This window comes from Hyperoodon ampullatus, assembly GCF_949752795.1.
Source record: "Hyperoodon ampullatus genome assembly, chromosome: 5".
NCBI lineage: Eukaryota > Metazoa > Chordata > Mammalia > Artiodactyla > Ziphiidae > Hyperoodon > Hyperoodon ampullatus.
Window position 1 is genome coordinate 40,762,159 of NC_136918.1, and position 72,089 is coordinate 40,834,247.

At 38.9% G+C, this 72,089-nt stretch overlaps 2 protein-coding genes across 2 annotated transcripts; one reads left to right on the top strand and one right to left on the bottom strand.

Annotated features, from left to right (window-relative positions):
- Positions 1-7,923: 7,923 nt before the first annotated feature.
- LOC307053335 (craniofacial development protein 1-like) lies at positions 7,924-8,836 on the bottom strand (the record flags this gene model as incomplete). Its single annotated transcript, XM_079704711.1, is given in 4 exon segments — positions 7,924-7,953; positions 7,957-8,219; positions 8,222-8,644; positions 8,647-8,836. Coding segments are annotated over 4 exon segments (906 nt in total).
- Positions 8,837-30,938: 22,102 nt separating this feature from the next.
- On the top strand, positions 30,939-43,267 carry CLDN1 (claudin 1; the record flags this gene model as incomplete). The annotated part of the gene is made up of 4 exons (XM_079704588.1): positions 30,939-31,286; positions 38,935-39,099; positions 41,306-41,390; positions 43,105-43,267. Exons 1-4 carry the CDS (start codon positions 31,064-31,066, stop codon positions 43,265-43,267), a joined length of 636 nt encoding a protein of 211 aa, XP_079560714.1. The 5' UTR covers positions 30,939-31,063.
- Between the last annotated feature and the right edge of the window lie 28,822 nt (positions 43,268-72,089).

A 72,089-nucleotide genomic window follows, 5' to 3' on the forward strand; every position in this document is an offset into this window, starting at 1 on the left:
ATGACCCAGTTTATGTCTTGTGCCATCCCAGTCTTCGGCTCAGACTGGGATCATCAAGGTATGATGATTGGTCCACCTGTCTTGCCAACATGGGGCAAGAAAACCATTATGGTCAACACAAAACACATGGAGAAAGAAGTGCTTCCCAAGGAAAAGGATGTGCTATTATCAGAAGGGAGGATGCCCACTACCCTAGGGAAATGAGACATTGACAAAATGCAGTTCTTGGCCTCAAGGCATTCACAATTTAGCAATAAATGCAATAAAAATGAGCTATAATACTGTAATATGAGTGCTATACCCAAGATATGTGCAAAGACCTAATGGACAATAACAAATTTTAGCTATACCAAATATGGCATTTGATGGAAAAGGATGCCTAAAGAGGTTGTATTTGAGCTGGAACTTGAATAATGAAAGGGAGTTTAGCAAGTGAAGAGAAACAGGACACTCATAGTGAAGCTGTTGAAATACAGTTTTTAAAAACGTGGAAAACAGAACTGTGCATTTGGAGAGCAGTGATTGTTCCAGCATCATTTAACAAGTGGACCAAGAGGATGAGAGGTGGACTGAGGGAGAAGAATCAAAACATAGTTGACATCACACTGTAGAGGTCCTTAAATGTCATGGTGATAATTTCAGATAGTTAGACCATCCAGATACTCAACTTGTCAACCAGTTATATGCCAAATACATGTTAAACAAAGTATCCAAAGATGAATAAATTGGGAGGCCCACATGGCTGAGAGATTGACAATGGCACTTCCTCTCCTTTATTCTTATTGAGAGTACAGCCACATGTGGCAGTTTACATGGGTTCCTATCCGTGGACAATTTTGTCTAAGTTTAGCTAATCTCATTCTCAGAAAAGGCTAAGTGGCCTTGTACTGTTATTCTATTACTATTTTCTATTTCTGACTAACAATGTACCACAAATTAAGTGGCTTAAAATAACACCCATTTATTATCTCAGTTTTCATTGGTCAGGAGGCTGGCAGGGGTCAGCTGGATTCTTTGCTCAGGTCTCATATGTTTGCAATCAAAGTGATGACTGGAGCTTCCATCCTACATGAAACTTTCCATCCTCTTCCAAACTCATTCAAGTTGTTGGCAGAATTTACTTCCTTTCGGCTGTAGAACTCACAATGGCTTCCACCTTTTCCAAGACCAGAAAGAGAAAAATCTCTCTCATGTTTCAAATTTCTTCCTTTTTAAGGGCTTCTGCCTGATTAAGTTGGAGCCACCCAGATAGTCTTCCTTTTGATTAACTCAAAATAAACTGATTTGGGACCTGAATCCCATCTTCAAAATCCATTTTGCCATATAACATAACATAATGATAGGAATGAAATCCATCCTATCACAACACCACCCACACTAAAGGGGAGGGACTCATACAAGACATACACACCAGGGAGTGGGAATTTTGAGAGCCATTGCAGAATTCTGCCTACCCAGGTTTATTAAACATTTCTGCAGAGAAACTGTGGTAGATTGAATAATGCTCCCTTACCCAAGATATCTATGTCCCAATCCCTGAAACTTGTGAATGTTACCTTATATTACAAAAAGGAACTTTGCAGCTGTGATTAAATTAAGGATCTTGAGTTGGGTAGATTATCCAGGCCCTAAATGCAATTACACGCATCCTAATAAAAGAGAGATAGAGGGAAATTTGATAGATACAGAAGAGAAGGCAATGTAATTATGAAGGCAGAAATTGGAGTGATGTGGTCGCAGACCAAGTGATCCCTGCAGCCACCAGAAGCTAGAAGAGGCAATGGAAGGATAGTCCTCTGGAGGATGCCTACAGAGGGAATGCAGCCCTGCCAACACCTTGTTTTCAGCCCAGTGAAACTAATTTCAAACATCTGGCCTCCATAGTTGTAAGAGAATACATTCTTGTTCTTTTAAGCCACCAAGAGTATGGTAATATTTACAGCAACCATAGGAAATGAACACAGAAACCATGAATTAAAGGTGAGACTAATCATGTACAAAGAGGCCAACTCCATGAGAAGGGCAGGTTTGTCGCTTTTAATACTAGAACCAGCACTCTGTCAACAACTTTATGAACAAAACTGTAATTTCAAGCAGGTCTAACAAGGTCAGAAAAAAAACAAATATATATATATATATATGTGTGTGTGTGTGTGTGTGTGTGTGTGTGTGTATCAAGAGGACAATCTGATATCTCGATTATTAATGTGGACTTTATCCTAAGTGTGTATGGTGGCTTGAATATTAAAATAGAGCCACCATGATCAGCAAAACCTTTTAATCATGATCACAACTTTTTTAAGGTTTATTTTTAGGTTTTATAATGTAAGTAGTATGACAACTTAGTGGTCCATGGATATAATAAATAAATAATTAAATATACATATTTCGGGGGTATGAGCTTTAGTTTTCTGTTGTTTTTGTTTTTTCTTACTGTTAGGAGTTTGAAGGCTATTTCCATTAAAAAAAAAAAAAATGGGAGCTATTAGAGGCTCCAGGTCATGGACTTGTCATAATACAATTTATATTTAAAAAAATAACTTTTGGTATTATTGTGGAAAGTAAGGGTTAAAGAGAAGAGACAGAAAACAGGGAGAGGTTAAGAGGTTATTGGAGTAGATTATTCACACTAGGTCATTCAAACTGAATTGTGAATGAAGGTAGCACAGTCCTATCATTAATATAGTTAATAATATAATAATTAACAACATACAAGATTGACAAGTGTGTGGCAGTCTCAGTGACTTTGTATTACTACTCGTAATAATTATTGGGGGTAAATACGCTGTTGATTCCATTTCACAAAATCATTTATTCAACAAATATTTTTGAGTATTTACTATGGGCTTAGTAGTTTATTAGGAATGGGGGAGGAAATTAAGATTAAGTTGGGATCAAGGTCCTTTCCCAAGGACACACAACTTCTACTTATGGAGATGCTATCACATTCAGGTCTGTGTGACACTTATTTCTGAAGGGCAGAATGAAGGACAGAAAAAAGAGGAGAGTAAAATATGAAATAATTTAACACTATTGTAACTGCTTAAAACCAATGATCTACTCATTGCCTGGAGGAGTTAATATGAGGAAAGCAACAGAATGCTGATAAACTCTAAGAGATGCTCACTGGGGGTCCCAAACTCTTCTGAGGCAACAACAACATTTCAAGGTGTCTTTGATGTCCCAGAACTGTAGTTTTGACTTATACTAATAAGCTCCCAAAAAAGAAAAAAAACAAATTCAGAAAATTTTTTGTTATTTTCCCAACCATAGCTAATTTGATTTCTAATTACATGATTAGAAGTTAACCTGATTAGCTCTGTCTGAAATAAGTAATTCAAACAGCACTTTACTAGAGAAAGTGGAATTTACAGTTGGATTAAACATTCCTAAATAGTGTGATAAATATTCCTAAAGCTGGAAATGATCTTGAATGATCATCTTTTTCATCTTTCTACTTTCATCCTTCTATTTAGTTGTATAGGGCAGACCTACATAAAGATGATTCCAATGCTGTATACTGTTTCTGAAATATTCCAGTACAATTAAATATAACATACTTATTGAAAATTTATGTGCTAGGCACAGTGTTTTGAAAAAGAAAACTAATTCCCTCAGTAATCCTTCCTTATTCTTTGAAAATTTTTAATTATGTTTGACATTAGAAAGAAGCAATCCTGACCTCCCTTCCCCTTTTAAGTTTTATTAAGTTATTTTCCTTAAAAATAAACAAACAAACAAAAAAAAACATCTTCAGTTGCCCTCCAGTTTCAGTCAAATAATGTTGAGTAAAGCATGATCTAAATTGTAATCACTATCAAATTAAGACCATTAATTACCTGTATGCCCTCAACCTAAGCAAAATGTAGAATGTGTATAATTACTGGGATAATTCAAGCCAGGAAAAAACATTTTGCTGCACTTGCCTTGAAAAAACATTTTGCTGCACTTGCTAGACCTCTCTCTGACATTCTGATTTATCCGTGGGAAATGATGGCCTGGTTTAACCTGAATGCTCTTGAATTTTTCCATCATCAAAAGAAAAATCAGTCCCCAGTGTCTCTATAACACCAAGGCCAGGTTACTTCACCCTGGGATCAAATATCACCTTTCACTTTAGATGGCTAACAGGTGAAATAATCTTACACCTTTGTGATTTATTTGACTACTTATATTTGCATTAATTGTGTATACAGTGTGTTTCTTGATTATTATTTCATTTCCACTTATTTTATACCTATTTCTCCCTAACAACAGATAGTCCTCGGCCCAGACCTGCTAATGCATGTTTTTCACTTTAAAAAAAAAAACAACTAAGAAGTAATATTAATAACAGCAACAATAATAAAAGGTTCCATTAATTAATCTAACCTCTATAAATGCCAGTCATTTGCACCTATGTTTCCTCACATCTCAACCTGGGTTAACCTCTTAATGTTATTGTGATAGGTTTATGTCCCCCCTAAATCATGTTAACACATAACCTCAGAATGTAATCATTTGGAAATAGAGTCTTTTCAGATGTAGTCAAGTTAAAATGGAGTCATACTGCACTAGGATGGGCCCTGATCCAATGACTGGTATCCTTATAAGAAGAGGGAAATTTGGACACAGAGACAGAGACAGAGACAGAGGGAAGAAAATGTGAGACATAGGGAAGAATGCCATGTAAGGATGAAGGCAGAGATTGGAATGATAAATCTATAAGTCAAAGAATGCCAACGATTACTGGCAACTACTAGGAGATAGGAAGAAACAAGGAAGGATTCTCCCCCAGAGCCTTCAGAGAGAGCATGACCTAGGAGACATCTTGATTTCAGACTTCTGGCCTCCAGAGCTGTGAAAAAATTGTCTTACTCTAAGTCACTCAGTTTACTGCAATTTGTTACAGCAGCCCTAGGAAACTAATACAGTTACTGTGAGAATTAAGTAGGACAATTTCTGTAAAGAATTTACAGCCGTACCCACAGTAAGCATGCAATAAAAATTAGTTATTATTTTATTTTCATTATCATTATGAATCCAGATTGAAACTCAAAATGTAAATATGATTAGGGCACATTCCTACTTTAAACTTTTCAGAGGCTTTCCATTGCCCACAGGATAGAATCTAAAACCTTAAGACAGCTCAAAATGCCCTGAACAAAATCTGACCACACGACCACTTCTGTATACTTCTTTCTCCTTCATTCGTTCTTCTCCAACTATACTGACCTTCTTTGAAACCCTTGTGCTCTCCCATCTCCAAGCATTCTAACATGCTATTCCCTCTGTCTGGAGCATTCTTCCCTTTCCTTTCTCCTCCTTTAGGACTCTGCATAAAGTCCTTTAAGGGAGGCTTTCCGGATTAGGAGAGATCTCTCTTGAATCCCTTAATACTCTGTATTATTATCTTCTGCTACTTTCATCAAGTCATATATCATCATATTACATTCCTAGCTACCCTGTAAACCCTAAGAGGACTGACCACAACTGTTCTCTTCTTTGTGCTTGCCAGTACCTGGCATATAGTCAGCAGTAATTCAATAAATATATATTACATAAATAAATGAATATGATTATTTAATTACAATGCCATAAATACAATAATAAAGATACAATCATAGCCCATAAAGGGAGAACAGATGCGTAGACTCTCAGGCCACCTAGGACAAACTGCGAGTCATAGAATTTTGTGGATAGAAAGTCTCCGAAGCACATTTATTTTAGCGCCTTCCTGTATTTTATGATCCAGAAGCTGAATGAGATAAAGCATTTGCCTAAAGCTGAATAGCCATCAATGGCAAAACTAGAACCAGTATTCCTTTTCCTCTCCAAAGAGTTCTTCCATAGCATTATGCTGCTTATACTAAGAGAAATGGATCTGGGACCTTTAAAAAATAAATGAATAAGAGATAATGCGGGCTTCCCTGGTGGCGCAGTGGTTGAGAGTCCCCCTGCCGATGCAGGGGATGCGGGTTCGTGCCCCGGTCCAGGAGGATCCCACATGCCACGAAGCGGCTAGGCCCGTGAGCCATGGCCGCTGAGCCTGCTCATCCAGAGCCTGTGCTCCGCAACGGGAGAGGCCACAACAGTGAGAGGCCCGCGTACAGCAAAAAAAAAAAAAAAAGAGAGATAATGCAACTGAAAGAACGAAACTGGGGAAAACACCAAACTTGTTTACAGAGGATGCAAATAAGAGTGATGAGATGAGCGTATGTTCAAATGACTCCAAGATTGCCAAATAGGGTGATTCAAAACTGATAGGAAGTAACTCAAATTCCTTAAGTGCAGTCAGAGGATGTGTAACTAAGGGAGGATAAATTAAATTCCTGAAGTGCAACAAGTGTGTGATCTGGGGAGGAAGAGAAGAGAAATTCCCTAAATTGAGATATACTGCAGAAGGAACAGAGAATTTATGAAACACCTGTTATCTAATAGTATCCATCCAAGCCCAAATCCTGCCTGCCTACCTGCCCCTAATAGCTCTCGCCAACTGTCTATCTCCCTGGATGTCATCAGATTGATAAGACAACAAGAACTAGGTGCAGTTTAACACAGATAACAGAGCAGCACTGTGTGTATCAGGGTGGGGAGGAAGTGTCTTTAGTCAGATTCCTTTACACCCTAAATCCACAAATTCCAGTGTTATCTCTTCCTCTATCCTGGAATTCTGTCTATTTTTCCTATACTTTTCTCTGAGTAAAAGTCCAGTCTTCTTATTCACTCTACTTATACTTCTGGGTAGATAGACTTATATCTACTCAATCAACCAATCTGGAAAACTCGTAGTTACTTGACCCTCCTCTGCCAATATCTAATCAGTTATTAAATCCCAACCAAATTCCTAACACGGACAAGAAGACTTTTTATAGCTTGGTCTCAGCCTACTTTTACAACCTTTTCTCCAAATATTTATCCTCATATACCCTATACTCTGGCCACACTGTCCTCCGAAATCTTTACATACAGTAAGTCCCCTACATACAAACCTTCAAGTCACAAAATTTCAAAGATGTGAACATGCGTTCTCATGTCCAATCACATAAGTTAGTTCACGTGTCTGGCATATACTGTCACATGCATGCATCCTCTACAAGTGGTTGTGCTTTTGTGTACTTTACTGTACAATACTGTATAGAGTACAGTATCTTTATTTCAAGCCCAGTGTGTCCGGAAGCAAGCATAAAATCAGCGGTGATGTAGGTGGTACTGCTAAGAAGTGTCAAGTGATAACGATGGAAACAAAAGTGAAAATAATTGAGATAGTGGAGTGAGGTGAAAAAACAGTAAACGTCACTCAGTCTTATAACATGAATCGTTCAACCATCAGTACAATTCTAAAGAACAAGGACAAAATCATGGAATATGTGAAGTCTGCTGTGCTGACGTTGTTGACAAAATATCAAAGAAGCATGGAAAAGTGATGGAGGAGATGGAGAACCTTCTCAGTGTGCGGATGCAGGATCAACATCAGTGCTGAGTCCTGCTCAGCTTAATGCTGATTCAAGAGAAAGCTAAAAGCCTTTATGAAGACTTGAAGAAGAAATGCGGCAAAGAATCAGAGGGCACATCTTTTAATGCCAGCCATGGCTGGTTTCATCAGTTCAAGGCTAGAGCCAACCATCACAGTGTAAAAGTAAGCAGTGAGGCAGCAAGTGCAGATACAGTAGCTGCCCGGGAATTTCCTGAAATGCTCTGAGAATTTTTTTTTTTTTTCTCCACAGGACCAACCTGTACTTTTTTATTTTTATTTTTTAAAAGACAAACTATTAAAAGTAAAATGACTGAAATCACATGATATCAAGATACAAAGACAGAAATTCAATGTAGAAAAAAAGACCTTGCTGGGAAACAGTCAATGGGAAACACAGGAAACATTTCATAGATGCACAAAATCTCACGTTGTAAACAGGATTAAGCTGCTGTAGGTTCCTCATCACATCAGGGTTTCATTTTGCTCAGCCTGAGATCTCACTCGATTTCAAACTGCCTGTGATCCACTCGGTCTAGAAAAGCTTTCTGTTCAACGTACCCCTCCTTCCCTTGATTGTGGATGGCTAGTTCTTCGCCAATGCCCTCTTCCTCCTTGAAGCTCTCCCAGTCCAGCTCGGCCTTCTCTAGGGTGCTCATCTTCTGCTTCTTGGCTCCTATTTTCCCCAAAATGCTGCTCATGCCCCTTGACCTTTTTAACCCTGGCCCAGCAGGAAGTGACGGTAGAGCTGAAGGGACATTAGCCTGGGTTTTTTTTTTTTTTTTTTTTTTTTTTTCTCATTTTGCTTGAAGAAGGATTTGGCTTCTTTAGATGTAGCATCCACTTCCTTAGTCACCCTGACTTCTTCACCAGCAAAATCAAACACCTTGGTGATTTTAACTTTTTCTGTTTCTTTAGGTTTCCCTAGCTCTACTGTTTTGACCAACAATTTACTTGAACTTGTCTCTTCAGCCTCCTCTCCTCTTTTAACTTGTGTACACGGAAGCACTTTTGAGTTTAGTCCTATGTCATTGAGGAAGCTGGCCCATAGTACATCTTCCTTGTTTTTCCTTGCATCCTCTGACTCAATGTCTTTTTCTTGCTCTGCAGCTGCATCTTCCTCCTCACTACTACTTCCTCCAGATTCCTCATTGGCATCCTCCTCGTCCTTTTCTAATGAGAGGCCACCTGTTTTCTCTTCCTGGCCAGAATGCTCTGAGCCTTTCTTTTTCTCCCTTTGGTTTTCTGTGTCTGCTGTTCACCATCCATTTCCTCTTCCTTCACTAATTCATTTACATCATCTTCACTATACTCTCCACCCGATGGCACGTAGTCTTCATCCTCCTCCGAGGTGGAGAAATCTTCAGAGTCGAATCCCTCCATGTTGCTGCGGCGCGGGGCAGACAGAGCCGCAGCAGCTACCTCTAAAGGCAAAGCTCTAGGGAGAAACCATAGACAGAGATGTGGCAGGGTCGGCGGGAGCTGGGGCGGCCCCCGCAGCGTGCTCTGAGAAATTATTGATGAAGGCGTGTATTCACCCAAGCAGATTTTTAATGTAGATGCGGCAGGGCTGTACTGGAAGAGGATACCAGACCAAAGTTACATGAGTAAGGAGGAAAAGTTGATGCCAGTCTATAAAGCCGCAAAGAATAGGCTAACTGTTGTTTGGTGGCAATGTTTCCGGTGATATGAAGCTGAAGGCCCTCTTAGAGTATCATTCAGAGAACCCAGGAACCCTTCAAAACATAGCTAAGGGCTCTCTCCCAGTTGTGTGGAAGAGTAACCCCAAAGTCTGGGTTACACAGGCCGTTTTCCAGGACTGGTTTTTCCACCACTTTATCCAGGAGGTGGAGAAATATTGCTTGGAGAAGGACATCCCATTCAACATTCTTTTGCTGCTCGACAGTGCTCCAGGCCACCCCCCATTCATGGACAACTTTCATCCCAACATCAAAGTAGCGCATCTGCCACCAAATATATGTTGCTTATCCAACTTATAGACCAGGGAGTTATAGCAGCTTTCAAGAAATATTATTTACATCACATTTCTTGTCAGGCAGCAAAGGTGAATGATGAATTGGGAACAACCTTGTGACAATTTTGGAAGGACTATAACATCTACAAAGCCATAAAAAACAATGACTTTGCTTGGCATGAGGTTACAGCCGTCACCATGAACAGGGTTTGGAAGAAGCTTTGCCTGCAGTTTATTCATGGTTTTCGTGTATTTGAGAAGGTGAATGAGGAGTCCAAAGAAGTCTTCAGCAACTTAGTGACCCTTAGCAAGAAGCTGGAGCTAGATCTACAAGAGGACGATTTCACTGAACTCCTTGCTGTGCAACATGAGGAGCTTACTAATGAAGGCCTGATGGAATTGGAGGCCCAGAGAAAGGACGAAGAGAGACAAGAGGAAGAAGAAGTAACTGAAAAACTGAAGAGATTCACGATGCAGGAAATGGGAAGGGGATTGTTTTTATCTGAGGAGGCACTGTTAGTTTTTGAGGCACAGGACCTGAACATAAAACGGTACATGAAGGTTGCAGCAGCCGTTCAGAATGCAATCCAGTGCTACTGTGTCATCTATGAGGAGAAAAAAAGAGCTACTACCCAGACATCGCTGGACCATTTTTTCAAGAGGGTAGATAGAATTGAATTCAGCAAGGAACCGGAACCTGTGCCATCAATGTCAGGCATGAGTGAACTTGAAGCTTGCCCTCTGTCTCCTATTGCTGACGATCCTTCAGCTCTACCATCTCCCACCTCCTCTCCCTCCTCCAGGCAGTAGCTCTTCTTGCTTGTTCACTCGATGCCAGCCCCTGTATGCCAGCTGTTGTACTGTACTACTGTACTTTTCAAGGTACTCTACTGTAAGATTAAAAGTGTTTTCATTATTTTGTGTGTTTTTTTATGTATTATTTGTGTGAAAAGCATTATAAATCTATTATAGTATAGTAATATATAGCCAATTATTTTAGTTGGGTACCTAGGCTAAATTTGTTGGACCCACTAACAAATTGGACTTATGAATGCCCTCTTGGAATGGAACTCATTCATATGTAAGGAACTTACTGTATTTTCTACATTTTCACATTTTTGTTTGTGTCTGGAGGAGAAAGGGGTAATTTAGTTATTCAATTCTGAATGTTTTGCCAGAATAAAAATTTGGGCTAAAATTATATAATCACATGCAATTTTAATATATTATATTATTTTAATATATTTTCACATATATATTATATATAATAAGCAATAAAGTATCCAGTATGTTTAATTATGAAGTCTATATACATATTATAGACATTAGTCATTACTCCACTATACTTATATGAAAATTTAGAGTTAGCAATTTATATGCACATTAAACTCATCAAATGCTAATAATAGTTTAAATAATATTTAATAGGCATTTCTTTGTAATTCTTTTAATAGTAGCAGTGAATATGATTAAGGTAATTAAATATTGCCCCTGGGAAATGAATGCCTAAAAATCCACGTATGGCTTTTTGAAGACTTTAAGAAATTAATCAGAGATATTTGGGTAATGCAGTGATTTCTTTGAAGACATATATTTAGTTAAAGAAATTAAGCAATTCTGTACTTTATAACTTTAGAGTGATGGCTATTCCTTATTATGTGCCTTCAAAGTCTTTTGCTTATAACTCTAGTATAACATTTACTTTGTTTTGCTTTTTATAATAATTACCAAAATAGGAATGAGTCTCCATTAAGACCACAAGTCTTACAGGGTGAGAGTAAATGTATTTGAAGTAGTAACACAATCATTGTTTAATGAATTCATAAGACATCACACGTAATTTTATTTATCTCAGGACGTTAGGATATTTTAATCCTTAAATTTTACTGCTTACTTATCTCTCAAATTTACCCCCAATATGCTATCTCCATGGATATTGACATTTAAACATTTTCAATTATTTTCTGGATTATTACAATAACCCACTAAATAATCTCTCTGCAGTTAGACTTGCCTTTCTTATACTCTCTTCTACACTGCTGCCAAATTGATCTTTCTAGATGTTAATCTGATCAGGTTACTCCCTGCTTGTCCCTACTTTATTAGTCAGGACTGTGATGGGAAATCAGTGTCACACACAAATGGGGCAATGGAGAAGATTTAAATGAAGGGACTGTTTTCAAAGATATGAGCAAGGTCAAAGGAATGGTAAAGACCTCAGGACTCTCAACAAGAGAAAGACACTACCACAAGGCATTCTAAAAGGGAAAAGGGAGAGGGCCTTTACCAAAACCAGGCAAGAGATCTGTAGCTGCAGGAAATGACCTCCAGATGAGATTGTGGCCCTAGGTTGAGGAAAGCAATTCTTGCCACACCCAGTTGATTTGGATCAGGTAACCTAGAAGCAGAGCATAAGACAGGTAGTCTTGTGCAAGTGATCTTTGAGGAAGTTCTGAGGTGAAATCTGTAAGGGAGTAAGGAGAGTGAGAAAAGGCAAAAGATGAAATTAAGCAAAAATGTGATTTCAGGAGAGGTTTAGGTTCAATCTAATCCCATAGGACACTTCAGAACATAGATTGTAGCTAGAGGTTTTCTTGCCCAGAGAAAGAAGGGCTTCACTTTCTTATCTGTGCATTAAACAGTCACTGGGGACTGTCTGACCCCTGGGAGAGGAGACAGTTTAACTTCTCAGAAATCTTTGGGTGTAACAGCTTCAATCAGCCTAGGGCGATCCTCCAGAGAAATAGCCAGTTTGAGCAGTTACCAGCCAAGACCTGCAGCCATTGGGGGATGGGTGCACCAGCCCAACCTAAGCTCTTCCCATCTGTTCTCGGCTTCTTCAGAACTTGGGTTGGTCTAAATTTCTGGAAAAACTTGTAAAAGAAGCATTAATAGGGTGAATTGCAGCCTTCTTTACTTCAATTGATTTTAAATTTGTAAATGATACTTATCATCTCCTTCTCCTTCTCCTTCTAAATTCCTCTTATTCTCACCTACAACTTCAGATGGCCTCAGTAGCTTGTTTGGTGAGATGATTCAGACTCTCATCGCTAAGAGGCTTGATACCATCATTACCATACCTTTACCGGGCAATGATTGCTGCACTTGTTCATTTATAATTAGGTTAAACATGGACGTACCAAGAAATATCCTGTAGTTAACCTAAGTACCAAACATATTCCTCCATGCTCCTATTAAGTAACAAAAACCATATCTCCTTAGGATCATCAGGTTAAAATACCCAAGTGTATACAATTGTGCCAGTATAGTAACTCCTTTCTTTGTTTGTTGGTCAATTTGAAAAACTCTAAGTTATCAGCTGTCAGCCATGGCTTAAGTTTAGTGAGACTTTTTCAGTGTCTTTGAGTGAAAGCATCCCTCTTCTGGGAAATAGGACCTCTAGGCCCACAGAGTCTTAAGTTGAGCAAACGGAAAACACAAATTCTCTCAGTCGGGCCCTGGAGTGACTGTGAAGTGAAGTCACACCTTCCTCTATCACTTGGCTCCTGAACTCATTGAATAATACGGGACGTAGCACCATATATGGCCATTGGTTTAGGATAAAGGTACTGCTTCTGAAGGATAGTGTCCCCATTAATGGGTATCATCTCCAAACTGATATTGCAGATGTGCCTTAAATGTGCATTTCCATGCTCTGTCAGGTCAGCAGCCTCCAAATGATTCAATATATGGTAACACCAGAGGATTTATTTGCCATGTTCCCATCATCATGCTTCTTTTGCCATTAAAAGGATCTCTTGGTCTGAGGAGACAATATGTGGGATCCTATTCTATAGATCACTCTGTGAGCTCTTGTATATTATGCTGACTGAGATACTGCTGCTAAAGAAAAAAGGTAAACACGTACTTGGAATATGTGTCACTCTGCCCAAGACAAATTACTGCCCTTGTCAGGATAAGAGGGGCACAGTGTTATCAAATTACCATCAAGTGTCTGTTTGGTTTCATCAAAGTATGGTATCATATCAGGGATTCAGCATTAGAATATGTTTCTGGATAGGATGGACATTTAGCTGGGACATTAGCTAGATCAACTTCAGTGAGAGGGGAACCCATGTTATTCTGTCCAGAGGTAGTCTCCATCTCTGTCATCATGGCCACTCCATTCATGAGTCTATTCAGCAAGCATAGAAGTTGGTTTATAATCTATTGGACCAGTCATCCTCCATACCTGGTTAACATGTGGTAAATTCCTCTTATTTCGTGTCCATTCCCATATGTCCACCCACATTCTACTTCCTTAGACATTCTTGTCCCTAAACTGCTAATTTTGTTCCTTGCATGCCTCCAGCCAATTAACCAAGTCATTCACCACTGCCTATGCATTCCTGTATATCTTTGTTTTGAGTCACATGTCTCTCAACAAAATTGGGTGATGAATAATACTGACCAAAGACCTCTCTACTGTTCGAATTTTCTCATCACTACTGTTTTTCAAGGCTTCCCCTGAGTGGGCTGTACTTTAACAGCAGCCCATTTGGGGCCCAAACTAAAACACCAGGCTGAACTATCCATGGACCAAGTCTGGGTTATTTTCTTCTTCTCCTAAGCTGGTCATAAAGAATCATCCCATGAGACCACAGTTGTGAGCTGTGTGAGTGGTATGTTTTGAGAATGTGCTGGGTGACATGGAAGTCTGAGACACTTATTTTTCCAGCTCATTTATGCCCTTTGGAACTGCTTAAGGCTGATCTAAGATGTAACCTTTCCATTTTTATAAATAATTGCTGCTTGGGCTGCTAAAGTTTATGACTTGGTGGGTCTGACAGCCACCAGCAGTGAGCAGTTTTGGTATCACAGCTTACTTGATGTTCCATGGCCAGATATTTATTCTGTCTGTGATCCTGACTATCAAGGAGAAGTTGGACAACTACTCCACAACGGAGGTAAGGAAAAGTATGTCTGAAATACAGGAGATCCATTAGGGCATCTCTTAATATTAACATGCCCTGTGATTAAGGTCAATGGAAAAGCATAACAACATAATCCAGGAAGAACTACCAGATACTTTGGAAATGAAGATTTGGGTCACACTGCCACATAAAGAACCATAATTAGCTGAGGTGATTGCTGAAGGCAAAGGAAATACAGAATGGGTAGTAGAAGAATTTATTTATAAATACCAGTTATGACCATGTGACTAGCATCAGAAATAATGACTATAACTATCATGAGTATTTCCTCCTAATTTGTTATGAATAAGTTTTGTGTGTATTTATACATATATTAAGCAAATAACCTTGTTTTCTTTCCTCTCATATTTCCTTACCACATAACATAAGATTTATTGACTTTCTATCAGCACTTAAGTATTGTTAATTTTAAATCATAGTATTTAAGTTATGGGATAGCAGGAGAAGAGTAAACATCACTCAAGGATTTTACTTCCTCCTTTGGAAAAAAGATTAGTGTATTTTCAGTTGTATGCAGGGTAGTTGTATCATGTAAGGTGGTGTTATGACTTTGTTATTATCTTTATTTGGAGATTAATTATGGTTTAAGAAGATATGTATAGGAGAGGAGACCAAGATAGCAGAGTAGGAGGATGCAGAGTTAACCTCTTCCAACGAACACATCAGAAATACATCCACATGTGGAGCAATTCTCACTGAAACAAACTGGAGACTATCAGAAAGACTTTTACACATCCAAGGATGTAAGAAAGATCCACATGGAGTCAGGTAGGAAGGGAAGAAAAGTGATCATGTCAGGACCTTTACCCCTAGTAGGGGACACAGAAGAGAAGGGGGATGACACAGGCTCAGAGATCCTGCCTTGGGAATGAGCAGTTTGAACCACATAGGTCAGAGACCCAGAGACTGAGTCCCCTTATCTGGTTTGAAAACCAGTGGACTGACATGTGGACTGTAACAAGCCTCGACTCCACTCATGAGGAGTGCACACACACTTGATTACTCCAGAAACAGGCTGGGGGGAGCAGATTAAAACTGCCCAGGACTCTAGCTGGTTTCCTGCAACCATCCCAGCGTGCACCCCAGCCCAGGACTAGAGCCCTCTCCAACCCCTCTTGCCCCTCAGTGCAGCTCCACACTAGGGTAAAGGCTGCCACAGCCGAGGAAAGAATGCAGTTGAGGGGGACAAAGCCGGTTTGGACTCAGCACAGCATCTGAGTGTGGCAAGTGCAACCATTACTGGTGCACATGAAGGCAGCAGATCAGGATTGGTCTGGAACTCTAACTGGTGTGCTGGGACCACTGCAATGCACACACTGGCCCACTCCAGGTGTCCACTCTGGCCCATCTTGCTCCAGTACTGCTCACCTCTGGGGTGAGGGTGCTGGTGCTGGGAGCTGAAAGAGAACACACTTAGTGGGAATAGAAACAGCTCAGACTGGATCCTCAGGGCTTCTACTCCAGCAATTTGGGACCGAATCCCACCACCAATAAGGTAGTGTTGACACTAAGCAGAAGAGAAGTCCTAGCTCCTACCTGGTTCTGGCTGTAGACTCTCCAGCCCCACCTCCCACCAACGTCATAGCTGGTAGCACAACTTGAGGGAAGAAAGAAGGAAATAATAAAGATTAGAGAGAAAATAAATGAAATACAGACCCCCCAAAAAAACAATAAAAAAGATCAGTGAAACCAAGATCTAGTTTTTTGAAAAGATAAACAAAATTGGTAAGCTTTTAGCCAGGTTCATCAAGAAATAAAGAGAGCAGATGCAAATATACAGAATAAGAAATTAAAAAGTAGAAATAAGTCAATATTAAAGAGACACATAAAGTCATAAGAGACTATGAAAAGTTATATACCAATAAATTGGACAACCTAGAAGAAATGGATAACATACAATCTTCCAAGACTGAACCAGAAAGAAGTAGACAATAAGAACAGACTGATCAGTAGTAGTGAAATTGAATTTAGAATAAAAAAAATCTCCCAGCAAACCAAATGTCAGAACCTGATGGCTTCACAGGTGAATTCTACCAAACATATAAGGAAAAGCTAATACATCAAACTATTCTAAAAAATTGAAGAGGACAGAATACTTGCAAATTCATTCTACAAAGCTACCATTACCCTGATACCAAAACCAGACAAAGACACTACAAAAAAAAAAAAAAGCAAATTACAGGCCAATATCTCCAATGAATATAGATGTAAAAATCCTCAGAAAAATTAGCAAATAGAATTCAAAAATATATTAAAAAGATTATATACCATGATCAAGTGGGATTTATTAGGGATGCAAGAATGGTTTGATATCCACAAATCCATCAGTCATACACCATGTTATCAAAAGGAAGGATAAAAATTATATGACCATTTCAATAGTTGCAAAAAAAATCATTTGATAAAATTCTACATCCATTCATGATAAAAACTTTAGTCAAAATGGGTATAGAGAGAACATATCTCAACATAATAAAGGGCATTTATGACAAATCCATTGCTAACATCATACAGTTAATGAAAAACTGAGTGCTTTTCCTCTAAAATCAGGAACAAGACAAGGATGCCCATTCTTGTCACTTCCATTAACATAGTACTGAAAGTCCTAGCCACAGCAATTAGATAAGAAAAAGAAAATGCATCCAAAATGGAAGGGAAGAAGTAATACTGTCACTATTTGCAGATAACATAATAATCTGTATAGAAAACCCTAAAGTCTCCACCAAAAAACTATTAGAACTAATAAATGAATTCAGTAAAATTGTAGGATACAAAATTAATATATGTAAATCTGTTCCTTTTCTATATACTAACAATGAACTACCAGAAAAAGAAGAAATAAAACAATCCTGTTTAAAATTGCATCCAAAAGAATAAAATAACTAGAAAGAAACTTAATCAAGGAGGTGAAAGACCTATACTCTGAAAACTATAAAACAGTGATGAAGAAAATTGAAGATGATACAAATCGAAAGATATTCTGTGCGCTTGGATTAGAAGAATTAATAATAATAAAATGTCCATACTACCCAAAGCAAACTACATATTTAATGCAATCCCTATCAAAATATCCATGACACTTCACAGAACTAGAACAAATAATCCTAAAATTTATATGGAACCACAAAAGACCCCAAATCCCCAAAGCCATCTTAAGAAAAAAAGAACAAAGCTGAAGGTATCGTACGCCCTTATTTCAGACTATACTGCAAATCTACAGTAATCAAAACAGTATGGTACTGGAACAAAAACAGACACATAGATCAATGGAAGAGAATAGAGAGCCCACAAATAAACACATGCACTTATGATCAATTAATCTATGGCAAAGGAGGCAAGAATATACAATGCGAAAAGACAGTGTCTTCAATAAGAAGTGCTGGGAAATCTGGACAGCCACATGTAAAAGAATGCAATTAAAATATTTTCTCACACCACACACAAAAGTAAAATCAAAATGGATTAAAGATCTAAATGTAAGACTATAAATCATAAAACTCCTAGAAGAAAACATAGGCAGAACACTCTTTGACATAAATCATAGCAATGCTTTTTTTATCTGTGCCTAAGGCAAACGAAAAAAAGGAAAAATAAACAAATGGGACCTAATTAAACTTAAAAGTTTTTGCACAGCAAAGAAAATCATCAGCAAAATGAAAAGAAACCTACTAAATGGAGAAAATATTTGCAAATGATATAACTGATAAAGGGTTAGTATCCAAAATATACAAACAGCTCATACAACTCAATATGAAAAAAACAAACAACTCAATTTAAAAATGGGGAAAAATACCTGAAAAGACATGTTTTCTAAAGAAGACATACAGATGGTCAACATGGACATGAAAAGCTGCTCAACACTGCTAATCATCAGAGAAATGCAAATCAAAACCACAGTGAGACATCACATCACTTTTCAGAATGGCTCTCATCAGAAAGACTACAAATTACAAATGTTGGTGAGGATATGAAGAAAAGGAAACCCTTGTACACTGTTGATGGGAATGTATATTGGTGCAGTCACTATGGAAAAACAGAATGGAGATTCCTCAAAAAACTAAAAATAAAACGACCATATAACCCGGCAATTCCACTTCTGGGTATGTACCCCGAGAAAACAGAAACAATAAGTCGAAGCACCTCAATGTTCATAACAGCACTATTTGCAATAGCCAAGATATAGAAACAACCTAAGGTCCATCAACAGATGAATGAATAAAGAAGTTGTGGTATATATACACATATCACAATGGAATATATATATATATATATATATATATATACAAATGGAATATTACTTACCCACACAAAAAAATGAAATTTTGTCAATTTCAACAACATGGATGGACCTGGAGGGTATTATGCTTAGTGAAATAAGTCAGATAGAGAAAGATATAAATACTGTATCATTTATATATAATATCTAAAAAAATAAAGCATATGAATGAATATAACAAAACAGAAACAGACTCACAGATATAGAGAACAATGTAGTGGTTACCAGTGGGGAGAGGGAAAGAGAGAGGGGAAAGTTAGGGTCAAGGGATTAGGAGGTATAAACTACCAAGTGTAAAATAGATAAGCTATAAAGTATATTGTTCAGAATAGAGTATATAGCTAATATTTTACAATAACTTTAAATGGAGTATAATCTAAAAAAAACATTGGATCACCATGTACATCAGAAATTAATATAATATTTAAGTAAACTACACTTCGATAAAAATATAAATTAAAATTAAACATATGTTTAGATGCCAAGTTGACAAAAGGCAGACTTGTGATGGTTAATTTTATGTGTCAACTTGACTGGGCTAAGAGATGCCCAGATATCTGTAAAACATTATTTATGTGTGTGTCTGTGAGGGTGTCTCTGAAGAAATTAGCATTTGAATCAGTAAATTGAGTAAAGAAGATCTCCCTCACCAATGCAGGTTGGCATCATCCAAAGCACTTAGGGCCTAAGTAGCACAGAAAGGCAAAAGAAGGGTAAATTTGCTTTCTGCCTGAGCTAAGATATCCATCTTCTTCTGTCCTCAGACATTGGTGCTCCTAGTTTTCTGGTCTTTGGCATTGGACTGAATTATACTACCAGGTTTTCTGGGTCTCCAGCTTGCAGATGGCAGATTGGAGGACTTCTTAGCCTCCATAATCAAGGTCAAGACCTATCATAAATACACATATATATAATTTTATCTGTATTTATAAAATATATTTTGGGTATTATTGGTCTGTTTCTCCAGAGAACCTGAACTAATACACCATGCCGAGTAGCGTTCCAGCAGCTGCATTTTTTTTAATAAATTTATTTATTTATTTATTTTTGGCTGTTTTGGGTCTTCGTTTCTGGGCAAGGGTTTTCTCTAGTTGTGGCGAGCAGGGGCCACTCTTCATCGCGGTGCACGGGCCTCTCTTGTTGCAGAGTGCAGGCTCCAGACGCGCAGGCTCATAGTTGTGCTTCACGGGCCCAGTTGCTCCGTGGCATGTGGGATCTTCCCGGACCAGGGCTCGAACCCGTGTCCCCTGTATTAGCAGGCAGATTCTCAACATTGCGCCACCAGGGAAGCCCCCAGCAACTGCATTTTGAATGATGTTCTCTGCAGCAGATGGCATGCTCTTGCTCCAAAATCTCAGTTGCCTGTTTGAAACTCTTCTGTTGGGGCTTGCGAGAGACTCCATGAATATTTTCATCTCCTACAAATAAATCATGCACCATGATAGGATCTTCTGGGTTACATGATCCAAGTGGTAGGACTACTTGTACTATGGCCTCCACGTGTCCTTTCTTGCCCAGGGTCCCTACTGAAGCCTGGCAGCTTTCCACATCGCTTGCTAAATCATTCAGTGCAGTGTGATGTTTGCTCCACATTGCTTCTTATTTAATGATAGAATGCACAAGGTAAAATAATTTCCCCTTTACCTTGGGCCAGTGCCCCAGACCATTGACTCCCTAAAAGGGTCACAGATGTGACAAGCCACTGGATCTCTGTATGGCTTATCTTTCCTACTCTCTGAAGCTTGTGTGTCTTATCATGGCATCCAGAGTCACCTAGGCTGTGAATTCAGCTTTCTCTGAAGTTCTGCTATTCTCAATATCAAGTCCTTTACCTATTCAGCAGCTCAGTATGCCTTTCAGTTGCAGGTAATAAGGATCTCTTTAAAGAAGACCTCTGCCAAGGAAGACCTCTGACTTTCACACTTACCTTTAATAGATGATTAGTTATTTTCTCTCCAGAATGCACCAGCAGGCACTCACCAGTAGTCACCCAATTCCATATCCCTTAATTTTATTATTTTCTCTCTATCTCTCAAATGTCAGAGACCCTGTAAAAGCTAGTGCACTTCCAGCATCTTAGCAATTGTACTACTATGACATCCAAGAAACTATCAACACACTGTTTGTCATTAGGGACAGGGTCTTCATTGCCATTCAGCTGGTGTATGATCCAACTCCAGAATTACATCTTTAGAGCTTGCTTCATAGGACCATTTCTGTTATGAATTGTCTTAAATTGTGTTCCCTAGAAGCAGAATCTGAGGCAGAGAATCTAAAACAAGTGATTCATTCAGGGAATGCTCTCAGGATAAATCTTTAAAGAGGGGAGGAAAAGAGGACAGGGCAAAGAAGAAGCTAGACAAAGATATGATTTCAAGACAAATTCATCCTCAACCTGATCCCATGAAGAACTCTGAAGTGTCAATTGTTTATAGAGGTTACACTACTTATATCCAAGGAGGCTGGGTTGTTATATCCTTATATTTATCAACCACTGATAACTGACCACTGGCAAAGTGGAGGATTGCATAACTTTCTAGGCATCTCCTGGTAAGGCAGTAGCCACTAGCTAAAGGCTCTCCCCATTACTGCTAAAATATAAGTTGTCAGTAGCCAGCACCTGCAGCATCTGGGGAATGAGTGTAACATTCTGACACACCAGTCCCCCTTCCCTCCAGCTTTCTGATTTCCTAAAGGTGCTGACTTTGATCAAAGTCAGAGGGCAAGAGAGACCATAGATGCAACTATAAAGATTCAATTCTTAGGACACAGAGCAGGGTAGAGATGGTTGCAAGACGGATGCAGGGGAACACACAGAAAAGGTCCTGTGCTTCTGCATAAAATCACTTGGGGCTCCCACATAACCTAAAAGATTAAGCCTCAGTCCTCAGCATGGCAGGCTCTTCACAATCTCTCTTCCTTGCCTGCCTTGAAGCTTTATACTTCATGGCTATTTACCTGATATAACATATGCCCTGACCAACATTTCTCAGACTTTTATTTCTGAAATACTTTTCTTCTTGCCTGATATTCCCCTTCCCAATCTCATTACATCTTCCTTCCACCCTACCACAACTTCCCCCTACTGGGCCACACATACACACACACACACACACACAGTTTATCCTAACAACAATCACTCTACTCTAGCTCTTATGAGTCGGTTTCTCAAATAGATCTTAAATTACCTGAGAAGAGAGATGGCTTTATTTTTCAATTGCTCTGCCACAGAGTAGCAATGAGTGAATGAATGGAAGAAATAATGAATGATTCATTCATATCTTTCAAGGGTCAGTTTTAGGTAACATCTTTTTTAATGTCATCTCTGGCCTCTCATTCCTGTCTCAAATTTTAGATGTCCCTCCATTCTGTTTTTATAACCCTTGACCTACATTTTTCATAGGACTCACCATAGGGCATTATAATGATTTGGTCAGGTGCCTGTCACCTGCACTGTAATATGAGCCTTTCATCATTATAGTTCCAGTGCCTGGCAAATAATAGGTCCTTGAAGAATATGAAAGATGGATAAATGATTGAATGAGTGAACGAGTGTAAGACACAGTGACAAACCATAAAATTTCCAGGAAAGGGAGCATATTTTTCTTTCTTCAAATCAAATGAAGAATTGAAAATTACAATAAAATGGAATTTTAATAAGTGTGGCATGTTCAATGGGTTGCACAATATTTGACAGAATATCATAGATAGACAGATAATAGATAGCTTATATAGAATGAGATAAGGAGATAGAGATAGAGATAGGCTTAGGGTGGTTTTATCTGATTAGCTTTCAATTCGGATCAGAGAATATTTCCAATTTCTAGTATATGTAATATTATCTATAGTTTTTGAGTAAGGATACATTTAAGTTAATGTGTTTAAGGTACTCAACAATGCTAATGTGTTAATATATGAGTATCATTGGCACAAAAATTTCTAAGAATCTGATTAATCTCTAGACGAACAGACTTTAGACAAAATAGTTTTAAAACACCTTGATCTGAAAATTAGGGCTCTTCAGGGTTGTCAAACCCAAGATTTATCTAATTCAAAAAGCTTCTTTTGAAGAATTGTATGGAGAAAAAGCTTTTATCTTATTCTTTGGGGTGATCTTTCAGTGAGCTGCTGCATACCACACAGTCTTGGTTGTTTATGAACTTTGTTGAGTGCAAAGGTTTATTTGCGTCATCTGATAGCTTTTGACAGGAGTTTAGCTCTTCTAATGGCAATTATATTCATCTGTTTTTCTAAGCACTCTGATTAAACTAAAGCAAGGAAATGAAAATGTGTTTAAACATGTTTCAGACTAATAATGTCAGTCTAAACCAACTGGAAATACAAGTGCTGTCTTGGTGATCCTTAGTAAAGCAAAGTTGATGCAACCACAGTTGCCAGGCTCAGTGTGACTATTTTTACCCAATTTCTTTACCTCTTCAATCATAGTATATCTTATCAGTAACCAAAATAAAAACATGCTATATTATCTATGATTAAAGCATCTCTGTTTAGTTTTCCTGTACCTACTATTTTACTTTGAAGTAAAATGGGGCAACTCTGCATTGCTCAATATTATCGTTTGTTTTCAATCTTATTTCTTCTAACTTAATACAAAAAGGAAAATTTTAAGAGTTGGAAAGGACCGTAGAGATAGTTTTATCTTGTCTTCTACTTTTATCTTTGTGAACAACTTGAATCCAGAGAAATTGCACGAGTGAGTAGGTGACTATGCTAGAGAGAGAACCCCATTTTCCTGATTAATATTCTCTGTCTCCATTTATCCCACACTACTATTAAGGTGTTATTAATGTCTCTATTCACTCATTCATTCATGAGTTCATAAATGTAAAGCTCTTAGAATCTTAGAACTTAGTGTCTGGTGCATATAATATTTATTAATATCTTATTTTTCTTATAATTAACTATTATTTAATTAAATTATTTCATTATATGTAATTAGAGTTTTTGTTAAATCAGAAACATATGAATAATTGTCTATAATATATTTACATTGCCTCTCCTTTCAAGGAGAATCACTGTACTTTATAAAACATTTACTCATTAAGGTAGGTAGAATAATAGCCCCTCTCAAAGATGTCTGAACCTTAATTCCCCAGACCTGGAATATGTCATATTTCATGGCAATGGGAGAAGAATTAAGGCTGTAGATGGAATTAAGGTTGCTAATCAACTGACCTTGAGTTGTGGAGATTATTTTGGATTAACCCAATGTCACCAATGTTATCATAAAGGTCTTTATAAGTGCAAGAGAGAGGCAAAAAAGAGAGAAGAGAATTGGCAGTGAGTAAAGGACTTAGGTCAAAGTTGCCAACTCTGAAGATGGAGGAAGAGAGCCAGAAGTCAAGGAATGCAGGTGGCATCCCGAATCTGCAAAAAAAAGGAACAGAGCCTACAGAAAGGTGAGGAAGCTCTGCAGACATCTTAATTTTAGCTCAGTGAGACCCACTGCAGTCTTCTGAACTACAGAACTGTAGGATAATAAATGTATAATTTTAAGCCACTACATTAGTGGTAATTTGTTACAGTATCCACAGGAAATGAATATACTCATTTTAAAGGAATATAAAACGAACATTTTTAGATGTACAACCTGTGCATTTGGTCAAAGCGATTGTAGAAGCGTGACCAGAACACTCTAGTACAGTGCTAAACAATAGAAGAATTTGAGATAATGGAATACCCCACATCTGTATTGTCCAGTGTATAGCCCTTCACTACACTGAGCTCTTGAAATGTGGCAAGTACGCCAGAGAAACTGAATTTTAAATTTAATTTTAATTAAAATTTAAATAGCCACATGTGAATAGGGGCTAATAAATTGGACAGCACAGTTAGTGTCTGGTTTATAATTAAATGTTTCTCCCCTATCTTGACAAGATAATGTAGCAAGTCAGAAACAAGTCTTTGCCTGCTAAAGTACTGGAACCCTGTTTAGTAGATTATGTACTTGGTAAATATTTAATGAAGTCTGTGGGAATGTAGTGGCAGCCACCATTAATATCAAGGAGGTAGAGGAAGACAGTTGCTGGGGGGAAGATAACAACTTTTTTCAGCCAAATTCCAGCAGGTTTGGCCTCTGCTGGCAGTAAGGTCAAGGGTATCCAACCAGCAAACTGCACGCATCCAGTGGCATTGATCCCACATGTGTCTGATATTACAGGGCAGAATAACAGAAAATCAGTTCAAATTCACTCCCAACTGTGGGGCTTTTGCAATGTCGTGTTCTTTGTCCTCTTTGTATTTCTCCTGTTTACTCACTGATTTTGGTTCAACCTGCTTTAACCTCTACCTTGTGCAACTTTCATAGGATAAGTAGTCTTTTCTAAGGCTTTCACAGGTGGGACAAAAAATGGGATGCAGGGGAGGGCTGAAACAGTGGCAGACTTTTTTGAGAGTTTACTTTTTAATTAGAAGGTAAAAGCACATACACACACATCTTTGGAAAATTAATTTCAGCTAGTTGTGGTTATTTTTCAGTGGGTTATGGGATTTTAATTATGTACTTATACTTCATTTTATGGCACAATAAGGCAGCTTCTCCCATTGCAAAATTTCTCACTTCTCCCCACTCTCCATTCTCACTGTTAAGTACTGGTTCAGATCCACATTGTCTTCCTCCCACACCAACCATTATAAGACATAAGACTTACTAAGCAGTCAATATGTGCCAGCTGAGTGGCTAAGCGTAAATATTTTAAATCACATAAAGGCATACAAGAGTCATCTCCACTCATCTGCTCACACAGTCACTTAATTACCCAACACTTCCTGAGCACCTACTATTCACTCTGATATGACTCTGGTCTGGTGACTTGTTGAGGGCTCAGTCTGTGGATGTCCCTGTACGGGTGGTTTGGAGACTCGCAAAGAGGGTGAAGATAAGCATGTGCTTCAGGTTAGCATAGGCCACCACATAAGCTCTCTGCCTCAGAAGCCAGATCCACTGAGTTTGGATGCCAAGTCTGCCTTTTACCAGCTGTGTAACTTGGGGCAAACTACTATGCTTATCTGGGCATCAGTTCCCTCATCTGCTGTGATCAATACCTAACTCACTGGCTGTTTCCAGTACTAAGTGAATTCATACAGATAAAGCTCTTAGAATCTAAATGATCAGTAAGCTTAGTTAGTGTATTGATTCATTTTATGTTTCCACATGGCTAGGCTATAGTGGCCAGTTATTTGGTCAAACACCAGTCTAGATGTTGCTGTTAAGGTATTTTTTTAGATGTGATTAACATTTAAATCACTAGACTTTGAGTAAAGTAGATTACTCTCCATAATGTGGGTGGGCCTCGTCTAATCAGTTGAAAGCCTTAAGAACAAAGACTGAAGTTTCTGAAAAAAAAAAGAATTTTCAAGCCTGCAAGATTTTAAACTCAAGCTTGCAACATCAACTCTTACTGAGTCTCCAGCCTCCTGGCCTACTCTACAAATTTCAGACTTGGCAGCTCTCACAATTTCATGAGCCAACACTTTAAAATAAAGGTTAGAATAAATAAAGAATAAATAAAGAATTATTTAAAATAAATCTCTCCTTCTCTATGTATATACATATAATATGTAACATATTATTATATATTATATGTATATAACTTGTCTAGCATCATGTTTAATACAGGAATCTATCTATCTTTATCTCCTATTGGCTCTGTTTCTCCGGAGAACCTTGCCTAATTAAGGCAAGGTTACATTAAGGAGATTAAAAGTAAAATGTCATAATTTGACCTTGATTCTTGATGGTCAAATTAGTGGGGTGTCTCTAACATCTCTGATATTTAAAAGGAAACCTTCCCCCAAACAGAACACAAGCAAAGGGATAAAGTAAGTGAACAGTCCTTCACCAGCTTGCTTCAAAGTAAATTTTTATGATTCAAAGAGTAGATTTTATGGCAAAATTCCATCTTTTTTTCTCTCTCTTTTCTGAAGAGATAGATCTGCTAGGCTGGGAGCTGATGGGAGGGACTAAGGGGGAAATTTACGTCCACATGATAACTAGACAGAGACTTAATACAAATCATAAACTAAGGATTTTCCCACCTAATCTTCTGAAGAGGTATGCTGATCTGCAGTCATTTGGTACCGTATCACCAACCTCCCTCTGCTCTTGGCTCATCCCTTCTCAGAAAGGACACTACACAGGACTTGGAGGGGAAAACTGTCGAGGGCCAGGAGAAAGGGCCCAGAAATCTCATCTAAAGCCCCCCATCCCTTGCATCACTGCCTTTTCGATTTCTGAATATAAAATATCTGCCTGCTAGAAACAGTTCCTATCCTGTCACCATGATTTAACTATGACATTAAGTGTGATTCTAACATAATCAAGGCAAGAAAAAGAGTCTTTCTGAACAAATGTGAGGATCATTTATAAATGGCAGGGTTAGTAAATTAAATATATCTGTTCTGCTTGATATAATAACCACCATTTCATGTGCTTACTATGTACTAACTACTGTTTTAAGTAATGCACACATATTAACTTGCTTAACCATCACAACACGATGAAGTAGAGTTTTACTTACCCATTTGCAAGAGGAAAAATCTAAGGCTCAAGTATGTTGCATAAATTTTCCAAAGTTACTCTACCAGTAAGTGACAGAACCAGGATTCAAAAGTTTGTGCTTTAAACCACTTACACTTCGTTACTTTCTCAAAAACTCCAAGGGGACTCAAAGGACTGTTTTAAATAGTAGTTATGACAGGCAAGCACCAATGGTTTTTAGTATTGGTAACCTTCATGTTCTAATACTAGAATTCATGTTAAACTTTCACGTTTGTACTCTGATTCCTTCCTCAAGCCCTAAATAATTATACAGCCAATTGTTTACTTAGAAATTTGTTCATCCACTCTGCTTTTACGACCTGAGAAAGCCTGAAAAGTCAACAGTAACAGGCATTGTCACTAAGTGAAACATTTACCTCCCAGTGGCTTTCGTACGCTCATCATTCCCCATTTCTGAGAATCTGCCATGCTTCCTCTTGGGATTGTTTCTTTGTCTCTACCCTCTTCTAATATTATTACTCTCACCTTTACTTTCATCTCTCTTTGTATGTCTTATGCTTATTCCTCATTCTCAGGATCATGGCTGAGCCCAAGCATCAGTCACTTACGGAGTAAACCAGCAGGCTACTTGCTGTTTTCACCCATAGTTCCCTCCTCGGCAGCAACACCTCACCCTCCACATGATTCTGGATCCCCCGGGTGTATGATCTTAGTGGGCAGCAGCAGAGTTTGAGAAAGGATGGGAAAAGGCAGGAGGGCAGTCATAGTGTGGAATATCTCACTGGTGGAGAAACACATGATAAGGATACCTAATCCCTAAACGCCAATGATCCTTAGTTGATTTGGTTGACAAGGGAACTCCTGTAGGACAGTGCTTAAAGGCATGTGCTTCAGGGTCAAAGTGTATAGTTTGGAATCCCAGCACTGCCATTTACCAGATCCAATCCTGGGAAAGTGATCTAACATCTCTGTGTCTCTGTCACCTTCACATGGTGCATTTAAACCTCTGAGCTAAACATTTGGTGATGAGAGTATGTTGCCCACTGGTACCAGCTATTATTACTTAGAGTCACAAAGCTTTAGACTTGGGTGACCTTTTAGAAGTCAATTCCTAACTTTTATTGATAGGGAAGCTGAGAAAAAGAAAGGAAGTAATGTGTCTGAGGGTACACAGCGGATTTTCCTGTTCAGTGGGCCAGGATAGTCGCCACATTATCAATGGTCTTTCTAGAAACTTCTTGGTCACAGTGCCCTCTCTGTTGTTTACGCCTCACATATTAAAAACCAATGTCTGTAAGTTGTTTTTCCTCTTGAGTTGATGGATTTATGCTGAGCCATTATCTCACCTATCTGCTCTGAGGGAAGGATGGAAAACTAGACAGGATTAGGGATGCCAGAGACAGGCATGGGTCACAGTGGAGTAAACAGCACCCACCGCACGCAGCCTCACAAGTGTGCTGTGGGCAGTGAAGTAATCAGCCTCACACAGACCTGGAATAAAAAAAAACAAAAACACGGGGTCATACTGACCACAGAGATCATCCTTCTAATTCCCTGACAACTGTAGGCTGATAAAAACAGGTCCCAAGGTAGATTAAAAGGCCTGTGCACAAGTATGTTCATTGAACTCAAATCTTGTCTTCATTAATCTAATCTGAACAACAAAGAAAAAAAATTTTTAAATAGCTTTAATTCTGAACTGACTGGAACAAAAAAGACAGGACTATTTGATTCACATGGTGGTGGTCTAGTCCTATAGCATATTATGAGAATCTCCTCTGAGCTTAATAGTCCTGGGGAACAAATAAATCAGAAGTGATTGATACCTCTTCATCTACAACCACAAGACCCCCACAGAACATTCATCTGGACATAGAAGGAGCTGCTAACTTTGGGCCCAGACTCTGAAGACTCAACCTGGATGTGGTCCAGCCCTACAGAGCTGCCTGAGAGCCTTCCTGGGGTCTGAGGTGGCTTTCAAATAAGGGACATCACCCACTTGTTTTAATCTTGCTTATTCCAAATTAAATCTCTTCATCCAGCTCATGTATTACCCTATTCATTGCTAGTCCCCAAATCTCTGTGCAGACTTATCCTTTGGATTTAAACCTTCAAAAGACATCTGGATACAACCAGGTGGAAGTGAGGGTGGTAGGGTTTTGGGTGTTTTGCTTTTTTATAGACTTTTTTAGAGCAGTTTTAGGTTCACAGCAGAATTGAGCAAAAGGTGCAGAGATTCCCATGTTCCTTCTTGCCCCACATGTGTATAGCCTCCCCCATTACCGAAATCTCCCAAGGGGTAGAGTTGTTTTCACTCCGGTCATTCACACTATTAACATTTATTTTTTAAATTGGTCCCTCCTTGTTACAAACTGGCAGCTGCCATAGTAAATATCGGAGCATATCTTGTTTTCTTCTTAGCATGTTTATCTCTGCCTCCCAGGTGTTTCTGTTCTTACTAAAATCATAGAAGCTTCTCGTTCCATCACACTGGCACCACATACACAAAGCAGCCGGGAAAACATTTTAATTATTCCAGACCACAACACCTGAGGTACATTTCTGAGTAACTACTAAGAAGGAAGCTTTAGAGACCCGTACAGGGAAACCAAAGGCTGAACTAGACTAAAACCTGAGGTGTTGGCCAGAGCCAGTCACTGCAAAAACGGAGTCAGAACCTGGACTTCCTAATCCCAGTCCAGGCCTCTTTCTGCTGGGGGTGGGGACTTTTGGGATGCTGTCACCTTTGAGGAATAGCATCTGATAATTCATTAATGAAACAGCCTCTGGAGAAGTAGAGACCCATTGGCCGGGTCCCTCTGAGAATGAATCACTGCTCTAAGACAAAGTGCTGTGGGGAAGAGGCTGGGGTGTGTGTGCTGTGTGTGTGTGTGTGTGTGTGTGTGTGTGTGTGTGTGTGTACACGTGTAAGGGTGGGACAGGGTAGGCTGCATTTTCATAAGGATGATAATAGATCAAAGGACATATATTTTGGTCAAGCTGAGAAGTAGTTAGAAAGCAGCGTGGGCTGAGAACCAAGTACTGCATATGCTACTAACTTGCTGTGTGATCTTATGGAAATCACCGTTTCTTCTCTGGGTCTCAATTTCCCAATCAATAAAGTATAAAGATTGCTTACAACCCTTGCAAAAATATGATTCTAGGAGAGATCTTGAAGGGAAGAAGGATGCAGAGGGAAGAAAGGAGGAGGAGGAGGCTGAACAGAAGGGAGGTAAGTGTGTGTGAGGGAGGGAAGAGGGGTGGAGAGAGATAGGGAATGTCTTTTAATCAGATAGTGGAAAAAAGTTGAAAATGAAACTGTGCGCCCCTTAAGGTCTCTATTTTTCATCTTTATGCATTTTTAGTGTTTAGACATAAGGAGTCATTTTTGGATAAACGTAGATTGAATGAATGGAAAGCCTGGGAAGGCTAACAGAGGAAAGGAGTTAGGAGAGAAAAGAGAGGAAGCGAGCTCGGGAACAGTCTGAGCGCCTGCTCCTCCTCGGCCTGTCCCCACTTAGGGGGCGGGACCTTCCGGCCACGGCCGCGTGGGCCATCGCGAGCCCCCACGCTCCCTCTCGCTTTCCCGTAAGCCGCCCCGAAACCGCCAGGGGGCGCTGCGCGGCGGCCGGGCCGGCCGGGGGCGGGGCTGCTTTAAATCGCGGCGCCCAGCGCCTCGGCGTCTCAGTCCCGGCCCCGAAGTAGCCGCGGCTTCTATCCTACCAACTCCAGCGCCATCCCGGACCCGGATCCAGAGCTTCTCCAGCGGCGACGCAGGGAGCAGGGCTCCCCGCAGTAACTTCCTCCGCGCAGCTCCGCCACCCCCGGGAGTCCCGGGGAGCATCTGCAAACTCCCGCTTGTGCACCGGCCGCCCCCGAGCCGGTGCGGGAGCCCGAGCGAGCCATGGCCAACGCGGGGCTGCAGCTGCTGGGCTTCGTCCTGGCTTTCCTGGGCTGGATTGGCTCCATCGTCAGCACGGCGCTGCCCCAGTGGAAGATTTACTCCTACGCTGGCGACAACATCGTGACGGCCCAGGCCATCTACGAGGGGCTGTGGATGTCCTGCGTGTCGCAGAGCACCGGGCAGATCCAGTGCAAAGTCTTCGACTCCTTGCTGAATCTGAGCAGTGAGTGCATTCCCTACTCCCGCAGCTGTGACCCAGGGACCCAACCCCCCAGTGGCTCCGTTTTGGAGTAGTAGCTACCAAACGACCCTGTTGCGTGATTACATGTCTATCAGCTTTCAGTGGATCGTCTTCTGATCACGTGATCTGCCGTGAGGAAGTGAGAGAGACCTGTGGCTTGGGGAAGGGGAGGCCCAGGCCTAAGCTCTTGTTTTTCCTCTGACACCCTGGGTGACACTTTTCTGTAGGTGTGGTTTCATCTTACATGCCCACGACTGGGGTGGTGATGGAGCGAGTGAAGGCCAAACTCTAACTTGAGCTCTTAGGCCTCTCCTGGACATTCTCAGATTCTGTGAAAATTGAAGAACTGTAGAGTTGGGTCAAGAAAATGATATGCCTTGAAAAGTTTGGAGCCTGGTAGCTTCTCCAGTTTGTAAAATTAAATAGATAATCCCAAAGTTGTTACATAGGATTTTTTTTTCTCAATCTATCTTTACTATGGGTTTTCATAGGAGAAATCACATTCCTACATGGAATGTCCCAACCTAATGTCTTCTACTCACTTGAGTTTGAATCTTTTGATTCTTTTGACTTCTAAGATCCAGTAAGTGTGAGGAAGCCCCTATGCATCCCCTGGCGTGACTCCTTTTTTTTTTTTTTTCCAAATAATGAGCAATTTTAATTTTTTTTTTTTTTTTTTTTTTGGCTGCTCCAGGTCTTAGTCTCTGCACGAGGAGTCTTCGTTGCGACATGCCGGCTCCTAGTTGTAGCATGAGGACTTATTAGTTGCGGCATGCATGTGGGACCTAGTTCCCTGACCAGGGATCGAACCCTGGCCCCCTGCGTTGGGACCGCAGAGTCTTACCCACTGGATGACCAGGATAGTCCCTTGAAGAAGCCTCTTAAGATTCTCCAGAGGGTTTAGCTTTCAGCCAAGAGTGTTCAGAGGAGGCAGATTGTATAATGTTACTTTGCAAAGTGAAGGTGGGTGGCAGGTGGAAAAAGGATGACAACAAAGAGAAGTTCTAAATAACCTCCCTTCATAATATGAAGGGAAGAATGGAGCCACTGAAGACAATGCCACAAAGGAGACTCAGCTGATGAGCTCAGTGTTCAGGAGAGTGAGGGCGGGTCTTCTCTTGAGTTTTTGCCTTCCACAAAGGAATTTCTGTGTAATGGATATTGGCTTCTTACTTCTGTCGGGTTGGAAAGGATTATGTAGTCCTAAAGATGGTGGAAAGACGACAAGAATTTTTCCTTTCATTTTTTTTTTAAATAGAAGCTTTTTTTTTTTTTTTTTTTTTTTGCGGCACGCGGGCCTCTCACTGTTGTGGCCTCTCCCGTTGCGGAGCACAGGCTCCGGACGCGCAGGCTCAGCGGCCATGGCTCACGGGCCCAGCCGCTCCGCGGCATGTGGGATCTTCCCAGACCGGGGCACGAACCCGTGTCCCCTGCATCGGCAGGCGGACTCTCAACCACTGCGCCACCAGGAAAGCCCTAAAATAGAAGCTTTTGAGTGCCTTGTCAGAAACTCATTAAATTCCCACTTACTTAGGTAATAACAATTCATGGCTAGAGTATCTTCCTTGAGATATTACATTAGTTGTCCTGAACCTTGTGTCTGTCGTGCACTTGGACTAAATTGAAGAAAAGCTTCCTTAGTCTTTGCCTAGACAAGCCTGCCCACAAGCCCCCTTTGTGTGCTGATGGTAAGCAGTGTTGTCATCGCTCAAGGTTACTTCAGTTGTTTTGTCCACCTCCTGCATGTGGTTTTGTCCAAAGCTATATACTTTAGAGTCATTAAATCTGTGCCAAATCTGTTTAAACCACTTGAGTACCTCTGGAATTTGGTGAGTCAGTGTACATACGGTAGTTTTTAGTGTTGTCATTTCAGCTTTTCAAAGTTACCTTATTCTTTTATGCCAAACATAAGGAGTATATTAGGTACACACCTTTATATAATCATTGAATCTACCCATGCATGGATAAATACACGTAAGGAATTGTATCAGACATGTCATGTTGAGGAATTGGCAGATGGAGACCATTCTAAGGGCAATTCCAGAGAGGTCTCTGATTCCTCTGATCAAAATAGTTCATTTGCTACACGTTTAAATAGGTTTCCTGTTAACTGCCTTAAAGGACCAAGTGAAATCAGATTGATCCATGTTGTCAGTACTCAAACAGGTCATCCCTACTCGTGATAATGTGTTAAAATGTTTTATTTTCATTTCTTCCTAATTAATAGAGCTGTTACAGTTTTTAAAGCTGTGGCAGAAGATCTAAACAATACCTTCCCTCTACCCCATACACATTTTGGAGATTTCTTCCTGATGAAATTTTTTAAACTCCAGATCAGATTTCTTTTCATTTTCGTTAAAGCCAGAGTTTATTGAAGGTGGGGCTGAGGCCTTTCTCTCAAAACTGATTCCCAGAAGAAGGAAACTTGACTCATTTGTACTCTTTCCAACCTTCCAGTAACTAACTAGATGTCTTTGGATGGAGGCCAGAGAACCTACCTGTCCCCGTTTCTCTACCTGGACAGCTGTGCTCACACCCAGCTGATGTAGAGAGCTGGGGAGGTGATTCATTGGCTGGTTTTGGTATAGTTCTGTGACATCTAGAGGTGATCAGGATTATCTGTACGTATAAGCAGTGTTCCTTGTAACAAGTTGTGTTCCACAAAGTGCTTTTAGGTAAAAAGCTTAGCTAGAAGCTTCTTGAAATTGTACCTTGTTCTTTTTGCCAGTAGAGCCCATTTGGCAACTTAGGGCCGAGATTCCGGGATTTATCAAGGTTGTAGCACTAGATATGTTAAAATCCCTTGTTCCCTTTCTCTAATTAGTTTCAGCTGTAAAAAGCACATGACAGTATCTATAGGGATATGGTGTGCATAAACAAATATACGAAAGGAGATACAGCCAGGCTTCTTTAGGTGGTTCTTGCAAAGCAGTTTATGAAAATATAACTGGGGAACTTCCTGGGGAAACAAATCTTATACCGTGGATTGTGGTTTTACTATGGTTGAGACAGTTTCACTTCCATCCAGGTACGGATGTTTATTGACATTGATGACTGATAGTTGGAATATACAAAAAAGAGTGTCAGATAGAGTTGCAGTCGACTTTTCTTGATTAAACTGTACATCTTGCCTTGTTTTGATCCAATTCTCAAACTTTTGGCAAGCTAGTGCCTATTTCATGTGCTTAGTTAATTGCTTCTTCTGGCTTGACTTTAATAGCTAGAGCTGTCCAAAGACTGGGTTGCCCCAGGAGGTTGCATGGTGGGAGGTGTGAAAGCAGAGGAATAAGTAAGCATTTTGAAGGAATGTTGTAGGGAAAAATCCAAGTCCCAGACAAATGGGAGGTTAGGCTAGACTTTCTCTAAGTCTCATCTAGCCTTGGGATTCTGTAATTTGTTTATAAGTTCCTCTAGGCTGTTCAACTTGCTTTGCATGAACCCACATGTGTGCTGGTGTGCTTTAATAAGTATTGGTTGTGGGTGAAGTTTCCCAGCACTCTCACCATGATGTTAGGCTCAATCAAAGAACAAAATCACTGACTTGGACAGTCTTTGAAGCACAGGCAGAGAGGAGGGCACCTGCTTACACTTCCCTAGACTGCATTATGCCTGCTGAATCAAGGGTGTGTAAGGGGCCGTTTGTGTTCAGATCCGTTTCAAGAATTAGTTCTGACTTTTGGAATGATGAAAGTCAAAACCCAAAGCCAGGCTGGAGTACTCACTTCTCACCCTGGTCTTGCACTAACTAGCCATGTTTATAATGGTGATCCACTCAATTTCTCTGGGCTGTAGTTTCCCCGCTTGTGAAATAGGGCAGGAATGGGGAGGTGAATCCATGACTCATTCATCCATTCGACAAGCATGAGCCAGGCCCTATCCGTGTTCCTAGAAATGCAGCTAAGAAGATTGGTAAGATGCAAATGTTGATTCTTTCCAGTGCCAACATTCTTTGTTAATAACTGCAGTGATGGAGCAGAAACAGGCAAGGGGCATGGTTTAGGTTTCCTTGATTGGAGTGATGAGTAAGAGGCACAGAGGTAACATAGATGCGTACATTTAATCATGAGGCAATTTCTCTAAGAAACAAACAAGGTAGCAAAACTGCTTGGCACATCCTGAAAAGTGGTGAGCCCTGCCTCATCCCAGACCACAGTTATTGACTGTGCTGGAGTCCTAAGGTCATACCCAACGGCCACCAGTTCATACGTCAATCAAATGGAAATGCTAACAATGAGGACTCTTGAGAAACTTTGAACTTGAGCAAAAGTGAGCAATTTAATAAGGGAAGAAGTCATGCGAGTATAGTTCTGTGACACTCTGTGATGAGTTCATTTAATTGCAGAGGAGAGAAGAGGATTTTTGTTCTAGTCAGCCAGTGGTCAGTTTATTTATTTGCCTAATACTTCTTAAGGAACTACTGATGCAAAGAGAGACTGTGTGAGGATAGAGATATAATTAAAATCTACTTTGTTTGTGATATATAATCATAGGGTAATAATATAGTAATATGGCTAGTAAACAGCATGAACAATGTCACGTAGTTAAAGGAGATTCTGCTGCTTGTATAGTAAAACTTTAGAAAAGCTTTAGAAAAAACAGTTCCACCGACTTGTCTATGCTTGTCTTTCTACGCTTATGTTGATTAACTTCACTGTAGTAGATCAGTAACTTCTAACTCATTTCTTGTCTCACAAGTAGAGATCTTTGTAAGTACGTTTTCAAATTATACTTTCAGGTTGCAAGTGGTAAGAACTCCTTAAGGAGTCTTTAATCTCAAGATTATCAGTCTAGTTAAGTATAATATAATTAAAAGACTGCCTTCTCTGTATACTGCTGATAACGATGAGGAGCAATAGTGTAACTTTTTGAATGTTTGCTAACCATTTTCTCCAAAGACAACTTTAGTCGCTGCTAATAATATTGTAGAGGTATCTGCAAATTTAGTGGGCCAGAAAGGAACATATTTGCTTCTAGATCTGAGCCAATCAGGTCAACTCAGAGATAATAGTTCAAGACTGTATCTCTCTAGTCTAAAATATTTTGCAGCTTTCAAATATTTCTCAACTTCTCTGCCCTACTGATCATTGTTCCACCAGAAGAAAACTTCATCTTGGAAGCTAATTAGATGCATAATTTAGAAATTTAGAAAATTTTAAAAGATTATATTGGGTTAAACAAAAAGTATGAATTTTTTCTCCCTAGATGAGTTTCTAGCTTTTAATGATCTAAACTAGATCTGGCTTTATGTAGCAAGATTTTAGTATTCTGAGGCTTTCTAAGAAGGCGTTTCTCAGTATTATTTCAAAGATTAAGCTTAACACAAAAGAGTATTTTTACCTATCATAGTAGAATTCTTAAAGGATAAAGACATGTTCAAATTTAAATTCACTGAACACAGATTGAGTAATCCATGAAGCTTGCCAGGTACTGTTCTTAGTGCTTTGGATGGAAATATGAACAAATATTTGGCCAAATCATCAAGGAGCTCACAATTACATATTTTAGATCTCTGACTTAAAAGGCTTCCATAAGACGTCAATTTGAAGGATTCATCTGGTTCCAGCTTAAAACTGTGCGGTTTAGATTCTATCTGCACATAAAACCCTCATAACTTGTAATACAACACTTGCTTACTTTGATTTGTAATTCACCATTACATATGCCCAACTAGTGAGTTTTCATGCTGTTATTATTCTCAGCCTTTTCTTTTGTATTTTTACATTCCCCCCCCACCCCTCATATCACTATAGTTAAGAATTCATCCAGATGTCTCCAGTGATGCAAGATGAGATTTTGTGAAATTTCCTAAGTCAGTGGATACCAGGACGTAAATGAAAAAAAAAAAAATTGCTTCACAAAATAACACTATTGCTATGTCAGATTTTTCAAAACAAAAAATGATCCCCTTGCTCTATATGGTTTACATGATTCCTGAGTATAGGTTTTTCCCCCCGGGTTTTTTTCCCCCATTTTCTCCATAATTTTTTGTGCGTTATGAAAATGATACATTGTTCTATAAAGAAATAAAACATACTAGGGTTTGTAGCACACAGAATACAATATCTGTCCCTTCCCCCTTAGAAATTCTATAAAAGTAGTGGAACGAGTAAAATGGGGCATGAATTAAATGTGTTTTCTTTGAGAACTGAAAGGGGAACAAACTTAGAGATGAAGACAGTGAAAATGAGATAATTCCAGACGAGTGCAGGTGGAGCCTTGGAGTGGTTGATCCATGTACGCTCCCTGCCTGGGTGGTTTTATACAAGCCTGACTCAGGAGATTGAGGCCCAGGAGACTCCTCGTGAAGAGTACCTTGTGACCCAAGTGCTTAGACCTGCTGGGCTGGTGGCCTGCTGTTTTCACATGAAGCACAGATCAGAATGATTATAGAAGCTGAGTCTGGTTTGGGGCCCTACAACTCAAACAAAGTAGAACACTTAGAGATCAGAGAAAGCAACCACAGTGGTGAATAAGGGGTTGGAAAACTGAGCTTAATGGACAAACAAAGCAAAAGGTTGTTGAGAGATGTAAGAGGCTATACATACTTGAAGGGCTATCATATGAAGACAGAGGGTAAAAATCTTGTCACCTCTTCTTTAAGACCCTCCAGTGACTTCTGATCACACTTAGAATATACTCCAAACCCCTTCCCCTAGCTTGCAAAGCCTTACATGATAAAAATGCCTTCTGCCTACCTTGCTAACCCACCTCATTTTACTTTTACATCCTACCATCCTCCAGTAGTACTAGCTTTGCCAGTTTGTCCAGGATTGAAGACATTCTCAGGAGTCAGGACTTGTAGTTTTATTTATTTATTTATTTATTTATTTATTTATTTATTTCCGGTACGTGGGCCTCTCACTGTTGTGGCCTCTCCCGTTGTGGAGCACAGGCTCCGGACGCACAGGCTCAGCAGCCATGGCTCACGGGCCCAGCTGCTCCGCGGCATGTGGGATCTTCCCAGACCGGGGCACGAACCCGTGTCCCCTGCATCGGCAGGCAGACTCTCAACCACTGCGCCACCAGGGAAGCCCGGCTATTACGTTTTGTTCTAAGAAAATGGTATTCATGTCTCCCACCCCACCCCCATCACTGGAGATACCAGTGTTGCTTATCCAGCCATGATAATCTATGAGAAATTCACTAGTTGTCTTCCAAGTTCACCCACCCACATTTTCTGCAGCTTGATGAGTGGAGTATAAAGCTATTGACTACTACCAAGATATATTGTAAACCATTTTAATTATAAATGTTTTAACATTAAGGATAACACATATGATTGTTATTTCAGAATTAAAAACTCCATTAGTAAGGATTAAAAATGTATTAGCTCAGCTAAACCTATTCAACCAAATCATTAATTATTTTTTCAGAGGATTTTGAATTTAATGTTGAAAACATAAACTGTTAGAGTTGGAGGAATTCTTATTCATCATTCAGCCAGGTATTTGTTTTTCTGGAGAAGAAACTATGTTGGTTACCTGCAGAAACATCCCTAGAAGCAGGGTCTCCTGACTCCTGGTTAGATTTTCTCTCTTCCATACAACATTGAAATATACTTGGTCTTCTACCACTCTTCTCTTGTTGGTCTAGGCATGATTTTTACATGTTCTAAAATGTTTTCTGCCAGGCACTCTGCAAGCAACCCGCGCCTTGATGGTGATTGGCGTCCTGCTGGGACTAGTAGCCATCTTTGTGGCCACTGTCGGCATGAAGTGTATGAAGTGCCTGGAAGACAACGAGGTACAGAAGATGCGGATGGCTGTCATTGGGGGCGTGATCTTTCTTATTTCAGGTAAGAGAGGCCCTGTCCCCCTTAGACCTTATTAAACTCTCTCTGACATGGGTTAAGGTATAGTTTTTGGTTTCCTGAGATTATGGTGGATTTGTTGCACTTGAATCGATTGAATTCACTTCCTTTAAAATCTGAAGACAGAAACCTTAAGTCCATTTGAGTTTCACATTCTCAAACAGGAACCAAATGAAAATCTGTATTCACAGTGGACAGGTCTATTCCTTGAGGTTTCCGGTGCCAACTGGTTGTTAGAACCATCCTCCCCAGGTGAAGAGAGATTTTTCTATCTAGCAAACACTGAGGAACAATTCTATGTAATTCAGAAAATTTCTGTAGTGTCTCTTCCGATACTATGTGGGAAAGATGGGGAATGGTGAGAGAGAACATAAAGAATGTGTCAGTCATACAGGTGTGTGAGGAATGAATGAGACTGGGATTATTGGAGGAAAATGAGGGCATCATTCCACGTGGGCAGATCTGACTCCAGAATAAACAGGTGGTACCCATAGATCAGTGAAGAGAAAGGTCAGTTGGAATGGAGGCGAAATGTTGGAATGGTAGGGAATAAGGGTAAATGAGTTAAGAAAGAAAACAATAGAGAAAGGCCTTGGAAAAAAACCTTGACAAAAGAGTGCGATTACATTTTCCATAGAAAATGAATGTGTATGTATTGCTTTATTCAAGTGTTGATATGTGACCTTTGAGAAAATGAAAGCCAGAAGAAGACATGGACAGGTCACTTGTAAAGCCTTATAATAAGGTTTATATAAAATAAGATTGTGTTTATATATAAAACAATAGACTATTATATATAGTAGTTGTCTATTGTTTTGAAATGGACTAGTATATATATTATATATATATATGTATATATATATAGTAGTATGCAGTAGTCTATTGTTTTTGAAAACAACACCAGTGATATAATCTACCACTAGGAAACACTAGAATTAGACGTTTTTCTCATTTTCTCTTTAACAAAAGTATGTGGATTTCATCAATAATGAAGGAAGAGTGCCTGTGGCTTTGCTAAAGGTTTGGTTAAAGTTTATTCAAATTACTCCTGGATAGCATTTTATTCCCAACAGTTTGATTTTACATCAAAGGCTGTGAATGCACTTACTGTGTAAGACCCTTCCTCCGCTTGCCTTCTTGTAACTCTGGTACATCACTTCCCCAGTCTCAGGGACTTCCTAGGGAGTGAGGCTTGCAAGTTCCACAGCATTTGCATGGTCTGCTTGAGCAGCCAAAGCAATGGTGTTTTCTCTCGAGTATTAGAGGCAATTAGGTTGGACCACATTTTTTGTAGGAGGAAGGGAACAGAGGGGATAGCATAGAAATATTTAATCTGTCTAAATTGATGAATTTTTAGAATGGCTATAAAAAGAAGTTATTTAATGTCTTTGGATAAGAAAGATCAAGGTGTTGTATACTTCTTATGAATGATAGAGTGGGTTATTTTGACTAAGTAGTTTCTCTGGCCTTACTGAAATGTGAAAGGCATGAGAAATTGAGTGTTCAGCACATATTGATCTGATGTGGCACTTCAGCAAATCTCATGGCAAGACCTGGCACATCTGGCCAGTGAGGCTGTAGGAATTTAGGTGATCTAGTCCTACTACTAGAGTAGGACTACTAGTCCTACTACGTAGTAGTCCTACTACTAGTCCTACTCGTTCCTGCTATCTAGCTACTATTTACTTTCATTTTGATTCTTCAGAAATGTGAATTTTGAGTTTTGGTCAAGAAGAATGTAGAAGGGTTTTCATCTTGCCTTTTGTATTGTAAGTGACTAGCTTTACTAATAAGGACTTTGGTTTTACCAAAAATAGTCTAACACAGTGATGTATAACAATATATTTGAAAGAGATCTTAAATGACATGAACCTGCTGAATATTTCCAACAGAATGTTGTTTGTGCCAGTGACCTTCAACTCTAAGTGAATAAAATGACATGAACATTATAAACTATGCCTAACTCCAACCTAATGTTTTCATCTGTCTTAAGAGAATACTTAGAATAAATCATGTCTAAACCTCTAATCTCCCTAAATTAAAGTCATCTGAATTAAAATGGATTAAATTAAAAATGCCAGCACTATTGATGAGATTTAATTCTTGTAAAATACTTGTAAATTTAATGAGCCCTATATTTATGCTCAGTGTTCCATAGTGATTAACAGTCTTTTGTTTTGAATTTCTGTAGGTCTGGCTGTTTTAGTTGCCACAGCATGGTATGGCAATAGAATTGTTCAAGAATTCTATGACCCCATGACCCCGGTCAATGCCAGGTAATGCTGTTCACTCCTAAAATAGTTTGTTCTCTGAGAAAATACCCTTTTAATGTTCTTCAAAGTCCAGCTAGTGCCGTAGCTTCCCAGATTTGCTATCCAGAATTTTATGGAACTTCTGTCAAACTTGAAAATAATTTGAATGGCCTGTGACTCATGTTAAAAATAGTCTGATAATTGCTTTAACGGCCTGTATTGATAAGAAAATGAACTTCAAACTAGAAAAGTTCTAACCTGTATACTTTCCAAGTGTATGCTGGACCTTTTTTCATATTTAAAAAATGTTTTTAATATTAATAAAGATACCAACATATTTGAAATTTTATTTTTGAAGTATATTCTGAAACTTTTAACACTTGTGATTATTTGTAACTAAACACAGTTTATGATTGATTGAAAAAATAGTACTGTTGTAGAGGTTAACAAATAATATGTCATTTCTAATGGTTTAATCCTGTTTATGAAAAAACAATTTATTTATGAAAAAGAAAAGTTAGCATTTTGAAATTTTTGTTTCATCACAACCATAAAAATAACTTTAGAAAGGTCATCCTTCTTAACATTACAAGTTGTGGAAGTTAAAGAGCTGACTCTTGGCTCTCATGTAATGACACCCTTTGATCAGAGACACGGCTCTTTTCTCACTGTGTTCACATCTTTAAAGCTGAATAACTATATTCTGAGTCAGAATGTTAAGATGTAATTATTGTTTGTTGAATGCTAAGATGAATGGATGAAAAATCCCAGTGGTGGAGAGATAAGGTATGCTTCTTTGTATAAAATCACCCACATAGAGGAGAGCACATACTGCAGTGATTGTGTGTTGCAACCCATCCCATAAGATCTACACTATAAGGACAGAATCTACTGGAGGTCAGTAGGCTAAAATTTTACCAGTAATGGATATGAAAGCACTTTATAAATTGCTAGGCACTGTACACTTATTTACATTGTTTCACATGATCCTGAAAGCAGTCCAGTGAGGCAGATGGAATCATCCTGCTTTAAGAGAAGCAGCAGCTGAGGTTGAGAAGAGGAGTTACTGGCCCAAAATTTAGCAGTTGAGAGTTTGCATCAGAATTCAAACTCAGGCCTTATAACTCTAGATCCAGCCCTTCTCTCTCCTTATTGTCCACCATCAGTCACAGATCTTCTCCCCAGAACTATGGCTTCATACATCCACCTGGATCAACTTAAACTAGAATGATCTATGAGCTGCTTAGAAGTCTTTTTCGCAAAACCATAAATTTCAGATTTCAGTGTTTCTCAGTGATTGACTATTGAAAACTCTAACAGTCTCCAACACCCTCTAGTAGTTTCTTTGTAGAATTTGGTTGCTACTTGGTGATAGCATGACTTGTTAAGTTTTAGCCTAGGAACCATTGTCCAAACCTGACTTCCAAGGTATATATAAACATGCTTTACAAGTCTCCTACACATGAAAAAGTCTTTGGAACTATTTGTGTAATTAACCTGGTGTTGCATGCCACATTGCCTGATCTACTATTGCAAATTGTCAACAACTGCAATGTGAACATTCTCGTGTGTGTGTCCACAAACCTTAAAGTACTTTGCAGAACTTAAAGAGATCATGGGGGATTTTTTTTCAATGGAAAAAATATAATGAGTATGATATTGATTTCATTCTTTAATTATATTAGAGAAGTTTCCAGTGATTCACTGATTAAGCAAATACATTGTCTCTTCTTTTTAGGTATGAATTTGGTCAGGCTCTCTTCACTGGCTGGGCTGCTGCTTCTCTCTGCCTTCTGGGAGGTGCCCTACTTTGCTGCTCCTGTCCCCGGAAAACAACAACTTACCAAACACCAAGGCCCTATCCAAAACCTGCACCTTCCAGTGGGAAAGACTATGTGTGACACAGAAGCAAAAGGAGACAACCCTGTTGGAACAATCAGAAAATGAACACTGAAATACTGTATTGGCATTAAGATCTTAGATTTTGACTATTGTAGTCTAAACTGTGGTATTACCAAAAGAACATATTTTGTTAAATACCCATTGCTAAAAATGACTTAGTCTTATTTTATCTCCTTTCCTCAATATAAGAGGGGAGCCTTTTCTATTTGTATTACTGCTTCCCACTGAGTCATCATCTCAAATGTGGGGAGAGGGCATTCTTTAAATATATATAGATATGTACATGTACATGTTTTTCTATAAAAAAGTTAGGTAGTAAAACCTCATTATGTTAGTACCAGCATTCTTAAAATATATCTAAAAAAAGAAAAATATATTTATATTGATTAAATAAGTAGTTTATTTGGTATTCTTCTCTTCTTTCTTTATGTATACATATATAATAGGTCAAATATCATTTACCCTCCTTCATCAGCTTTTAATGTCTTTCACAGAAGACCTGACCTACTTTACCAAGTATGAATTATTTCAGTTCTTCACATGTGCCCTTTTCATATGTTTGTATCATATATTTTTTTTACTATGATCTTATAGCACTTGCTCTGTCACCATTCAGTCATTCTTCATGACTTTGTTTTTTGTGAGATTGGGCTTAACTCTCGATTCTGATAACACATTTATATGCCTACAGTTTAATTCCTAAAGTCAATAAGAATCTCTTACAGACCAGAGTTTTGGGAGCAGATCTTTCTGTGTGACCAGATGGTATATTCCTGCTGACCTTCCCATATGCTCCCTGTACTCTGACCTGTAACACACTTGTTTGCTTTGAAAATATTTGTCCCATTGAGGAGCTGTGTGCTGCTTTCCCAAGTGTTGTGACACAATTCTATTGATTGAATTTTTTGACCTACTTATTCATAGTTGTATATCCTCCCAAACTACCTTTTTCTTGTCCCCTTCCTCAAACTGTATTGTTTTCTCATATAGTTTACCTCGTCCCTGAGAGGGATGACCTTTTTGTCTGAATGAAGAGCTAGACTTTCTGTAATGACAGCCTGATGACAAATATTCTCTCTGTAGCTGTAAGCAAGTCACTTAATCTTTCCTCCTCTTTTCCCATCTGTTAAATTGAGATAATGATACTTAACCAGCTGCTAGAGTGGTGTAAGTATTAATTAGTTGATATTATGCTCATTCTTTGAACATGAAATATGCCTAAGTAGTGTCTCTGTTTGCTAAATTGTCTCTTAAGAAGTCATTGAACCAAACCTACACACAGGCATCCCATCGTTCGGCACCTTCCTTTCTCCACAGACCCGTTTCCTTCCTTTCAGCGGTGGCCACCATGCTGTTGGTACTCTGTTCCGTTTTAACAATTGCCCTTAGTTTTCCAGTCTGTGGAAAATGCTCCTTCACTCGAGCAAGATGATGTAATGGGAAGGGTGTTGACTTCGGTGTCTGGAGACCTGATGTGAGTCTTGGTGCTCTCAATTACAGTGTGAGTTTGGGCAGGGCACTTGGTTGCCCTAGATTTACTGCTTCACTTATAAAAAGAGGATTGTACTTCCTGACCTGCCTACCTCTCAGGGCTGTTGTGGGGATCCAATGAGATGGTATACATGTAAGTGTGATTTTGTGAGGTAAATATTATACTAGGGGAAAGAATTAAGGAACTTAAGTGCATACGTTTTGCATTACTTTTCAAATGACTGAAAAGAGACAAATTGTAAGCAATAGGTTTCTTGCTTTAACCAACCTCTCAAGTGATGAGACACTAAAGTGAATTTCAGATTACTAAGTGAAAAGGATTCTGGGGCAGTCTTAGTTTTCTTCAGTCACTATGGCCTGATGCTTTTTGTGGCTAAGCTTTTCTCCTTTCAGGAATGCAGACTTGACCTAGGACAAGTTTGCAGGTGTAATGGGTGAAACAGAAGTGTACATGTTGGCAAACCAAAGAATGGAAGATTTTTTTACTTTTAGTAACTTGCAAGGGTATACAAGGTGGATATCTGTTATGCGATGTTTTCAGAGGTATTGCTATTAGCTGGCAGCTAACACTGCTAGGATAGGTAGTTTGGGAATGTAACTCATAGTGAAACCATATAGGGGAAATTATCCGAAGGACTGCATCCTATGATTTGAACCTAGTAAATTTTAGTGTGTCTTCCAATCCTGAAAGTCTGTGCTCCTAGAATGTATAATTCAAAGAACTTCTGCTACCTACATAGATCCTAATGATGGGCAAGTATAAATACATGTGGTTACTAGTTGCTAAACTCTGAAATCTATAGTCCAAAATGGCCAACAGAATGGTTACACTAAAATTTATCCAATTTTGATATTTTTGTACTCTGCTACCATATCTGGAAACAGACAAATATGTATTTTAGGGTTTTGTAATGGGAATTTGTATAAAGTGTTAGTCTTTTTCAATAAATTGTGTTTTTTTATTAGAAAATAAATCCTTGTTTTTTTGTTTTAAATCATTTATTTCAAGATTGCCATGCTTGGAAGAAGAGATGTCTCGGGATAGGATCTGACTCACCATGTGTTACTAGGAAAGAGCTATGGTGCCTCTGCACCACCTGTCAACTATTTGAGTAGCTCCACCCACTGGAATGCCCTATTCTCTCCAACTATGCTTTTCCTAGTCAAGGGTGGTGCTACAAGAGAATGTCAGGAGACGTTACTTCATTTTCCTCATCCATAGAAAGGGGACATGCTACAATAAATGACTAAGGGATAAAATCACCAACTGTAAATCATCGTGAAAGCTTAAGGCAGTTTTGTTTCTCACAAGTTGGAAGAGAGAAGGACAGCCAGAAATCCATTATTGTTTTTGTAATGACTATTACCAAAACTACTTCTTAGAAAAGCAAGTGATGAAACTCATTCACCTGTTATCTGAAAATATCAGTAATTGATAAAGCCTTAGTTGTAACCTCTCCTATTACGTATTAAAGAGACAGGCTTGTAAACAAAGGATTGCAGCTCTATGTGGAGCTCTATGTGGACATTAGCCTTAAGGGTGAGAGACTAAGATTATTCTCAGTCCCTTTAAATTAAGCAGATGCATCAGAATCCCCACTTTTTTTTACATAATTTAAATTTCTGAGGAGGGGTCCAGACCCATGAAGTTTGAGAGGTAATACAATTCCTAAGTGCTCCTGACAAGTACTCTTAAGAGAAAACCTGGATTGTCAGTCATACTAAGTAGACACCTCTTCTGTGTGAGCTCCTCGTTATGGAGGCCATTGTCCTGCAAACCATGTCGTTTCTCCTACTCATCAATTAGTACTTACTATGTGGATCCATGCCCAGGTCCAGGGAAAACTCCATACCATTCCCACATTCCAACCTTTTAAAGCCTGTTGTTAATCCTAGTAAAATCTGGTAATGGGTTTTTTTTTCCTTCCTTTTGAGTGTGGCTCAGGTATAAGATTTCTGCAGTCTCCTCCCCCACCCCAGATATAACCCAGGTACCCCCAACCTGCCCTAAAATCTCTGTAACTAGCTGGTACCATGGAAACTGGCAGAAGTCACTGCAGGTTCCAGGATTATGTGGGGACAGACTGTTGAGTTTAAAAACACAGAAACATTCTCAATGCTCAAGCTCTTCAGAACTCGCAGTATTTTTAATACCCATCTTCCATTGACAGGTTTTTCCCACATGGCCAATATCAGCAATTAGACAAGAGATATGACTTTATTTAATTAATATTTACTGAACACCTACCATGGGCCAGTGCCATTAAATGTTGACAAGGATAAAGGATATAGAAAATAAATAAGACCCTCTCCTGGGCCCCAGGAGGGTGAAGAGTGTTAAGTGGGAAGAAAAATGAATTTGAAATCTAGCACTGGGCTCTGCCATTGATCGGCATTGTGAGCTATGGAGATCTCCATCCACTATTTTCTCATTTGTAAAAGGAAGAGCTTGGCCCCATGCAGTGGTTCTTATCCATAACAACATGGAAGCATTTGAACATTGGAAGTTTTTGAAACTTCCCAATTCCAAGGATTTAAACCCAGGTTACGGAAATCAGAGTCTCTGAGAGGAGGGTATCAGGTATGAGTTTCCCAGTGGATTCCACTGCACATTCTGAATTGCACATCACTGAGCTATGTCATCTCTCAGGACCAAGCTTGCTCAAAAAATTTTCTATATAAACCACATCCAGGCACTTCATAGATGAAATGTTGTTTATTTACCCTTTCTCTAACATTATGGTTCTATTTTCTGGTTTTAGGGGTTTTTTTGTTTGTTTGTTTTGGTGAGAGGAGGGAAGAAGATGGTCTTCAGAAGCTGTTGTCATATTTCTTTGGTAAATAACCTTCTTTCTTGTCATTTTCTATTATTTTTTAAGTCACCACCAGTAGTAATTAATACAAAGCAAATTCCCGTTTAAAGAACAGCCTTCTGTTTAACAAATAATATTAGCCCAAGAGTATAAGTGTTTATCATATTATAATCACTGAGTTATTTTCCTTTGTTATATGAAAATTTCAGGAAAGTCCTTAGCCAAAGTATCATCTTGCTACATTTATTTTTAATTGAATAACATTTCTGTGATTTGATTTTATTTATGTAATAATTTCCATGATTTATTGCTTTTATTCTCTGTTCCCCCAAAAAGAAAATGTAAACACACACAGTCTCTCTCTCTCTCTCACTCTCTCTCTCTCTCTCTCTAACCAGTTGGGGAAAGATAAAGTTTGAAAACTGGACAAGTATTTCTTAACTGAGATGACCTGGACCAGAGTACTTTCTTCTCCCAACGGGGCTTTTTTCCTTTTAATCATTTTTGTCCATTAAGTTTCCTGTTTCCATTAACGTTGTGCTTTCCCCAGGTGTCTATTGCTGCTGCCTAACTATAAAAAGTCCAAAAGCCTATAAGGGACCTGAAATAAGCAGACATCTGAAACAAGGGTCAGGGGTAGCAGAAAATATTTGCCTGGAGATGGGAGTGGAATACATGAAAGAAAAATGACCTCTAATACAGCAAGTAAAAAGGAATTTATTTTTGAAAATTATTTTTTACCACAATATTTATTTTTCCTGATAATAAAATTAAAATGTATTAATAATAAAGTAGAAAAATATAGAAAAGTAGAAATAATTATTTTAAAGATTGTAATAGCCTTATTATTCAAAAGCAAAACTATTAATAATTTGATGTGAGCTTCTCTAGCTGCTTTTTCTTTCCCAAAGATAAGCTTTGGAGTTTGTTGGGTTTTTTTTTTGTTTCGTTTTGTTTTGTTTTGCGGTATGCAGGCCTCTCACTGTTGTGGCCTCTCCCGTTGCAGAGCAGAGGCTCCAGACACTCAGGCTCAGCGGCCATGGCTCACGGGCCCAGCCACTCCGCGGCATGTGGGATCTTCCCGGACCGGAGCACAAACCCGTGTCTCCTGCATTGGCAGGCGGACTCTCAACCACTGCACCACCAGGGAAGCCCTGTTGTTATTTTTTACTTTTTTTTTCATAGTATCACATAGTAAAAATAATTTTGATTTCTTTTTTGTTTTCCATTCAAGTGTATAGTAATATACTGTTACCATGCAGAGTTCATAAACATTCATTCATTCATTCAGTAATATTTTTAAGAAGCTAATATTCGCCAAGTATTTTCTGCCACAAAGGAAATGGTGGCCCTGGATTTGTGCAACATAGCCACCATGAATAAAACAGACAAAAAAACCCTTCGCTCTTAGAACTTACATTCTATATGGGAATATAGACAGTAAAATTAACATGCTAAATATATAGTATATTAGATGCTGATAAACCATATAGATAAAAACTAAAGTAGGCAAGACTCAGAAGGTTGGAAGAGGGTAACAATTTAAAATAATAAGGTCATGGAAGTCCTCAATGAAAAGGTGATGTTTAAGAAACAATATCAAGGAGAATAAGAAGCAAATCAATTACCTAGGGGAAAGAACATTCCAAAAAAAAAAAAAAAAAGCAGGCTTAAATGCTCAAAAGTGGAATTATATATAAAATGTTCAAAAAAGAGTACGGAGGCCAGGGTAGTTGGAATGCTTTAAGGTAGAAGAGAGTAATAAGAGATGAAAGCTTGAAGAGAAGGGGAATCTAAACCATATAGGGCATGGTGGACCATTGTAAGGACTTCATCTACTATTAAGTAAAGGGAAGAAACAGTGTTAGGTTTTGAGCGGAGAAGGCACAAGATCTAAATTAAGATGTATTTTTTTCTGTTCTGTTGAGAATAGACTATAGGAGGGCAAGGAGAAAAGCAGTGAGTTCAGATAGAAGGATATTACCAATAATTCTGGCAAGAGGTGGCTTGGTGATAGTAGTGGGTAGTAAGAAGTGGTTATAATCTGGGTAACATTCTAAAGTAGAGCCAGCCAGTTTTGCTGATTGACTGGATGTGAGATGTCATGTTAAAATAAGAGTCAAAGATGACTCCAAGATTTTTGGTCCAAGCAATTAATAGGATGGAGCTGCCAAAAACCAGAGAAGGAAGACTAGAGGAGAGTAGGTATGAAGAGAAAACCAGAAGTTTTATTTTGGACATGTTAAGTTTAAGATGCTTATTGCCCATCCAAGTAGAGATGACCAGTAGACAGTGGGAAAAGGCAGGAGTGTGGAAATCTAGAGTGAAGAAAGTGTTTTCAAAAGAAGGGAGAAGTTAAACATTAGTTTCATATGACTTACCAAGTTGAAAATATGTCCCAGTCTTTGGACATTTAAGTTGATACCTATAATCACTAGGTTAAAAGGTCAATAAAAGTAGAAACCAAATCTATTTTACCCATTATTGAATATTTTATTATCTTACAAATTTGTCATTCTAGTGTTCTCAAAAGTATCCTCAAAAAGTCTGGTGTATTAGAGTCATAAGCCTGCCCTGGATTTTCGTCCTGATTCTGCCCTTTACTAATCTACTTTTTAATGATTACATTTTAATAATTTAATGTAGTAGCAGAGACCAAATGTCTCAGTTTAAGTATTCTGGGAGGCAGAACGTCAAGACAAGGTTAGAACTGCAACAGGTGGAATGCTAATTCCCGTGGAAGAACAAGGGTAAAGAAAGCAGGAATAGACAGGAAAGCCTTTACAGGGGTTGGCAAACTTTCTGTAAAGGGCCAGATAGTAAATATTTTAGGCTTTATGGGATACATATAGTCTCTGTTATATATTCTTCTTTGCTTTTTTTTTTGTTTGTTTTACAACTGTCTAAAATGCAAAAACTATTCTTTGCTTACAGAGCATACAAAAAAAAAAAAAAAAAAAAAAGGATGTGGTCCAAATTTGGTCCATGGGCCATAGTTAGTCAACACAGCCTGGTCTAACACTTGTGAAAAGAGAGAGGGAAGAGAGGATAATTCTGCAGGAAAAGCCTCAACCTGATGTGCAGCTCTGAGAAAGTCTTGGGGCCAGTCCATGGGGAGCTATGGTTTAAAGGATGTCCATAGAAGAGCCCTGCACTGGGCAGAAATGGACAGGCTCTAGCACCCCTGCTGCACTTAGTCATTATCTGGGAGCTGTCCAGCAAAAGTGTGGCTTCAGCTGGAAGGCTGCAGCAGATCCCAATGGCAGTGCAGCTGAAAGCCGTTGGCAAACTGTCCCCACTATGGCAGATTCTTATTTGAAGAGAAATGTAAATAGAGCACCTCTTGAATTTCACATAAAAGTACAGAGAATTAACCACATAGAGTTTTGTTTTTGTTGTATAACAAGTCATCCAGAGGTAGGTAATCCAAATGTGGCATGAAAAATCTGTAATACCGCCAAATAACAAGGTATATTCTATCTTCATACTTTATCATTCTTAGAATGTGGCTTCCATTCTCAGTATGTGGCTTCCATTCTCATAGATACTTTATGGCTTCAAGACTTCTACTCTTCCTTCACCCTCATTGCCTTATTCAACATACAAAGATGAAGAAGAAAAAGAGGAAGAAAGAGAAAGGTAGAAAATAATAGCACGTATATCAGAAAATCAAAACTTTCTCAGAAATCCCCAGTGGAAGGAAAAACTAACTTAACAGTGAGGTGGGAACAGTGGGATGAACAGTCCAAAATAGCTCGAGCATATGTAAAACCATGATTAAGACATGACAGTATTGCAGATCAGTGGAGATATGAGGGATGCTTCAATATATGTTGTGGGGAAATTGGGTATCCATGTGGGGGAAAAATAATCTCTAACTCCTACCATATACAAAAGTCAATTCCATATGGGTTAAAAACTTGAATATGAAAACCAAAACTTAAAAAAAATGTCAAAATAAAAAAATAGGAGAATGAATTCTTTACCATAAATTACAGGATTTTTTTAAATTATTAAATAAGACACAAAAAGCAAACCATATTTTTAAAAAAGGATATATACAACTACATTAAACTGAAGAACTTCTGTTCATCAAAGACATAATAGGGGGCTTCCCTGGTGGCGCAGTGGTTGAGAGTCTGCCTACCGATGCAGGGGACACGGGTTCGTGCCCTGGTCTGGGAAGATCCCACATGCTGCGGAGCGGCTGGGCCCGTGAGCCATGGCTGCTGAGCCTGCATGTCCGGAGCCTGTGCTCTGCAACGGGAGAGGCCACAACAGTGAGAGGCCTGCGTACCACAAAAAAAACAAACAAACAAAAAAACCATAATAGGAATATAATCATCAAAGACATAATAAGAACATAAAAAGACAATCTATAATGGGGAGGAGATAGCCACCACATAGTATATAATAAACAAAGATTTAATACCCAGATCTAAAAGAAACACCAATAAATCAATTAAAAAACACAACTCAATAGAAAGATGAGCAAAAGTCATGCAAAGTCATTTCACAAAAGATAAATGATGCAAAGTCATTAAAAGTATGAAAATATGCTCAACCTTATTAATAAACTTAATAATAAAAGATTAATAAAATTAATAAAAATGCAAATTTAGACCCAATCATATTCTCTAGATTGGCAACATTTAAGAAGTCTAATAATACAAGTGTTGAAGGGAACGTGGATCAATGGTGGTAGGTCTCTCTCAATTGGTCCAACAAATTTTGAAATATTGCATTATACTGTAAATTTAAACACCCAAATTCATATAAAAGTTCACTACTGGAGAAACTCTTACATATATACAAGGATACACATATAAGAATAACAACTGTAGTAATTGTAATAGTGAGAAAATTGGAATCCTTTCAAATATCCATTGGTAAGGGGATGGTAAATAATTTGTGGTATATTCACACAATGGAATATCTTATGGCAGTAAAAATAGATAGAATATAGATGTACATAAAATGGATGTGGGTTTTTTTTTTTTGCGGTACGTGGGCAAATAATAATATATAGAATATATATAGACTCGGCATTGAGAGTCTCATTAGAAAATTAAGAACCCAAGTTATCATAATGTATCATACAGACATGCACATTTTCTGATTATGTACCTTCTTAAAAAAAAAAAAAAAGGATAATACAGAAAATGTAGATACAATAAAAATAATGTCTAGATGCAGCCACGTTACTACCTATTTTACTTCTTCATAAGATGTTGGAAACAAATCAATTTTGCTGGAATGTTCAGTGAAACTATCCTCTACTCAATGCCACATTTATTTAGTGCTTACTCTGTGCCAAATCTTGACCCAAACAGAATTGCTGTAGAAAGATGAGTAAAACATAGTCTTTGCCTCAGGGCCATCTTTTTGCAAAAACCCAAACTGACACCATTCTTACAGTAGTCTACGTGAATGATGCCCCCTATAGGCTGTGCAGTGTATAGCTCAGGCCACAAAAACAGAAATAATGGATAAAAAGAAACATAAAAGTAAATCAAATACGATACGAATCAGGTTTGTGGTAAGAAACTTGAATGGGGGTTTGGGGGGCGGGGGAGCCCAGGAGCGGCGCGGCTCCGCCACCGGCTGACGCACCGTCGGAAAGCTGCGCTCCGACCTTCTCCCACCTCGTACTTTCTTCCCGGGGCGCCGCTGTAGACTTGGAGCTGGGTGGGGAGGACCCGGGCCAAGGCGTGAGAGCGGCCGTTGGCCGGGGCGCAGAGCGGACTGTCCCGGTCCCGGCGAGGAGCCCGCTCCCCCTTCCTCGCGGTGCCCAGCGCGGTGGTGGCACAAACTTTCTGGACTGTCCCCGGACAGTCCTGGCGAGTCCCGCACCGGGCCAGGAGGAGGAGCCGCGGCCTCTGACAGATTTTGGAAGTCTTCTTCTGGGAGTTGCCAGCAGTGCCAAGTGTTGGAGAAATCCTTTCTGCCCCTCTGATACAGAGTGAAGTGAGCAAACGCAACCTAGCAGAAGGCTCGTGAAGAGAGCACCCACAGACCCCGGAGGAAGATGGCGGAAGAGTAAGACGCGGAGATCACCTTCCTCCCCACAGATACATCAGAAATTCATCTACACGTGGAACAACTCCTACAGAACACCTACTGAACGCTGACAGAAGACCTCAGACCCCGCAAAAGGCAAGAAACTCCCCACATACCTGGGTAGGGCAAAAGAAAAAAAGAATAAACAGAGACAATAGGATAGGGACGGGACCTGCACCAGTGGGAGGGAGCCGTGAAGGAGGAAAGGTTTCCACACACTACAAGCCCCTTCGCGGGCGGAGACTGCAGGTGGCGGAGGGGGAAAGCTTCGGAGTAGCGGAGGAGAGCACAGCAACAGGGGTGCGGAGGGCAAAGCAGAGAGATTTTGGCACAGAGGATCGGTGCCCTCAGGCACACACCAGCCCGAGAGGCTTGTCTGCTTGGCCGCCGGGGCGGGCGGGGCTGGGAACTGAGGCTCGGGTATCGGCTTTCAGTCGGAGCCCAGGGAGAGGACTGGGGCTGGCGGCAGGAAGAGAGCCTGAAGGAGTTAGTGCACCACGGCTAGCCCGGAGGGAGTCCGGGGAAAGGGTCTGGAGCTGCCGAAGAGGCAAGAGACTTTTTTCCCTTTGGTTTTCTGGTGCGCGAGGAGAGGGCATTAAGAGGGCTGCTTGGGGAAGCGCCGGAGACAGGCGCGGACCTCGGAGACGGGCGTGGGACGCTGGGGCTGCTGCTGCCGCCACCACAGCGGGGCCTGTGTGCGAGCGCGGGTCACTGTCCGCCCCGCCTTCCGGGGGGCCCATGCACCCCGCCACTGCCGGGGTCCCGGGACCCAGGGACGGCTTTCCCGGGAAAGCGCACGGAGCGCCTCGGGCTGCTGCAACGTCACGCTGGCCTCTGCCGCCGCAGGCCCGCCCCACACTGCGCGCCCCTCCCTCCCCTCTGCCTGAGTGAGCCAGAGCCCCCGAATCAGTGGCTCCTTTAAACCCGTCCTGTCTGAGCGAAGAACTGACGCCCTCCAGCGACCTACGCGCAGAGGCGGGGCCAGGTCCAAGGCTGAGACCCGGGAGCTGTGAGAGCAGAGACAGGGAAATCTCTCTGTGCAGCCTCGGAGGCAGCGGATTAAAGCTCCACGGCCCATTTGATGTGCCCTGCGTCTGTGGAGTGCATAAATGGAGAGCGAATCATCCCAAATTGAGGAAGTGGACCTTGAGGACAAGATTTAAGATTTCCCCCTTCTCCTCTTTTTACAACGAATTATTCCAAATTAAGGAGGTGGACTTAGAGAGCAAGATTTTTTATTTTTCCCCCTGCTCTCTTTTTGTGAATGTGTATGTGTAATCTTCTGTGTAAGGTTCTCTCTGTATAGCTTTGCTTCCACCATATGTCCCAGGGTTCTATCTGTCCGTTTTTTTTTTTCAATAATTACTTTTTAATTTTAATAACGCTACTATATTTCATACTTTATTCTATTTTACTTTACCTGCTCTTTCTTTTTTTCCTACCTTCCCTTCCTCCCTCCCTCCCTCCGCTCCTCCTTTCCTTCTTTCTTTTTCTTTCCTCCCTCCCTCCCTCCCTCCCACCCTTCTTCTTTCCACTTTCTCTTTCTCTCCTTCCTCCCTCCCTCCCTCCTGTCTTTCTTTCTTTCCTTCCTCCCTCCCTCCCTCCCTTCTTCCATTCACTCTTCCTTTTGCTTTCATTCCTCCCTCCCTCCCTCCTTTCTTTCTTTCCATGTTCCTCCCACCCTCCCTCCTTTCTTTCTTTCTTTCTTTCTTCCTTCCTTCCTTTCTTCCCTTCTTCCTTTCTTTCCCTCTCTCTTTCTTTCTTCTACTAATTCTTTCTTTCTACTTTTTCTACCTGTTATTCTGAGCCGGGTGGATGAAAGGCTCTTGGTGCTGCAGCCAAGAGTCAGTGCTGTGCCTCTGAAGTGGGAGAGCCAACTTCAGGACACGGGTCCACAAGAGACCTCACAGCTCCACATAATATCAAGCAGTGAAAATCTCCCAGAGACCTCCATCTCAACACCAGCACCCAGCTTCAGTCAACGACCAGCAAGCTACAGTGCTGGTCACCCTATGCCAAGCAACTAGCAAGGCAGGAACACAAACCCACCCATTAGCAGAGAGGCTGCCTAAAAACATAATAAGGCCACAGGCACCCCAAAACACACCACCAGACGGGGACCTGTCCACCAGAAAGACAAGATCGAGCCTCAACCACCAGAACACAGGCATTAGTCCCCCCCACCAGGAAGCCTACACAACCTACTGAAACAACCTTAGCCACGGGGGACAGACACCAAAAACAACGGGAACTACGAATCTGCAGCCTGCAAAAAGGAGACCTCAAACACAGTAACATAAGCAAAATGAGAAGGCAGAAAAACACACAGCAGGTGAAGGAGCAAGATAAAAACCTACCAGACCTAACAAATGAAGAGGTAATAGGCAGTCTACCTGAAAAAGAATTCAGAATAATGATAGTAAAGCTGATCCAAGATTCTATCTCCAAGATCCAAAATCTTGGAAATAGAATAGACAAAATGCAAGAAACAGTTAACAAGGACCTAGAAGAACTAAAGATGAATCAAACATCGATTAAAAACACAATAAATGAAATGAAAAATACTCTAGATGGGATCAATAGCAGAATAACTGAGGCAGAAGAACGGATAAGTGAGGTGGAAGATAAAATAGTGGAAATAACTGCTGCAGAGCAAAATAAAGAAAAAAGAATGAAAAGAACAGAGGACAGTCTCAGAGACCTCTGGGACAACATTAAACGGACCAACATTCGAATTATAGGGGTTCCAGAAGAAGAAGAGAAAAAGAAAGGGACTGAGAAAATATTTGAAGAGATTATAGTTGAAAACTTCCCTAATATGGGAAAGGAAATAGTTAATCAAGTCCAGGAGACACAGAGAGTCCCATACAGAATAAATCCAAGGAGAAATACGCCAAGACACATATTAATCAAACTGTCAAAAATTAAACACAAAGAAATCATATTAAAAGCAGCAAGGGAAAAACAACAAATAACACACAAGGGAATCCCCATCAGGTTAATAGCTGATCTCTCAGCAGAAACTCTACAAGCCAGAAGGGAGTGGCAGGACATAATTAAAGTGATGAAGGAGAAAAACCTGCAACCAAGATTACTCTACCCAGCAAGGATCTCATTCAGATTTGATGGAGAAATTAACACCTTTACAGACAAGCAAAAGCTGAGAGAGTTCAGCACCACCAAACCAGCTTTACAACAAATGCTAAAGGAACTTCTCTAGGCAAGAAACACAACAAAAGGAATATACCTACAATAACGAACCCAAAGCAATTAAGGAAATGGGAATAGGAACATACATATCGATAATTACCTTAAATGTAAATGGACTAAATGCTCCCACCAAAAGACACAGAGTGGCTGAATGGATACAAAAACAAGACCCATATATATGCTGTCTACAAGAGACCCACTTCAGACCTAGAGACACATACAGATTGAAAGTAAGGGGATGGAAAAAGATATTCCATGCAAATGGAAATCAAAAGAAAGCTGGAGTAGCAATTCTTATATCAGACAAAATAGACTTTAAAATAAAGACTATTAGAAGAGACAAAGAAGGACACTACATAACGATAAAGGGATCAATCCAAGAAGAAGATATAACAATTGTAAATATTTATGCACCCAACATAGGAGCACCTCAATACATAAGGCAAATACTAACAGCCATAAAAGGGGAAATTGACAGTAACACAATCATAGTAGGAGACTTTAACACCCCACTTTCACCAATGGACAGATCATCCAAAATGAAAATAAATAAGGAAACACAAGCTTTAAATGATACATTAAACAAGATGGACTTAGTTGATATTTATAGGACATTCCATCCAAAAACAACAGAATACACATTTTTCTCAAGTGCTCATGGAACATTCTCCAGGATAGATCGTATCTTGGGTCACAAATCAAGCCTTGGTAAATTTAAGAAAATTGAAATTGTATCAAGTATCTTTTCTGACCACAATGCTATGAGACTAGACATCAATTACAGGAAAAGATCTGTAAAAAATACAAACAGATGGAGGCTAAACAATACACTACTCAATAACGAAGTGATCACTGAAGAAATCAAAGAGGAAATTAAAAAATACCTAGAAACAAATGACAATGGAGACACGACGACCCAAAACCTATGGGACGCAGCAAAAGCAGTTCTAAGGGGGAAGTTTATAGCAATACAATCCCACCTTAAGAAACAGGAAACATCTCGAGTAAACAACCTGACCCTGCACCTAAAGCAATTAGAGAAAGAAGAACAAAAAACCCCCAAAGTTAGCAGAAGGAAAGAAATCATAAAGATCAGATCAGAAATAAATGAAAAAGAAATGAAGGAAACGATAGCAAAGATCAATAAAACTAAAAGCTGGTTCTTTGAGAAGATAAACAAAATTGACAAACCATTAGCCAGACTCATCAAGAAAAGAAGGGAGGGCTTCCCTGGTGGCGCAGTAGTTGAGAGTCCACCTGCCGATGCAGGGGACATGGGTTCGTGCCCCGGTCTGGGAAGATCCCACATGCCGCGGAGCGGCTGGGCCCGTGAGCCGTGGCTGCTGAGCCTGCGCATCTGGAGCCTGTGCTCCACAACGGGAGAGGCCGCAGCAGTGAGAGGCCCACGTACCACAAAAAAAAAGAAAAAAAAATAAAAAGAAAAGAAGGGAGAAGACTCAAATCAATAGAATTAGAAATGAAAAAGGAGAAGTAACAACTGACACTGCAGAAATACAAAAGATCATGAGAGATTACTGCAAGCAACTCTATGCCAATAAAATGGGCAACCTGGAAGAAATGGACAAATTCTTAGAAATGCACAAGCTGCCAAGACTGAATCAGGAAGAAATAGAAAATATGAATACACCAATCACAAGCAGTGAAATTGAAACTGTGATTAAAAACCTTCCAACAAACAAAAGCCCAGGACCAGATGGCTTCACAGGCGAATTCTATCAAACATTTAGGGAAGAGCTAACACCCATCCTTCTCAAACTCTTCCAAACAATTTCAGAGGAAGGAACACTCCCAAACTCATTCTATGAGGCCACCATCACCTTGATACCAAAACCAGACAAGGATGTCACAAAGAAAGAAAACTACAGGCCAATATCACTGATGAACATAGATGCAAAAATCCTCAACAAAATACTAGCAAACAGAATCCAACAGCACATTAAAAGGAACATACACCATGATCAAGTGGGGTTTATTGCAGGAATGCAAGGATTCTTCAATATACGCAAATCAATCAACGTGATACACCATATTAACAAGTTGAAGGAGAAAAACCATATGATCATCTCAATAGATGCAGAGAAAGCTTTCGACAAAATTCAACACCCATTTATGATAAAAACCCTGCAGAAAGTAGGCATAGAGGGAACTTTCCTCAACATAGTAAAGGCCATATATGACAAACTCACAGCCAACATTGTCCTCAATGGTGAAAAACTGAAACCATTTCCACTAAGATCAGGAACAAGACAAGGCTGCCCACTCTCACCACTCTTATTCAACCTAGTTTTGGAAGTTTTAGCCACAGCAATCAGAGAAGAAAAGGAAATAAAAGGAATCCAAATTGGAAAAGAAGAAGTAAAGCTGTCACTGTTTGCAGATGACATGATACTATACATAGAGAATCCTAAAGATGCTACCAGAAAACTACTAGAGCTAATCAATGAATTTGGTAAAGTAGCAGGATACAAAATTAATGCACAGAAATCTCTGGCATTCCTGTACACTAATGATGAAAAATCTGAAAATGAAATCAAGAAAACACTCCCATTTACCATTGCAACAAAAAGAATAAAATATCTAGGAATAAACCTACCTAAGGAGACAAAAGACCTGTATGCAGAAAATTATAAGACACTGATGAAAGAAATTAAAGTTGACACAAATAGATGGAGAGATATACCATGCTCCTGGATTGGAAGAATCGATATTGTGAAAATGACTCTACTACCCAAAGCAATCTACAGATTCAATGCAATCCCTATCAAACTACCACTGGCATTTTTCACAGAACTAGAACAAAAAATTTCAAAATTTGTTTGGAAAAACAAAAGACCCCGAATAGCCAAAGCAATCTTGAGAACGAAAAACGGAGATGGAGGAATCAGGCTCCCTGACTTCAGACTATACTACAAAGCTACAGTAATCAAGACAGGGTGGTACTGGCATAAAAACAGAAAGATAGATCAATGGAACAGGATAGAAAGCCCAGAGATAAACCCACACACATATGGTCAACTTATCTTTGATAAAGGAGGCAGGAATGTACAGTGGAGAAAGGACAGCCTCTTCAATAAGTGGTGCTGGGAAAACTGGACAGGGACATGTAAAAGTATAGATTAGATCATCCCCTAACACCATACACAAAAATAAGCTCAAAATGGATTAAAGACCTAAATGTAAGGCCAGAAACTATCAAAATCTTAGAGGAAAACATAGGCAGAACACTCTATAACATAAATCACAGCAAGATCCTTTTGGACCCACCTCCTAGAGAAATGGAAAGAAAAACAAAGATAAACAAATGGGACCTAATGAAACTTCAAAGCTTTTGCACAGCAAAGGAAACCATAAACAAGACCAAGAGAGAACCCTCAGAATGGGAGAAAATATTTGCAAATGAAGCAACTGACAAAGGATTAATCTCCAAAATTTATAAACAGCTCATGCAGCTCAATAGCAAAAAAACAAACAACCCAATCCAAAAATGGGCAGAAGACTTAAATAGGCATTTCTCCAAAGAAGACATACAGACTGCCAACAAACACATGAAAGAATGCTCAACGTCATTAATCATTAGAGAAATGCAAATCAAAACTACAATGAGATATCATCTCACACCAGTCAGAATGGCCATCATCAAGAAATCTAGAAACAATAAATGCTGGAGAGGGTGTGGAGAAAAGGGAACACTCTTGCACTGCTGGTGGGAATGTGAATTGGTACAGCCACTATGGAGAACAGTATGGAGGTTCCTTAAAAAACTAAAAATAGAACTACCATATGACCCAGCAATCCCACTACTAGGCATATACCCTGAGAAAACCATAATTCAAAAAGAGACATGTACCAAAATGTTCATTGCAGCTCTATTCACAATAGCCCAGATCTGGAAACAACCTAAATGTCCATCACCGGATGAATGGATAAAGAAGATGTGGCACATATATAAAATGGAATATTACTCAGCCATAAAAAGAAACGAAACTGAGCTATTTGTAATGAGGTGGATAGAACTAGAGTCTGTCATACAGAGTGAAGTAAGTCAGAAAGAGAAAGACAAATACCGTATGCTAACACATATATATGGAATTAAAAAAAAAATGTCATGAAGAACCTAGGGGTAAAACGGGAATAAAGACACAGACCTACTTGAGAATGGACTTGAGGATATGGGGAGGGGGAAGTGTAAGCTGTGACAAAGCGAGAGAGATGCATGGACATATATACACTACCAAACGTGAGGTAGATAGATAGTGGGAAGCAGCCGCAGAGCACGGGGAGATCAGCTCGGTGCTTTGTGACCGCCTGGAGGGGTGGGATGGGGAGGGTGGGAGGGAGGGAGATGCATGAGAGAAGGGATGTGGGAACGGATGTATATGTATGACTGATTCACTTTGTTATAAAGCAGAAACTAATAAAAAAAAAAGAAAAAAAAAGAAACTTGAATGACCACTAATAATTAGGAAAAATGATTAATTTCATATTCTTCAGATTGGTAAAAATCTTAAAATCTCAATGTGCCAAGGGTTGGCTTAGATATGAAGAAAGGAGTGCTCACCCTCATTTATAAGTGTAAATTGATAAACTGCTATATAGAGCCAATTTTAAAATGCCTAGTAAAAGTTGATCTTTCACTGTGATTCAGCAATGTCAATTTGAGATATGTATCCTTAAGAAGCCAACACATGTACATATCATGACCGTGTTATAATAGAAGTGAAACTATTGATGTTAAAGTACTGAGTGGAGCCCAGAGGCAGGAGGAGACTTAGTCTGAGAAAGCTGATAGAGAGGGAAACATTGAGGAATTGTCAAGAATCTACCAGGTGGGCAGAAGAAAGAAAGGCATTCCCAGTAGAGAGCAGAGTGTGCAGAGGTGTAGGGGTCCAGCAGTGCAGTGAACAAAATGTGTAAGTTATGGGAAGTGACCCACTGTACTTGAAGCAAAGAGAAAGTGTAATGGAGATGATACATATGCAAAGATTCAAATTTCAGATTAAGGAATCTGGTAGGTGCTTCGCTTTCTACAAAGATTAAAACAACTTTTTTTTTTCTGAGAATTAACAGGAAGTTATGGTAAAAGCTCTACAGTTTATGATAATTTTACCCTAAACATCTTTTTATACTAGACATATTCTGTGACTTTTTTTATGTCCAATATTCACTCTCCCTTAGTAACAGCATGAAGGTTTGTTTCAGAGAAATATCCTACATGATTCTCAATAGGTGTGGTTCAAATGGCCTACCCTAACATCCACTTCCAATGGCAAGGAATATCAGTATATTCCATGATCATGCCAGAGCTGTAAATATCATTACAAATGTTATTATAGAATATAGAGAAAAATAGCCAAGAATCCCTTAGACATGCATATCCAATTGTATATTTACAGTACATGCCAAGGAAGACTGGAGTGTCTGATGAGTTCTTCCTGTCTTATGATTTTTGGTCTTTCTCTTGAAGGAAGATTTTTAAATCTATCAGTGAATCCTGTCAACTCTACCTTCAAAATTTGTCTTGAATCTGACCATTTCTCTCCACCTGCTACTGTAGTTTAAGCCACAAGCATCTCCTACCAATACCCATGAAATAACCTCCCAAAAGATCCCTTGCTTCCAGTCCTGTGTCTTACAGTCTATTCTCCAAATGCTAACAGGAGTCATCCTTTGAAGACATAGGTTAGATAGTTCTCCTGTCTCTCTACTGTTCTCAATCCTCCAGAATTTCTAACTTAGGATAAAACCTGACACCACCTTCCTATCCTCATACCTTACCACTCTCCTCCTAAATTATCCTGCTCCTTCCACTCTAGACTCCTTGCTATTCTGTGACAGAATAAACAAGCTTCTTGAATTTATTGTTTTCTTCCAGAGTCACTTTTCTCCCAGAAGAATCACAAATATCACTGTATCAGAAAAGACTTTTCTGATCACCATATACAAAATAGGCCCTATCACTCTCTATTCCCTTGTCCTGCTTTATTTTTCCTTAAAACATGACAAGCATGGCAGAAAATTATATATTCATTCATGTATTAGTGTATTACCTAGCTGTCCCACTCTGGAGGTGGGGTATTTATATATTTACATATTTTTTATGTTTGTTCATCATTGTATCACAGATGTCTAGGACCACAGTACCTATTCCATTGTAGAGCTCAAATAATAATTAGTAAATAATTTAAACAAATAAATTGTGATTAATTTAAGGCAGAGCATATGAAACAAGTTGGACCAAAGAGATTCCATCTTTTTATTGTAATTATTATTAAGAAAGGAAACTCTCTTTCTCTAGAAGTTGCTAGATGAAAAGAGTAAAGCCTACAGCCAAAAATAAATGAATAAATAAAGCCAACTCTATGAGGAAAGTAGGGCAACAAGATGTAGAAAAACAGAACCTGACAACATTATTCCAGCCCCTAGATCCAGCCATACCTAGAGCTAGTTGTAACTCTGGACTTTTCAGTTATGTGCACCAAAAAATTTCTTATTTTCTATATGCACTTCAACTTGAATTTCTGACATTTGCTTCTGAAAAAGTCCTGACGAGTATAATCCTCAATCTCCTCATACACAAATAGGTAAATTGAGATCTGGAAAAAGGAAGAGTTTTAACCAAACTCACAAAATTACGTTGAAGCCAAGACTTAACTTTGGATCTTCTGAGCCCAAATCCTGGTCTTTTTGCACTCTATTGCTTAGCTGCTGCACAAATATATTCAAACCCTCCCACAATCTTAGGTTGTTGTACATTTATAAAACCACCTAGTATTCAGGCCAGGAATCCTAGGAAATTAAGTAGGTTGAGATGAAGTTCCTGGGCTATTTAATCTTTTTAAATTTAAACTGCTACCTCACTGTAGGGGAGTTCAGCTCAGAAAAAAAAAAGAAAAAAATATCCTCTAAAGAAAATGTCAGGATTAATCCTCTAAATCTAACTTAAGCTATAGGTTTTCTAGAGAAAGAAAAATTACTTTTATAAAGATTTGTTTTTTCTCATAAGGCTTGTAGCATTCATGGCTTTCCTCCCACAGTTTATTGCAAGTCATAAATCTTTTAATTCCCTGCAACCTGGTGAATGTAACCCAATCATTGTTTCTGTGCACTACTGTGGACCTGACAAACCCCATGAGCTGAATCATGGGACTGTCAGAAAATTATAAGAAAATGTCTAGCTCAGTACCTGGAACACAGTAGATATTTGATATCTTCTATTCTTTACATACAAACATAAATGTGTCTTGTGTAGAGTACTGTAAAAGATTGTAGGGGAGTTTTCTTAATTTTTATAATTTTCAAGATCTGAGACAATCACCTCTATTGGATTCCCATGTTTTTAAAATATATCAGAAGATGATTAAAATAAAGTTAGAAAAGAGCAGCCTCCACATTATATTTTGATTTTACTGGAGAAGAGAAAACATGAAATTTTCTGATAGTTTTTATGTTTTTATTCTCATATTTATTACTTTTTAATGATTTGTTTAAAGATATTTTCAAAAACTCTAATCCATTTTTATAAGCACTGGGCTTTATGGTTTATATTAAACTATTTATTATGATAGGAACAATGTGAGTAAATCCTGAATCTGTAAGAAAAAATGACTTTCTCCTTGGTATAAAATTAGATTAAAAATATCTTCTTCAGATGGACATTAGAGATTTTTTTTAAATTAAGAGATAAAAGTAATGTTTATTGAATGTATCATTTGTATGAAAATGGCATTATTTAACTCTTGAAGGAGCTTATTTAGTCACCAATTTCAACAGGGTGTTTTGAAATTTGTTTTTATTATTAATGGCTTGAACTCTCTTTCTTTAAAAAAACAAAACAACTTAATTTTGTTGAAAGCTTTTTCTGCATCTATTGAGATTATCATATGGTTTTTATCTTTCAATTTGTTAATATGGTGTAACACAATGACTGATTTGCATATACTGAAGAATCCTTGCATTCCTGGAATAAACCCCACTTGATCATGGTGTATGATCCTTTAAATGTGCTGTTGGATTTTGTCTGCTAGCATTTTGTTGAGGATTTTTGCATCTATGTTCATCAGTGATATTGACCTGTAGTTTTCTTTTCTTATGACATCTTTGTCTGGTTTTGGTATCAGGGTGATGGTGGCCTCGTAGAATGAGTTTGGGAGTGTTCCTCCCTCTGCTATATTTTGGAAGAGTTTGAGAAGGGTAGGTGTTAACTCTTCTCAAAGTGTTTGATAGAATTCACCTGTGAAGTCATCTGGTCCTGGGCTTTTGTTTGTTGGAAGATTTTTAATCACAATTTCAATTTCAGTGCTTGTGATTTGTCTGTTCATATTTTCTATTTCTTCCTTGTTCAGTCTGAGAAGTTTGTACTTTTCTAAGAATTTTTCCATTTCTTCCAGGTTGTCCATTTTATTGGCATATAGTTGCTTACTGTAGTCTCTCATGAACCTCTGCATTTCTGCAGTGTCATTTGTTACTTCTCCTTTTTCATTTCTAATTCTGTTGATTTGAGTCTTCTCCCTTTTTTTCTTGATGAGTCTGGCTAATGGTTTATCAATTTTGTTTATCTTCACAAAGAACCAGCTTTTAGCTTTATTGGTCTTGCTATTTTTTCCTTCATTTCTTTTTCATTTATTTCTTCTCTGATCTTTATGATTTCTTTCCTTCTGCTAAGTTGGGGTTTTTTGTTCTTCTTTCTCTAATTGCTTTAAGTGTAAGGTTAGGTTGTTTATTTGAGATTTTTCTTGTTTCTTGAGATTGGGGAAACTAGACAGCTACATGTAAAAGAATGAAATTAGAACACTTCCTAACACCATACACAAAAATAAACTCAAAATGGATTAAAGACCTAAACGTAAGGCCAGACACTATAAAACTCTTAGAGGAAAACATAGGAAGAACACTCTATGACATAAATTACAACAAGATCCTTTTTGACCCACCTCCTAGAGAAATGAAATTAAAAACAAAGATAAGCAAATGGGACATAATGAAACTTAAAAGCTTTTGCACAGCAAAGGAAACCATAAACAAGATGAAAAGACAACCTTCAGAATGGGAGAAAATATTTGCAAACAAAGCAACTGACAAAGGATTAATCTCCAAAATATACGAGTGGCTCATGAAGCTCAATATCAAAAAAACAAACAGTCCAATCTAAAAATGGGCAGAAGACCTAAATAGACATTTCTCCAAAGAAGATATACAGATTGTCAACAAATACATGAAAGGATGCTCTACATCACTAATCATTAAAGAAATGCAAATCAAAACCACAATGAGGTATCACCTAACACTGGTCAGGATGGCCATCATCAAAAAATCTACAAACATTAAATGCTGGAGAGGGTGTAGTGAAAAGGGAACACTCCTGCACTACTGGTGGGAATTTAAATTGATACAGCCACTATGGAAAACAGTATGGATGTTCCTTAACTAAAAATAGAACTATCATACGACCCAGCAATCCCACTACTGGGCATATACCCTGAGAAAACCATAATTCAAAAAGAGAAATGCACCATAATATTCATTGCAGCACTATTTACAATAGCCAGACATGGAAGCAACCTAAGCGTCCATCAACAAATGAATGGATAAAGAAAATGTGGCACATATATACAATGGAATATTACTCGGCCATAAAAGGAAATGAAATTGAGTTATTTGTAGTGAGGTAGATGGACCTAGAGTCTGTCATACAGAGTGAAGTAAGTCAGAAAGAGAAAAACAAATATTGTATGCTAACACATATATATGGAATCTAAAAAAAAAAAAAAAAATGGCTCTGATGAACCTAGTGGCAGGACAGGAATAATGACAAAGATGTAGAAAATGGACTTGAGGACATGGGCAGGGAAAGGGAAGATGGGAAGAAGTGAGAGAGTAGCATTGGCATGTGTACACTACCAAATGTAAAATAGATAGCTAGTGAGAAGCAGCTGCATAGCACAGGGAGATCAGCTCGGTGCTTTGTGACCACCTAGAGGGGTGGGATAGGGAGGATGGGAAGGAGACTCAATAGGGAGGGAATATGGGGATATATGTATACATGTTCCTGATTTACTTTGTTATACAGCAGAAAGTAACACAACATTGTAAAGCAATTATACTCCAATAAAGATGTAAAAAGAAAATTAAAATTAAAAAATTTAAAAACAAAACAAACTAAAAGCATGTGTTGTTCAGAAAATTTTAAAAAATTAAATTAATTTACATTCTATGTTTAAATTTTGAAGCACATGTTTTCACTTTAACTATTAATACATTGTCCTTTTATACCAATCAGCCTCTCATTCAGCCAAGATTATGAATTAAGTGATCACAATAATCTATGTATAGTATGCGCTGAACACTTACTTAATACTAGCAACTTTTTTTTAAAGTTTTTTTAAAGTGAACCGATGTCTACTCTGGCACAGCCATAAGGCCAGCACTTAGCTTTGTAAAGATGGTGAGACATGGTTTGAAACTTCAAGTATCTTAGAGGGCAGTGTTTTCAGCTGAAAAACTGCCTTGGCTAAACAATCCCCCAGACTGGGGTAAATCTTAACAGGAAACAACTCTGAAAACAATATGCAGCTTCCTTTGGTTCTCCTTCATGATTTGCTGTTACTTCCCTCTCAACTAAAAGCCATCTCATATTTAAAACTCCAGGCTCAATGTATTCCGAGAACTCCAGACTTGATACACAGCTACTTACCCAATAATAGGATGTCTAACAGGAATCTCAAACTACAAAAGGGAAAAACCAAATTCTTGATACAAAGCAAACAAAACAGAAACTTGAGAAGGTCTCTGTCTCCTCAGTTTAACTACAACTCTGTTTCTGCAGTGCTCTGGGCCAAAGCCTTGACAATATCAGTGGCCTTATTCTTTATCTCATGCACTCCATCCATCCATTATCAAAACCTGTCAGCTGTAGTTCAAAAGTTATCTCAAATCTAATCACTTCTCACCATCTTCCTCCAAGTCACATAGTCTCTCATTTGGATTACTGATATTTCATTGGACTTTTTCATTGGTCACTGGGCTTCAATCCTCGTTCACTCAAGGTCTAATTTCCACACAACAGCTTGATTATTTAAAACCCAATTCATATGACGTTACTCTTCTGCTCAAAGCCATCCAAGGCTTTTACATCTCACTCAGAATAAAATTCAAATCCCACACCTTGACCCATTGCTTGTAAGGCCCTACCATATTATCTGACCCTCAGTTACCTGTCTGATATCATCTCCTCTCCCTGGCATATTCTTTGTCAGCCACAATGATCTCCTTGCTAGTTCTCAGTTATGAAAATCATATTCCCAATTGAGGACATTTGCATTTGTCATACCGTCTGAGTAGATAGCTCCTCCCCCAGATACTCACATGGTTTATTCCCTCACTGCATTCAGATTTTTGTTCAAATGTCACCCTGTCCAAAAATCCTCCCTGACCAACCTAAATAAAACAACATATAACCCAACCCCTCATTACTCTCTAACATCTTACCTGCTTTTTATTTATAATTCTTATCATGACATATATATCTAAATATACAATGTGCATATTACATATTTCTATAAAAATAATAATATCTATTTTATATATTATACATATTTGGGGTTTCTTTGTTTATGTGCATATCTTTCATCTCTGCAGTGGAATATAAGCTCCATGAAAGTGGAGAATTTTTCTGTTTTGTTCACTGCTGTATCTCCAGTTTCAATAACCGTGCCTGGCTCAGAGCAGACAATCAAAAACTTCTTGATTAATTAATAATAAACTTTTCTTCTTTTACTTTAACATTGTCATACAGTGTGCTTCACAGCTTCTTAAAAAAGGAGAATTCTTTATTTCTGATTTTTCCACACTCATTGTAAGGCGGCAGAGATGTAGAATAAAAGATGAAATACCTCCTTAGTTACACCTTTGTAGAACTCCAAGGATGAAGGCTGACAGGAAAGGAGCTGTAGAAATGAAAATGTGAGGACAAAGACAGTGTTTTTCTCCTTTGTTCAAAATTCTCTTCCACCCAGGACTAAATAAGGTCCTAGAAGTCAAATGGGACAACCCAGCCTAGGCTGAATCCTTTTTCTAGCATCCTAGACAAGTGGTCACCCCTTCTACCTCCAAAAACAAGATACTCACTGATGCAGGGCCACAGATATCATAAGTCACATACTTCTCCCAAGTAAGCTCCATCCTCTGGAGTATCTTTCAGAGTTTATATTCCATTTATCACTAGAGAATTTTTCCTGTTAAGTCCCCCAAAGAACTAACTTCAAGATCCTCTTTCAGTCTCAGTCCTAACCAAGTGTAAAATCTGTTATAATTTCTGAAGCTCAACATCAGGTCCTGTTTTCTCTGCCAAGCCTCCAGACCTTGGGTCAATGTTGTCAGGCTTTCTGTAACTGTGATTCAGCTCACAGATCATAGCAAAGAGAGACTGAGAACCTCCCAAGAGAGATTCTTTTGTCATGAATTTATACCAGGACTAGAATATGTGAGAGGCTTATTAGTGCTGATGAATAGTAAAGCCACTTAACAGTTCCAAAAATGAGAAGCCACCTACTTTAACATGAGCTTTCTTGACTCTAACCAATCAGGGATTCACACTGACACTTAAATAGCTTCATGATTAAGTTGTCTTTCACTTACTACTTCTGTGACATTGGTGAGGTCATTAGTTCTCTCTAAGACTTAATTTCCTCAGCTTTACTTGGGAATAATAACTACCTAATTCACTGGGTTGTTGTTAGTATTAAATAAATAGTTATACTTCCTGGTCCTTGTAGTCACTCAGTGACATTACCTACTATTAGTTATTCTTTTCTTGATAATGATATGGGGAAAAAATGGGATATAGGTTTATCTTCTAGAATTCTTTGCTATTTATCCAGTGAAAGTTCTCACTTAGAAGTGAAAGTAAAAGGTGAGACTTCTTAGAATTAGTATAAAATTTTGAGTTATTGATCATTCAAATAGAATTTTTATAAAATAGTTTGCAAACATGTTTCTAGTAAAAGGTAATCAGGTACTTGAAGACATTCCACTTAAATAATAGTACAATAATCAGATAAAATATTTTTATTCAATTATCTAGACAATTTGATAACTTCAGTATTAATATAAACATTTACCCTTCATGGGTATCTCAGATATAAGATTGGATTTTGGGACAAATGGGTTGGGTCTTGTCAATGTGATAAAGGGAATCATAAAATTAGTTTTTTCCAGTTCTGCAGCAAAATCACCAAATTTAGTGGTTTTCAAAGTTTGATGTTCAATCTTCTGGGGAACACTGAGACTTATTCAGGAGTTTTCTGAAATCAAAACTATTTTTATAATACTACTCAGATGTTATGTGCCATTTCCACTGATGGTGAAAAAGCACTGGCTGGTGAAACTTCTGATATCTAAACATGAATCAAGGCTTTGACACCACAGTGTATTTGTAATCATTATATAATATTCTTCTCTGCCACATCAGTGTAACTAATTCATCAAAGAATGTCCTTCATGAAACACTAAGAATTATTAATTTTATTAGATCACAGCCCTTGACTGCAGGCTTTGTCAATATTCCCTGTGACAAAGTGAGACATATGCATAAAGTACTTCCCTGTCATACTGAAGTGTGATAGCTGTTTCAAGGAAAAGCACTTGTATGATTATTTGAGTTGCAAACTGAACCAGCTGCTTTTTTCATGGAACACCATTTTTTACTTGAAAGGCTGATTGAAAGACAAACTATGGTTAATAAACCTTGGGTATTAGGCAAACATTTTCTTGAAAATAAAAGAAGTGAGGCTGTCACTCCAAGGAAAACAGCTGAGAATATTTGTTGCCAATGGTAAAAATTTGTACTTTCAAATGAAAATGTATATCTATTTGCAACTTGGAAAACATGTATCTGCTATTATGAACTTGATAACTTTCTAGTGCTTAAAGATTTTTTAGGATGTGAATGACAAGGGCTTAATTTCCAAAATGTACAAATGGCTCATACAACTCAATAACAACAACAACAACAAAAAAAACCCCACAACTTAATTAAAAAAATGGACAGAAGACCTAAATAAACCTTTTTTTCCAAAGAAGGCATACAGATGGCCAATAAGCACATGGAAAGATGCTCAACATCGTTAATTATTAGAGAAATGAAACTCAAAACTATAATGAGATATCACCTTACACCAGTCAGAATGGCCATCATTAAAAAGTCTACAAGTGCTTCCCTAGTGGTGCAGTGGTTGAGTGTCCGCCTGCCGATGCAGGGGACACGGGTTCATGCCCCGGTCCGGGAAGATCCCACATTCTGCGGAGCGGCTGGGCCCATGAGCCATGTCCACTGAGCCTGCGTGTCCAGAGCCTGTGCTCCGCAACGGGAGAGGCCACAGCAGTGAGAGGCCCGCATACCGCAAAAAGAAAAAAAGAAAAAAAAAGTCTACAAATAATAAATGCTGGAAAGGGTGTGGAGAACAGGCAACCCTCCTACACTGTTAGTGGCAATGTAAATTAGTGCAACCACTATGGAAAGCAGCATGGAGGTTCCTTACAAACCTAAAAATAGAGTTCACATATGATCTAGAAATCCCACCCATGGGCATATATCCAGAGAAAATTCTAATAGAAAAGATACATGTACCCCAATGCTCATAGTAGCACTATTTACAATAATTAAAACATGGAAGCAATCTAAATGTCCATTGTAACTGAATCACTTTGCTATACACCAGAAAGTAACACAACATTGTAAATTATACTTCAATAAAAAATTTTTTTAAAGATTTTTCTTTTTGAGATTGGTGATGTTAACAAAGCTGATTTGTTAATATTGTGGAAAGATAGTACCATTCATTTGGAAAATCTGTATAACTTAGTGAACTAATATTTTACAAACAATCAGTGCATAATATTACAAAATCATGCATGGATAAAATACTGATTCAAAATGCAAGATAGTTTTGATACAATGAGGTTATCACCTCACACCGGTTAGAAAGTCCATCATCAAAAAATCTGCAAACAATAAATGCTGGAGAGAGTGTAGAGAAAAGGGAACCCTCCTACACTGTTGGTGGGAATGTAAATTTGTACAGCCATTACCAATACAGGAACAGCATGGAGGTTCCTTAAAAAACTAAAAATAGAGCTACCATTCCTTAAAAAACTAAAATTGATCCAGCAATCCCATTCCTGGGCATATATTCAGAGAAAACCATAATTTGAAAGGATACATGTATCCCAG